Source organism: Corythoichthys intestinalis, chromosome 1 (genome assembly GCF_030265065.1).
Source record: "Corythoichthys intestinalis isolate RoL2023-P3 chromosome 1, ASM3026506v1, whole genome shotgun sequence".
NCBI lineage: Eukaryota > Metazoa > Chordata > Actinopteri > Syngnathiformes > Syngnathidae > Corythoichthys > Corythoichthys intestinalis.
In genome coordinates, this window is record NC_080395.1 from 5,906,776 (window position 1) to 5,978,864 (window position 72,089).

Consider the following 72,089-nt stretch of genomic DNA (forward strand, 5'->3'; position numbering starts at 1 on the left):
TTGCACTTTCTAGTGTAAGAAAATACCAATATTTTTAACTTTATTTATGGCACTAAATGTCCAATGAGGATTGGACGTCTAGCACCGTCAATGGCAGTCAACGAGTGATAGAATGACAGACATGACAATCTTTTATTATGATTGAAATAACTAGTCATCGGTTGACTTTCACTTGTCTTGTTTCACTTCCTTTTATTCAATGTGTTCCTGCTCTTTTTTTTTTTTTTTATTCTGGAGGGTTCACTTTTTAACCTTAATTTCAGAGCGTGTGTCGGCTGCTTTACGTCATCAATAAACGGACATGTATCATTTGAATTCTGTTGGTGGCGATTACGTACCCTAAACTCTGCCGACCGTCAAGAAACCGGCATTTATTTTGAAGCCCCGTACCGGAAGCTGCGGTTTATGACGTGATTTTGGAGAAAGGGGAAGTGCCCGCTCCGGCTCTGACGCGTTGAAGCGTGCGTGTTTACTTTTCCGGAGTGTGACAATGGCACGCGGTGAGTGATTAAGTTCATTGTGCCTTTTTTCCCTCCCTCTTCATTCGAACTCATCCAAATGTTGTCAAAGCGGAAGCTCGACATTCTTTCAAAAAAGACGCCGGAGCTGTCGAAGCGCGCTCCTGATGCTCGTATGCGCGCGCGTCAGTCGTCCGAGTCGGTCTTGTCAACGGCTCAGATTTCAATCGATCGCTTTCTTTGTACGGGAAAAAAAATCTTTTGCTCATTGCTGTGTCTTGGTGTTAAATGCGAACGTAAAGGGAATCTATCAGTAGTCAGTGGCTGCTTCATTCGCTGCCACTTTAAATGGATTGGAAAGTACTACAAAATGGCATTTTTTCTGTTTTACATTGTTAGCTTAACACTTTTATTTAGAGGGGAGCTACTTCCTGTTGATTTTGGAGCATTTTGAGGTCACTTCCCTTTGATTCGGGGGCACTGCTAGGGTTACTTCCTATTAATGAGGGACCACTTCCTCTTGATATCAAGTCACTTCCTGTCAATGTTGGGATATTTGGGGTCATTTCCTGTCATATTGGGTAACTTCCTGTTGATTTGGGTCACTTCCTCTTGGTATGTGGTCACTTCCTGTGGGTTTCGGGGCATTTGGGGTCACTTCCTGTCATATTGGCTCACTTTGTGTTGACATCGGGTCACTTCCTGTTGATTTTGCAGCATTTCTGGGTCTCTATTAATCTCGGGTCACTTCCTGTTGATGTTGGGTCACTTCCTCTCGATTTCGGGGCATTTGGGGTTACTTCCTGTTGCATTGGGTCACATTGTGTTGATATCGGGTCACCTCCTGTTGGTGTCGAGGCATTTTGGGTCACTTCTTGTTGTATTGGGTCACTCTGTGTCAAAAATTGGTCACTTCCTGTTGATTTTGGTGCATTTGGGGTCACTTATTATATTGGGTCACTTTGTGTTGCTATCGGGTCACTTCGTGTTGAGTTTGGGGCATTTCTGGGTCGGTTCCTATTGATGTCGGGTCACTTCCTGTTGATTTTGGGGCAATTTGGGGTCACTTCCTGTTATATTGTATGTGTGAATATCGGGTCACTTCCTGTTGATTATGCGACATTTCTGGGTCTGTTTCTATGGATCTCGGGTCACTTCCGGTTGATGTTGGGTCACTTCCTCTTGATTTCGGGGCATTTGGGGTCACTTCCTGTTGTATTGGGTCACATTCTGTTGATATCGGGTCACCTCCTGTTGATGTCGAGGCATTTGGGGTCACTTCCTGTTGTATTGGGTCACTTTGTGTCAAAAATGGGTCACTTCCTGTTGATTTTGGGGCAATTTGGGGTCACTTCCTGTTATATTGTGTCAGTACGTGTGAATATCGGGTCACTTCCTGTTGATTTTGGGGCATTTCTGGGTCGGTTCCTGTTGATGTTCGGTCACTTCCTCTTGGTATTTGATCACTTCCCGTTGATTTGGGGGCATTTAGGGTCACTTCCTGTTAAATTAGGTTACTTTGCGTGGATATCGGGTCACTTCATGTTGATATTGGGGCATTTCTGGGTCAGTTCCTCTTGATCTCGGGTCACTTCCTGTTGTATTGGGTCACATTGTGTTGATATCGGGTCACCTCCTATTGATGTTGAGGCATTTGGGGTCACTTCCTGTTGTATTGGGTCACTTTGTGTCAAAAATTGGTCACTTCCTGTTGATTTTGGGGTATTTGGGGTCACTTATTATATTGGGTCACTTCCTGTTGAGTTTGGGGCATTTCTTGGTCGGTTCCTATTGATCTCGGGTCACTTCCTGTTGATGTTGTGTCACTTTCTGTTGATTTTGGGACAAATTTGGGGTCACTTCCTGTTATATTGGGTCAGTATGTGTGAATATCGGGTCACTTCCTGTTGATTTTGGGGCATTTCTGGGTCGGTTCCTGTTGATGTTGGGTTACTTCCTGTTGATGTTGGGTCACTTCCTCTTGTTATTTGATCACTTCCCGTTGATTCGGGGGCATTTAGGGTCACTTCCTGTTAAATTGGGTCACTTTGTGTGGATATCGGGTCACTTCATGTTGATTTTGGGCCATTGGGGGTTACTTCCTGTTTTATTGGGTCACTTTGTGTTATCGATTTTGGGGCATTTCTGTGTCAATTCCTATTGGTCTCTGGTCACTTCCTGTTGATGTTGGGTCACTCCCTGCCGATTTTGGGGCATTTGATGTCACTTCCTGTTGTATTTGGTCACTTCCTGTTGATTTTGGGGCATTTCTGGGTCTGTTCCTTTTGATCTCGGGTCACTTCTTGTTGATGTTGGGTTACTTCTCTTGGTATCTGGTTACTTCCTGTTGATGTTGGGTCACTTCCTGTCCATTTTGAGGCATTTGATGTCACTTCCTCTTGATATCGGGTCACTTCCTGTTGATTTTGGGGCATTTATGGGTCGGTTCCTATTGATCTCGGGTCGGTTCCTGTTGACATTGGGTCACTCCGTCTTGATATCTTGTCACTTCCTGTTGATTTCGGGGCATTTCGGGTTACTTCCTGTTATATCGGGTCACTTCCTGTTGGTTTTGGGGTCTCGTCCTTTTAATATTGGGTCTCTTCCTGTTCATTTTGGGGCATTTTAAGGCAGCTTCCTGTTCATATCAAATCATTTGTAGATTGTAGGCCACTTCCTTTTGATATCAGGGCACTTCCTATCGATTTTGTGTTAACTTATTATTGATGTTGGGTCACGGCTTGCTAATTTGGGGGTATTCTGGTGTTACTTCCTGTTGATTCTGGGTAACTTCCTATTATTTTGGGGGCATTTTGGGTTGATTTGGGGGTATTTGGGGTCATTTCTGTTATGTTGGGTAACTTCCTGTTGATATCAGGTCACTTCTTGATTTTTGGGGCATTTCAGGGTCCCCTCCTGTTGATATTGGGTCACTCCGTCCTGGTATCTGGTCACTTCCTGTTGATTTTGGAGTATTTGGGGCACTTCCTGATGAATTTGATTCACTCCTTGTCGATATTGGCTCATTTCTTGATTTTTTTTTTTGGGGGGGGGGCATTTCGGGGCAACTTCCTGTTGATTTAGGGATATTTGGGGTTATTTTTTGGTATGTTGGGTAACTTCCTGTTGATATCGGGTCACTTCCTGTTGATTTTGGGACATTTCTGGGTCGGTTCGTATTGATCTCTGGTCACTTCCTGTTAATGTTGGGTCAGTTCCTCTTGGTATCTGGTCACTACCTCTTGATTTTGGGGCATTCGGAGTCACTTCCTGTTATATTGGGTCACTTTGTTGATATCGGGTCACTCTTTGTTGATTTTGGGGCATTTCTGGGTTAGTTCCGATTGATCTTGGGTCCCTTCCTATTGATGTTGGGTTACTTTCTCTTGGTATCTGGTCACGTCCTGTTGATTTCGGGGCACTTGGGGTCACTTCCTGTTATATCTGGTCACTTCCTGTTGATTTTGGGGTCTCGTCCTTTTAATATAGGGGTCACCTCCTGTTGATTTTGGGGCATTTTGGGTCACTTCAGGTTATATTGGGTCACTTTGTGTTGATATCGGGTCACTTCCTGTTAATTTTGGGGCATTTCTGGGTCGGTTCCGATTGATCTTGGATAACTTCCTATTGATTTTCGGGCATTTTTAGTCACTTCCTGGTACTTCTGGGTCACTTTGCTATATAATTTGTCGCATTTCGAGGCAGCTTCCATTTCATATTGATTCACTCGTGGATTATAGGTCATTTCTGGTTGTTTTTTGGTAACTTCCTGGTGATATTGGGTCACGCCTTGTTAATTTGGGGGTATTCTGGGGTTACTTCCTGTTGATTTCAGGTAACTTCCTATGATTTTTGGGGCATTTCAGTGTAACTGCCTGTTGATATCAGGCCACTTCCAGTCGATTTTGAGGTATTTTGGTTTTATTTCCTGTTTGGTAACTTCCTGTTGATATCGGGTCAACATCTTGATTTTATGGCATTTCAGGGTCCTTTCCTGTTGATATTGGGTCACTTCCTCGGTATCTGCTCACTTCCTGTGTATTTTGGGACATTTGGGGTCACTTCCTGTTATTTTGGGTCACTTTGTGTTGATATCGGGTCATTTCCTGTTGATTTTGGGGTTTCGCCCTATTAATATTTGGTCCCTTCCTGTTGATTTTGTGGCATTTGGAGGAAGCTACCTATTCATATCGAATGACTTCCTGTTGATTATCAGTCACATCGTGTTGATTTTGGGTAGCTTCCTATTGATATTGGCTCACTTCCTATCGATTTTGGGGGTTCTCTGGGGCACTTCCTGTAGATTTTGGGTCACTTCCGGTTGATTTTGGATACCTTCCTATTGATATCGGGTCACTTCATGTTGATGTAGGGTCACTTTTTGTCGGTTTTGGAGGTCACTTCCTGTTCATTTTGGAGGCAAGGTGTAAGAGTAGCGTTTCTTCAATAAACTACCCAGGTATGAAGTTTGGCATGGTTAAACATTTTATTTCATCAGTTAGTCGAGGTTTTCTTTTATCTCAAACAATAGTTAATGGTAGTTTAAATACCGACGTGTTTCATGTGTATTTAAAATGAACTCAACGCAACTATTTTATCCATGTAAAAGCATCTGCTATTTATGCTAGTGGCTGCCATTGACTGCGCTAGACGTCCAATCCATTTAAAGTGAGATGGCTGGCAGCGAAAAAAATCAATGTTAATTCAACAACGACAAAACGAACATAATTGGACGTTTATCAATGACTTTCGAGCTCTGTTTGATCTTACTGCTTTTAGGAGAAACAAAAGCATCCTGTCCCGATGTTTCTCCCGCCCTTGCCGACATCCAGCGAGCGTACGAGGCGGGCCGGCAGGAGACGGCCCGGGACTTGATCAGGCGGGCCGCCGCGGCACCGGACAAGAGCGACCAGGCCGTGAGTGTGGCTCTTGGATTTTCATTGTCAACGATGCTAATGCTAGCTATTGTACAGCAATAGCTAAGGTGGCCGAGAGGGATCGGGTAAAATGCAAATTCCAAACACATTGCACATAGAAACCGGATAAAAAACAATCAAATAAACTCACCCCAAGTATTCAACCACAATTGGTTTAAATTTATTTTATTTCTGTCGATGTCCCTTCAGGGGCTCCATACATTGTAGAGCAAACATTGTTTTTTCTGATAACCATCATGGGGTTTTTTAATAGGGTAAAACTATTGCATTATTTTCAATTCAATAAACACAATAACTACCGGTATGTTTATTCATTGTTAAACGTCAAAAAGCATGTTTGTATATAGGAAAACTTCAACAGTGATGACTATATCATCCATGGGATTGTGGGTAAAATATTTCTGTTCAAATTGGTGTCAAAAGCAGAAGCAAATCCACCTCGCATGAGGAATTGATTCCAAGCAAACCAGAACATGCAACATTAGAAAAGCAAAAATCGAACAAATTTGAACTCCAGCTATTCAAAATTTGACACTTTAACCCATTTTATGGCAAAGTGGCCATTTCGGGGACAATATCAGTTCACTCCATCTTGATTTGGGGACATTTGGGGGACACGTCCTGGACATATCAGGTCAATTGGGGACATTTGTGGGGCGTGGCCTGGTCATGTCAGGTCAATTGGGAACGTTTAGGGGCGTGGCCTGGGCATATCAGGTCAATTTGTAACATTTGGGGGGCGCGGCCTGGTCATATCAAGTAATTTGGGGACATTTAAGGGGGCGTGGCCTGATTTGGGGGCGTGGCCTGGTAATATCAGATCATTGGGGGACATTTAGCGGGCGTGGCCTGGTCATATTAGTTCATTTGGGAACATTTGGGGGTCGTGGCCTGGGCATTTCGGGTCATTTGGGGGCATTTGAGGGGCGTGGCCTGATCATATCAGGTCATTTGGGGCAAAGGCACTATTTTTTAGTGATAATGATTTGGGAAAAAAAAAAAAAAAAAATTTTTTTTTGTTTTCAAATTATACATGTTTGTATTTTATATATTGGTACATGAAAGGTCAATTTTTTTTTTTTTTCTAAATAATTAGTGGCTTTGTATTTCCAAATGAGAAAGGACATGCAATTCACAGCTTCAGGCGCTGTGAGGCGCTAAAATGCCAAATATAATGACAGCAATGAACTGGGGGTGTCAGAGGCCATGTCTACACCTAGCAATCTTTTTAAAACCGAGGAGCCTGCCGTCAAGGAAGCGTATTGCATTCACATATTTTTTTTTTTTTTTTTTTTTAAATGGGGCTGTTTTTTTTTAATTATTTTTTTTACTCTGTTTTTCTGAGTAATTTAATTTGGAGGTCGTTTTTTTGTTTTGTTTTTTTTCTCTCAACTTTGTTTTTTTGACAAATTTACTGTTTTTTTTTTTTTTTAATTCATTTTTTTTTCAACTCTCAGTTTTTTTGAGTAATTTATTTTGGAGGTAGTTTTTTTTTTTTTTTTAAATTCTTTTTTTCCCCAAACTCTGTTTTTCAGAGTAATTTATTTTTGGGTTTGTTTTTGGAATTAATATTTTTTCCCAAATTCGTTTTTCTGACATATTTTTTTAGAATTTGGTTTTTTGAGTTATTTTTCCCCCGTTTTTATAAATACTTATTTTTTCCTCCACGAACCCCCCTCCCCCCCCCCCCCAAAAAAAAAAAAAAAAAAAAAAAATCCTGAGCTTGGCTACCAAGGGAAAAATGTTTTCAAAATTCAAGCATTCGTGAGTTATCGATTCTTGGAAGTATAAAAAGAAAAAGTAAAAAAAATGATTAAAGAAACGACCTCCAAAATAAATGAATTCACAATTAATTAACATTAATTCTAAAACGGCCCCCGTTTTTCCTTCCGTATGCCCTAATACGTTGGGAGAAAATAATTACGTCCACACCAACAGAAAAAAAAAGGTTCCACAGCCAACCGCATTAATTCATTTCTAAGTGCATTCAAAACAATACATGAAAAATAATTGTCCATAATACCCCCGTGTGTTCTTCGATATGAATAACACATAACTTGCTTATTCCTCAATTGAAAATGATGTTGTCACTGTCAAACATTGGCTGCCATTGATGGTGCGAGGCTTCCAATTCATATGAACTGGAAGGGTTGGCAGTTGATGAACAAACATTCATTGGCTGCCACCCTCCTGCTTCAAATGGATTGGACGTCTTATCGTGATAAACTCGTTTCAATTCAGGGCAAAAGACCTTACATTGCCCCTACCAACATGGCCGTCCTGAGGTAACGCTCCCATCTAAGTCAATGCATTGACATTCAAATGAAGGCATAACTAGCTTATTCCTCAATTGTATCAATATTAACACTAGAACTACCAATGGTGGATCACTTTTGTAACCACAGAAGGGTCATCTGACCCTAATCAGCATATCTTTTGTGAACAGTGAGGTCTTCATTCGTCATTCACACTTCACAATCAAACTGCTAATTGGATTGCTCCAATTAGCATCTTGAGTGATTGCAGGGCAGGGCTTGCCTTGGCTTAATGGGACAGTGGACCGCTCAGGCAGGCAGTCGGGCGGACAACCTTTTGATTATTCCAGTTTGCCTACAGTATGCGCTGTATACTGAAGCTCATGCTCATGTTTGCTTTGACAAAACAGCTGTTTGAGCTGCTGTGGAAAGTTATTTTGTCATTGTGTACTTCAACATAAGAAACTGTGAACCTTGACAACTGAATATTGGACTTGTCAAGAAAAAGTAAAGGTGCTTGATGGGATTTGTCCCATATGTTCTAACACTCAGTTTTTTAAAGTGTAGACAGTCTGGTTTAGCTACAGTTCTGGATGCTAGTCATAGTCTCATGCCACATGGCGCTCTCATCATTTTTACAGTAACCCAGTTAACAAGTCTGGATTTGCAAATATTCAAGATGCTAATTGCAGCTATCCAGAGAAACTCCCCCTTCACACCAAGGCAGCTTGATTGCTTGTTTAAGTGGTCTATTGTTTGACAAAGCCAAGTAGTCATTTTGGTATCGGGGTCATTTGACACCTTTCTGGTATGACTTTATAGCCAAAAAATGCCTGTTATTGACGCTGCTAGATGTCCAATCTGTTTTAAGTGGGAGGGCTGGCGGCAAATGGACTAACATTCATTCGCTGCCAATATCCCGCTTCAAATGAATTGGACATCACCTAGTAATAAACTCATTTCAATTCATAGCAGAAGCTTGAGAACAGCCTTTTATGACCCCTATCAACATGCCTACTGGGCGGCCATGTTGGTAGCGGCAACATTCTCATCCAAGTCAATGCATTGACATTCAAACCAAGACCCTACTAGCTTATTTACCAATTTTAGCAACGTCAAAGCATTTATTTTCTCGATGCCTGGCATTGACGACGGTAGACGTCCAATCGGTTTCAAGTGGGAGATTTGGCGGCAAATGAACAAACATTCATTCGCTGCCAACATCCCGCTTCAAATGGATTGGACAACAACTACTGATAAACACATTGAAATTCACAATAGAAAGATTGAGCGCCATCCTGGGAAGGTCGACAAGCGCTCCTTTTTATATGGCGTTGGCCATCTTGGGAAGGGTGTCAGTCTAAATGAGTTCGATGGCGCAACACTAGTTTGAACGACTTGGAATGGAGTGCTGTGACCTAAATCCCCTGAAATAGATACTGAGCCCCTAAATTGAGTCAGCTACTGAGAACACACACACACACACTGACCGACTAAAAAGGACCTACTGTATAAGCCGATTAGCACACAGCTAATATTATCAAGGACTGAATTACCCAGGAACTGAGCAACAAGCTAGCTAGAAATCACATTTATTCAAATAATCTAGCAGCCGAAATCAACTAAGAAGCTAACAGCGACTCATTCAGAAGCTAAGTGCGACCTGAGCTAGCACCCACTTCGAGCTCGGTTAGTGTTAGTGCGAATACTCAGCACGTGTACGTTTCAGGTCGACGTTCTGCGTTTGGCGTCACAGCACGGCGACGCGCAGAGCGTAGGCTACCTCCTGCGCGAAGCCCAAATCCGGGTCCCGACGGACGTGTCGGAGCGGAACCCGGCAGCGGTGGCGGCCTACACCGGACATGGCGCCGTGCTCAGAATTCTGCTGGATTCCATTCCGGGTCAGTGGACTCACTTGGAACTCAACATTTATAAATAAAGGGTCCAAAGGTTGTGTACCTTTTTTGCCAAAAACAGCCCCAAAACTTTCCCATTCATTTCCAATGGCCCTATTTGCCATTCCATTGACAGGAGGTAACGTAATAGCATCAGGAAGGAACCATGAAATACTGCCAAAATCAACAGGAAGTGACACCGAAATGCCCCAAAATATCAACTTGAAGTGACCAGATATCAACAGGAACTGACCCCAAAATGCCTCAAAATCAACAGGAAGTGAATTGATATGAACAGGAAGTGACCCCGAAATGCCACAAAATCAATAGGAAGTGTTGGATATCAATAGTAAATTACCCAATATGAAGAGAAATTGACCCAGAAATGCCTCAAAATCAACAGGAAGTGTCGGATATCAATAGGAAGTGACCCAATATGAACAGGAAGTGACCCCAGAAGGCCTCGAATTCAACAGGAAGTGTCGGATAGAAATAGGAATTGAACCAATATGAACAGGAAGTGGCCCAATATGAACAGAAAGCGACCCCAAAATGCCTCAAAATCCACAGGAAGTGTCGGATACGAATAGGAAGTGACCCAATAAGAACAGGAAGTGACCTGGAAATGCCTCAAAATACACTGGAAGTGTCAGATATAAATAGGAAGTGACACAAAATGAATAGGAAGTGGCCCAATATGAACAGGTAGTGACCCCAAAATGCCTCAAAATCCACAGGAAGTGTGGGATATAAATAGGAAGTGACCCAATAAGAACAGGAAGCGACCTGGAAATACCTTAAAATCAACAGGAAGTGTTGGATATAAATAGGAAGTGACCCATTATGAACAGTTAGTGACCCAATATGAACAGGAAGTGACCCTGAAATGCCTCAAAATCAACAGGAAGTGTCGGATCTCAATAGGTAGTGACCCCGAAATGCCTCAAAATCAACAGAAAGTGACTCCATATCAATAGGAAGTGACCCAATATGAACAGGAAGTGAACCCAGAATGCCCCAATCAACAGGAAGTATCGGATATCAATAAGACGTTACCCAATATGAGCAGGAAGTGACCTGGAAATGCCTCAAAATACACTGGAAGTGTCAGATATCAATAGGAGGTGACCCAGTATGAACAGGAAGTGTTGCATATCAATAGGAGGTGACCCAATACGAACAGGAAGTAACCCCAGAATGCCTCAAATCAACAGAAAGTGTTGGATATAAGTAGGAAGTGACCCAATATGAACAGGAAGTGACCCCCAAAATGCCTCAATCCACAGGACGTGTCGGATATAAATAGGAAGTGGCCCAACATGAACAGGAAGTGACCCCAAACTGCCTCAAAATCCATAGCAAGTGTGGGATATAAATAGGAAGTGACCCAATAAGAACAGGAAGTGACCTGGAAATGCCTTAAAATCAACAGGAAGTGTTTGATATAAATAGGAAGTGACCCATTATGAACAGGAAGTAATCCCAAAATGCCTCAAAATCAACAGGAAGCGTCGGATATCAATAGGTAGTGACCCAACATTAACAGGAAATGACCCCGAAATGCCTCAAAATCAACAGGAAGCGACTTGATATCAACAGCAAGTGACCCAATATGAACAGGAAGTGACCCAAGAAATGCCTCAAAATCAACAGGAAGTGTTGAATATCAACAGAAAGTGACCCAATATGAAAAGGAAGTGACCCAGAAATGCCTCAAAATAGACAGGAAGTGACCCAATATGAACAGGAAGTGATCCCAAAATGCCTCAAAATCCACAGGAAGTGCCGGCTATCAAAAAGTAGTGACCCAACATTAACAGGGAATGACCCCGATATGCCTCAAAATCAACAGGAAGTGACTTGATATCAACAGGAAGTGACCAAATATGAACAGGAAGTGACCCAGAAATGCCTCAAAATAGACAGGAAGTGACCCCAGAATGCCTTAAATTCAACAGGAAGTGATCCAATATACCAACCATCACATCATGCTAACATTGCAATTTCTCCATTAATAGCGTTTTTTAAATATAAATGTATTTTTTCTCTCTATTACCTCCTTTTCTATGACTGGCCACTAGGTGGTGCAAAATTACCTTTAACATACACTACAGTATCCTATCATTCAGGATACGACCTTTACTTAATAACAAATCTTGTTTGTTTTGTTATTCAACCTTTGAAACAGGCGTACGTCAGAGAGGCGAGCTCCTGAACTTCCTGTTAGCGACTTCCTGTCAGCGCGGTCACGTGGACTCTGCGCGTCTTCTGGTCGAGGACTATGGCGCCGACGTCGAAGAACGCGATGGAGGCCAGAGCGACCGCTTCCCCGTCATCGGCGCCCTGCCGATCTACGCCGCGGCGCAAGCGGGTCGGCGCGGGCGGATGCTTCCTGAACCGCATTCCTTCCTTAACTAACGTCGGCCGGTCTTCTGCTCCTCTTAGGCAGCGAGGAAGTGGCCGACTTCCTTTTAGAGAAGGGTGCCGCTTTGTCGTCGTACGCGCTGATGGATCATCCCGACTTTAGCGCGCGACTTCTGGCGCGGAGGCTGCAACGCGACACGCGAGAAGGACAAGAGGTTTGACTTTCGGATAGACTTTTGTAACACGCTCAACCGACTGTTGTTACGACACCTATACTTTTTTAACTCCGCCCAAAACGTTCCCATTCATTTCCAATGGCCTTGTTTGCCATTCCATTTAACAGGAAGTGACCTATTACCAACCGGAAACTCCTTGAAACGCCCCCAAATCAACAGGAAGTTATTAGCTTTCAACAGGAAGTGAGCCTGAAATGCCCTCATACAACAGGAAGTGACCACGAAATGCCACCAAATCAGCAGGAAGGGTAAGGAAACATATTATACTTAAATAGGAGACTTGTTTCCTAAAAAAAGAAAACCTGTTTCCTGCTCAGTTTGTGGCCAAAGATTCAATCACAGGAATACCTCTCAAATACATGACAGAACCCACATGGGAGAAAAACCTTTTTCCTGCTCAGTTTGTGGTCCAAGATTCGGTCACAAGAGTACCTTAAAGACACACCAAAGAACCTACACCGGAGAAAAACCTTTTTCCTGCCCAGTTTGTGGTCAAAGATTCAGAATACCTTACAAATACATGAAAGAACGCACACGGGAGAAAAACTTTTTTCCTGCCCGGTTTGTGGTCAAAGATTCGCTCAAAAGCAACTTTTGAAAATACACACAAGTACCCACACGGGAGAAAAACCTTTTTCCTGCCCGGTTTGTGGTCAAAGATTCGCTCAAAAGCAACATTTGAAAATGCACTCAAGTATCCACACGGCAGAAAAACCTTTTTCCTGCTCAATTTGTGGTCAAAGATTTGGTCACAAGAGTACCTCAAAACTAGAAACTTCAATTTCTGGAGGAATTACTTTGGGTCATTGTTGTGTGGAGATACAGATCTTAGCCCCGCCCAGGTAGGTTTGGGGACATTTCGGGGACAATATCAGGTCACTCCCTTTTGATCTGGGAACATTTGGGGGCGTGGCCTGGTCATATCAGGTCATTTGGGGGCGTGGCCTGGCCATACCAGGTCATTTTGGACGTTTGGGGGGCGTGTCCGATCGATATCTGGTCATTTCCTGATGATTTGGGGGCATTGTTTTTTTGCCATTGAAAATGAATAGGAAAAAATTTGGACGTTCATGGCCGTCAATGGAATCCAAATACATTGCCATCAATAGAATGGACAAACATGCCTGTCAATGGCATGCAACAAAGTAAATGTCATTGGAAATGAATGGGAAATTTGGACGTCCATGGCCGTCAATGGAATGACCCTCCATAAGCGCCAACGGAATCGGGGACATTTGAGGGACACGTCCTATTGATATCTGGTCATTTCCTTTTGATTTGGGGACATTGGATTTTTTTCCATTGAAAATGAATGGGAAAAAATTTGGACGTCCATGGCCGTCAATGGCATTGACATCCATGAGCGTCGATGGAATCCAAGTACATTGGTATCAATAGAATTGACATTCATGGCCGTCAATAGCATCTGTCTAAATTGGCCTCAATGCAATGTCAGTGCCATTGAAAATGAATGGGAAATTTGGACGTCCATGGCCGTCAATGGCATCGACTTACATATGCCTCAATGGAACCCGAGTACATTGGCATCAATAGATCCGACATACATGGCCGTCAATGGCATCAATGCAATGGAAATTCCTTTGAAAGTGAATGGGGAAATTTCAACGTTGCATCCCATTTAAAATGAATGGGAAAGTTTTTGGCAAATTTCTGGGAAACCGTAAATTTTTTATTCCCCTCGACGTCCCGGTATTTATGATGTCCAATTTATGTGATTTGGTCAAAAATTATAGGACTAGGTACATTTTGAACATTTTTTTTTTTTCCCCGAAAAATCGGCATTTACGGGCGAACGGAAAATTTTTCAGGGTTGTTCGTAAAATTCTCTGTGTTTCGTTAAAATTCCAGTTGTTTCGATATTCGAACGGTGCCGATCGTCAAACGGTTCGGGCTGTGCGGTGCGCCAAAGAAATCCCATTCAAAAAAACACAAAAAAAAGAATAACACTATCTGATACACCAAAGAACCCACACCAGAGAAAAACCTTTTTCCTGCCCAGTTTGTGGTCAAAGATTCAGTCACAAGAATACCTTACAAATACACGAAAGAACCCACATGGGAGAAAAACCTTTTTCCTGCCCGGTTTGTGGTCAAAGATTCGCTCAAAAGCAACACTTGAAAATACACACAATAACCCACGTGAGGGAAAAAACCTTTTTCCTGCTCAGTTTGTGGTCAAAGATTCGGTCACAAGAGCACCTTAAAAATACACGAAAGAACCCACACCGGAGAAAAACCTTTTTCCTGCCCAGTTTGTGGTCAAAGATTCGGTCAAAGGCAACACTTGAAAATACACACAAGAACCCACATGGGAGAAAAACCTTTTTCCTGCTCATTTTGTGGTCAAAGATTCGGTCTTAAAAGCACCTTAAAAATACATGAAAGAACCCTCACCAGAGAAAGACCTTTTTCCTGCCCTCAAAGATTCGCTCAAATGCAACACTTGAAAATACACACAAGAACCCACATGGGAGAAAAAACCTTTTTCCTGCTCATTTTGTCGTCAAAGATTCGGTCTCAAAAGCACCTTAAAATACATGAAAGAACCCACACCAGAGAAAAACCTTTTTCCTGACCGGTTTGTGGTCAGATATTCACTCAAAAGCAACACTTGAAAATACACTCAACAACCCACACGGAAGAAAAACCTTTTCCTGCTCATTTTGTGGTCAAAGATTCGCTCAAAAGCAACACTTGAAATACACACAAGAACCTATGTGGGGGAAAAACTTTTTTCCTGCTCAGTTTGTGGTAAAAGATTTGCTCAAAAGCAATACTTGAAAATACACACTACAACCCACAAGGGAAAAAAACCTTTTTCCTGCCCGGTTTGTGGTCAAAGATTCGGCCAAAAGCAACACTTGAAAATACACACAAGAACCCACATGGGAGAAAAACCTTTTTCCTGCTCTTTTTGTGGTCAAAGATTTGGTCTCAAAAGCACCTTAAAAATACATGAAAGAACCCACACCAGAGAAAAACCTTTTTCCTGCCCGGTTTGTGGTCAAAGATTCGCTCAAAAGCAACACTTGGAAATACACACAACAACCCACCCGGAAGAAAAACCTTTTCCTGCTAATTTTGTGGTCAAAGATTCTGTCACAAGAGCACCTTAGAAATACACACAGGAACACACACCGGAGAAAATCCGGTGCCCTTGAAAAGCCCAAAAATTATCAGGAAGTGATCTGATATCAACAGGAAGTGAACCGATGTCAACAGGAAATTACCTGATATCAATAGGAAGTGAAGCTGAAATGCCTCCGAATCAACGGGAAGTGACCTGCTCTCAACAGGAAGTCAGCCCAAAATGTCCTCAAATCAATAGGAAGTAACCCTAAAATGCTCCCAAATCAACGCCACTAGACGTCCGATCCGGGTAACGTCTGTTTCGATCACGCAGGAAGTCAGTGTGCGTTGGGGCGGGCTGTCTCTCCCGTGGTTGGAGCTGTCCTGGCTGATGGGCGTGTCCGCCATCATCGCGCATTTAGATTTGTCCCGCAACAATTTGTCCTCGTTGCCGTCCGTCCTTCCGTGGGGCTTGCTGCACCTCCGCACCGTGGACCTGTCTGGCAACCGTCTGAGTCTGCTTCCGTCCCCCGCCACCTCGCGGGAGGTCATCTGCACCAGGTATGAGGGCTGCTACCACCTCACGCTCACTCATTGCTAATTAGCTTAGCTAAGTCATATTATTTGGAAGTAACATTACTCTTTACCTGAGTACAACTTTTGACGACTCCACACTAAACCTCTGCTGTCTAGCTTGCGCGAGGTGAACGTGCGCGAGAACCTCCTGACCACTTTACCGACGGGTCTGCTCCACCTGACCCAACTGGAGAAGCTTTGCGCCTCCAAAAACCGGATGACGTCCTTGTTCGACATCCCGCCGCGTAAGCCGCGACCGGTCGACCGATCCGACCGCTCGCTCGGCTCAGCTTTCGCGTCTCTGTCCCTCAGCCGCGAACTGGAGGGGCCTGCGGAAGTTGGAGGACTTGGACATCTCAGACAATCATCTGAGTCAGTTGCCCGTCGACGTGGTGCCTGCGCTACGATCCCTCCGAGTCCTGGACGTGTCTCGGAACCGATTGGACAGCTTTCCGGAGCCCTGGGCCTGCCCGCTGGTGAGACCATAGACTGCCCGTCCCTACGCATGTTGCTAGCAAAATCTATTACAATAGTGTCTATGTTAGCTCAATGGCTACTATTGACCTACCTGTTGATTTTGAGTTCATTCCTGTTGAAATGGGTCTGACATTCGACTTCCCGACGGATCAACCAGGGAGGCTGAAGGGTGTGATCCCTCTGTAAGTGGAACACACCCTCCGGTCCCCCTACCACCTACCTGGTCTGACAATCCAAAGGCACTGTCTCAGATGTCCATGCGATGCTGTAGAGGCGTGTCAGCCCCGAAAGCCCCGCAACATCCAGAGCCTTTAGGAACTCCGGGCAGATCTCATCCACCACCGAGGAGCTTTCCAACCACCACAGTGACTTCGACCCAAGAGATAGGAGAGCCCACCTCAGAGTCCACAGGCTCTGCTTTCTTAAAGGAACAGCAGGACCGAGAACCAAAGTGGTATTTGCCATGTGGCAAAGTTGATTTTGCCATGTGGCATTTTTTTTGCCATGTGCCAAAATGGATTTTGCCATATGGCATTTTTTTGCCGTGTGGCATTTTTTGCCAGATAGTAAAATTGATTTTTCCGTGTGGCATTTTTTTGCCATATCGTAAAATTGATTTTTCCATGTGGCAAAATGTATTTTGCCATGTGGCAAAATTGATTTTGCCGTGTGGCTTTTTTTTTGCCATGTGCCAAAATGGATTTTTGCCGTGTGGCATTTTTTGCCAGATAGTAAAATTGATTTTTCCATGTGGCATTTTTTTGCCATATCGTAAAATGGATTTTTCCATGTGGCATTTTTTTACCATGTGGCAAAATGTAGTTTGCCATTTGGCATTTTTTGCCAGATCGTAAAAATGATTTTTCCATGTGGCATTTTTTTATGCCATAACGTAAAATTGATTTGTCCATGTGGCATTTTTTTACCATGTGGCAAAATGGATTTTGCCATGTAGCATTTTTTTTTTCCAGGTGGCTTTTTTTGCCATTTGTCAAAATTGATTATGCCATGGGGCATTTTTTTGCCATGTGGCAAAATGGATTTTGCCATGTGGCATTTTTTTTTTGCCATTTGCCAAAATGGATTTTGCCATGTGGCATTTTTTGCCATATTGTAAAATTGATTTTTCTATGTGGCATTTTTTTTTTGCCATGTGTCAAAACTAATTTTTGCCAGGTGTCATTTTTTTGCCATGTGTCAACATTGAGTTTGCCATGCTGCATTTTTTTGCCATGTTGCAAAATGGATTTGTCCATGTGGCATTTTTTTTTCCAGGTGGGTTTTTTTTCCCATGTGTCAAAATTGATTTTGCCATGTGGCAAGATGGATTTTGCCATGTAGCATTTTTTTGCCATTTGTCAAAATTGATCAGGCCATGGGGCATTTTTTTTTGCCATGTGGCAAATTGGATTTTGCCATGGGGCATTTTTTTTTGCCATGTGGCAAATTGGATTTTGCCATGTGGCATTTTTGCCTTATTGTAAAATTGATTTTTCCATGTGGCATTTTTTTTGCCATGTGTCAAAACTAATTTTGGCCAGGTGTCATTTTTTTTTGCCATGTGTCAACATTCATTTTGCCATGCTGCATTTTCTTGCCATGTAGCAAAATGGATTTTGCCATGTGACATTTTTTTTACTTTGCCATATGGCAAAATACATGTCAAAATACATTTTGTCATGTGGCATGTTTTTTGCCACATGGTAAAAAAAATGCCACCTTCCAAATAAAATGCCACATGGCAAAATCCATTTTGCCACATGGCAAAAAAAATGCCACATGGCAAAACAAATGTTGCCACATGGCAAAAAAATGCCACCTTGCAAAAAAATGCCACATGGCAAAATCCTATTTGCCACATGGCAAATACCATGTTTGGTTTTTCGCTGCCTCTTCAACGGAAGGCGTGTCGGTTGAATCGAGGAGGTTTCAAAGTATTCTCGAGGCAGTACCCCATCTCCACCATACACAGCGTTAATGGTGCATTCCTGAGATGCCGGATGCTGAACCAGAAATTCCTCGAAGCCGTTGGAAAGTCGTTTTCCATGACCTCACCAAACTCCTCACATGTCCAACTTCCTGTTCATTTTAGGGCATTTATAGGCCACTTCCTGTTGATTTTGAGTGACTTCCTATTCATTTGGGTACTTTTTGGAGTCACTTCCTGTTTAGTAAGCCAAAATCAACATACCCGTAAATGCCCCAAAGCAACCTCCTGCCTGGCATTGGCTGCCATAGCCACTCATCCTGGTTTTGGGTCATTACTAGGTCACTTCCTGTACATTTTGGGTCATTCCGGGGTCCCTTCTTGTCCAGTTTGGATCATTTCCTGTTCATTTTGTGGGATTTCTGGGTCATTTCCTGGTCTTTTGTCACTTTCTGTTTATTTCAGGTCACTTTCAATTAGTTTTGGGTCATTCCTGGGTCACTTCCTCTTGGTTTGAGGGCATTTCTGGATGACATTATCCTGAGTTATGCTAGCTTGACTAATTTGTTATGGCTGAGCGGACATTTTAATTTGCGGAATCTGCAGAAGTGGTGCAGAGCATCGTCCAATAAATTGAGCAGCCTACCGGACAACTTCTCTACGTTCTGGAAGACTCACCTGCAGGACGCCGACTTCTCAGACAACCTCCTGGAGGGTCTGCCCGCAGATCTCTTTCGACTGGAGGTAGCGCCCGCTATGCGATCGCGGCGTACCGGACCGGAGACAGCGTACCGGACCGGAGACGGGTTTTCTTAATCTCCCGCTCTCTCTTGTAGGCTTTGCTTTGGCTGAAATTGCGCGGGAACTCGATCGGGACTCTGCCGCCTCCTTCCGAGTGGACCTGCTCCCAGCTCCGGACACTGGACCTGTCCAGCAACATGCTGGGAAAGTACGTCCTCCTGTTTGCTATTTACCACTTTCTGTTGCTCTACTGTCGACCAATTGGAATCAACGGTAAATTAGTGTTGCACCAATAGCATTTTTTGGCTCTCGATACCACTGCTGTCCAATCACATTCTATGCCAATATAGCTACAGAAGGCCACGAGGCGCTACTGGATTATGAACAGTTCAACAATTAAATATATAAACCAGCACAAATGACAACATCCTGTTCAAGATAGGATATTTCCTTTTTAATCGAAAGTGGTGTACACCTTATAGTGGAATGTTTTGCCGATTAGCATCATGGGAGATGTAGTTCTACTTAGAAAAGATGAAAACTGCTGTATTTTGGTTGTTTTTGCTATATCGGGTTCCTTCCTGTTGATTTGGAGGCATCTCGTACTTCCTGTAGGTATCGGGTCACTTCATTGAGATTTTGGGGCATTCCAGGTTCACTTCCTGTTCATATTGGGTCACTTCCTGTTGACATGTGTGGGATTTCAGGGTCACCGCCTGTTGATTTGAAGGTATTCCGGGTTTACTTCCTGTATAAATTGGGTCACTTCCTGTTGATTGTGAGGCACTCAAGGGTCACTTCCTATTTTGGGGCGTTTCTGAGTCACTTCCTGTTGATGTCAGGGCATTCCAATTCACTTCCTGTTGACTTTGAGGGATTCAAGCGTCACTTCCTGTTGATTTTGGGGCATTTCAAGGTCCCCTCCTGCTGATTTGGGGGCATTCCTAGGTCACTTCCTGTTCATTTTGAGGCATTTCAAGGGTCTCTTACTGCTGGCTTAGCTGAGTTATGGGTTCACTTCCTGTTGATTTTGAGGCATCTCGTACTTCCTGTAGATGTCGGGTCACTTCCTGTTTTTGGGGGGCAGTTCACGTTCGTTTTGGGGGGACTTTTTGTCGATTTGAGGGCACCTCAGGTTCACTTTCTGTACAAATTGGGTCACTTCCTGCTAATTGTGAGGCATTGCAAGGTCACTTCCTGTTGATTTTGAGGCATTTCAACTTCAAGGTTACTTCCTGTGCATTTTAGGGCATTCCGGGCTCACTTCCTGTCGATTTTGAGGCATTGCAAGGTCACTTCCTGTTGATTTTGGGGCATTTCACAGTCCCTTCCTGCTGATTTGAGGGCGTTTCTAGGTCACTTCCTGTAGATATTGGGTCTCTTCCTGTTGATTTTGATGCATTTCAAGGGTCTCTTACTGCTTGTTTAGCAGAATTTTGGGTTCACTTCCTGTTGATTTTGAGGCATCTCATACTTCCTGTAGATGTCGGGTCACTTCCTGTTTTTGGGGGGCAGTGCACGTTCATATTGGGGGGATTTTGGGGTGACTTCTTGTTGATTTGAGGGAACCTCAGGTTCACTTTCTGTACAAATTCTGTCACTTCCTGTTGATTGTGAGGCATTTCAGGTTCATTTCCTGTACAAATTGGGTCACTTCCTGTTGATTGTGAGGCATTCCAGGGTCACTTCCTGTTGATTTTGGGGCATTTCACGGTCCCTTCCTGCTGATTTGAGGGCATTTCTAGGGCACTTCCTGTAGATATTGGGTCACTTCCTGTTGATTTTGATGCATTTCAAGGGTGTCTTACTGCTTGTTTAGCAAAATTCTGCTAAACGTCTTGCATCTGGCAATCCTCGCGTGAACCGATCGAGCCGCTCCACAGACGCGCTGCTCGTGAAACGCGTCCAATGGAAATTGACGCCGAGCGTCGCTGGTGCGTTATCTCGGCAGGATCGTTGACGTTTCTAGTGTGTTTTAGCCTTTACTGCTGGTTTAGCAGAATATTGGGTTCACTTCCTATTGATTTTGAGGCATCTCGTACTTCCTGTAGATGTCGGGTCACTTCCTGTTTGTGGGGGGCAGTTCACGTTCAAATTGGGGGGATTGTAGGGTCACTTCTTGTCGATTCGAGGGCACCTCAGGTTCACTTTCTCTACAAATTGTGTCACTTCCTTTTGATTTTGAGGCATTTCAGGTTCATTTCCTGTAAAAATTGGGTCACTTCCTGTTGATTGTGAGGCATTTCAAGGGTCTCTTACTGATGGTTTAGCAGAATTTTGGGTTCACTTCCTGTTCATTTTGAGGCATCTCGTACTTCCTGTAGATGACGTGTCACTTCCTGTTTTGGGGGGGGCAGTCCACGTTCATATTGGGGGGATTTTGGGGTGACTTCTTGTCGATTTGAGGGCACCTCAGGTTGACTTTCTGTACAAATTGTGTCACTTCCTGTTGATTTTGAGGCATTTCAGGTTCATTTCCTGTTGATTGTGAGGCACTGCGAGGGCACTTCCTGTTGATTTTGGGGCATTCCAGGGTCACTTCCTGTTGAGTTTGAGGCATTTCAACTTCAAGGTGACTTCCTGTTGATTTTTGGGGCATTCCAGGGTCACTTCCTGTTATTTGACGCATTGGAAGGTCACTTCCTGTTGATTTTGGGGCATTCCAGGGTCACTTCCCGTTGATTTTGGGGCATTTCACGGTCCCTTCCTGCTATTTTAGGGGCATTTCTAGGTCACTGCCTGTTGATTTTGAGGCATTTCAAGGGTCTCTTACTGCTGGTTTAGCAGAATTTTGGGTTCACTTCCTGTTGATTTTGAGGCATTTCGTACTTCCTGTAGATGTCGGGTCACTTCCTGTTTTTGGGGGCAGTTCATGTTCAAATTTGGGGGATTGTGGGGTGACTTCTTGTCGATTTGAGGGCATCTCAGGTTCACTTTCTGTACAATTTGTCACTTCCTGTTGATTGTGAGGCATGCGATGTCACTTCCTGTTGATTTGGGGGGCATTCCAGGGTCACTTCCTGTTGATTTTGGGGGCATTCCAGGGTCACTTCCTGTTGATTTTGAGGCATTCCAGGGTCACATTCTGTTGATTGTGAGGCACTGCGAGGTCACTTCCTGTTGATTTTGGAGCATTAGAGGGTAACTTCCTGTTGATTTTGAGGCATTTTAACTTCCAGTTGATTTTAGGGCATATAATGATCACTTCCTGTTGAGTTCAGGGCATTCCGGGCTCACTTCCTATTGATTGTGAGGCATTCCAGGGTCACTTCCTGTTGATTTTGGGGCATTTCTAGGTACCTTCCTTTTGATATTGGGTCACTTTGTGTTGATTATAAGGCATCTTGTACTTCCTGTAGATGGTGGGTCATTCTCTGTTTATTTGGGCGCAGTTCAGATTCAGCTCCTGTTCACATTGGCTCACTTCCTGTTGACGTGTGTGGGGGATCACTTCCTGTCGATTTGAGGGCACTTCAGGTTCACTTTCTGTACATATAGACCCTACTCACCTACGTCACAAAATGGGCGTGTCGCTGTTTCCGGCCGCCATACTGTACCTCTTTTTCAGACCTATTCTCATTGTTTTCAATTAGTCGAGCAAGTTATAGAGCAATTCATGGAAGCCCCGGTGTTATCTGACGCTGTAAACTCATTGGATCCGTTGCATAAAAGGCGTTACGTGGAAAAGCTTCAGTTTATCCATTCGCCAGATCCGTATTTGATGCCTAAATCGATGTTTTTCGACCCGCTGGCTTCGCCTGACATCTGATATCCTGATATTTACAACTATCTTGTCCACACAAAATCAGCCTATTCTCACGAAAGTTTGAAAAACTTTAAGAGCTTGGAGGCTTATAGATGCTACGTTGCTGGTTGGGTGAAACACGTCCTCGTACACGAAAATTCGGCAGGAATCTTGTGCTCGGAAGGTGAGTTACGAAATTTTCAATTCAAAATCTTTTGTTCTTGCTAACATCCACTGTCAAGTCTAATGTATTTCATGTCATTTGTCAATGGAGCTAGGGCTTTTAATGTTTATATGGTTTAGCGATAGCACTCACTACATAGTACATACATACGTGTATGTTGTCGGCGATTAGCCTAGCAATGATCTTAATTGTGGTTGTCAGCCCAAAACCCTCTAAATATATATTAAATGCATCTGACCAGCTATAAAATGACTACTACATAATCTGTGGTAGTCGTTTGGAGCCCAGTTTTCTCGTCGAATTGCAGCAGTCAATCGCGGCCTCCTCTTCGGGTCTCTCGGAATACGGTAAAAATTCAAGTCTCTCCGTCTATCTTCTCCGTTTTTGCAACCGACCGCCACACACGACTTCACCATTTTGAGTATTAATGTTGACGAGCAGTAAAACGTGCAATAATAGGAGGAATTTACGAAGTGCTAATGCATTTCTATGACGAGTATCCGGACATCATGGCGCAGGGGCGTGACTGTGACGTCACGTGAGTAGGGTCTATTGGGTCACTCCCTGCTGATTTATAGGAATTCCAGGGTCGTTTCTTGTTGATTTGGGGGCATTTCAATGTCAGTTCTGTTCATATTGGTTTCGGGGCATTTCGGGTTCACTTCCTGACGACTTATGGGCAAAAAACCCCCACTATAATTGTCAATTTCCGCACAAAAAAAAACACGCTTTGGTGCCGACAAAACACATTGTGCGCATGCAATATTTTGATTTACGAAAGTGAAACTTTAGCATGAAGCTAACGCTACACGTTTGCATTTTCGGGCACTGTTTTAGGAGCCAAGAAGGCCCCAAGTCCAGCAAACTCTCCTTCCTGAGCACGTGGAGCAAGAAAGATCCCGATGCAGGTATTGTGCGCTCTTTCTTGCTTACTTCCGCCTGTCCGGTGCTGAGCCGCTTTCTTCCGGAGGAGCGACGGCGGCGGCGTGTCCCGTGGAGTTCCCGGCGTTCCTGCGGGATTCGCTGGAGGTTTTGTACCTGAACGACAACCGCCTAGAGCGCGTCCCGCCTTCCGTCTGCGCTCTAAGCGGCCTGAGTGAACTCTACCTCGCCAAGTGAGTCACGGTACGGGAGCTTGTAGATCAGGCGGACATTTTACCTGCTTGTGTGCATGCGCGATCAGTAACCCCGGCATCCGTGAGCTTCCGGTCGAACTCGGCGGGCTGAGCAACCTTTGGCAGTTGGACACGGAGAACCTCAACATCAGCAACATTCCTCAACGAGTCCAGAAAGAAGGTAGGCTTCAAACTGTGCTAAAATGACTTCCTTCCAAAGTTTCTTTATGCGCTGCCGAGCCTCCCGCTTCAAACGGCTGAGGCGTTTAGCGCCTTTAATGGCAGCCCTGAGTCGATAGCAGATGCGTTGACTTTGATCAAAAATTACGGAAGCGTATTGCTGCCACCAAGAAAAAAAAAATCCAGTATCAGCCTATTACATGATAATTATCATGTTTTCACATGATAGTTTCATGTGTTTACATATCACATGCTTGTTATGACATTTTTACATGCTTGTTATCATGTTTTGACAATACACATTTTAAAATGATAATCATAACATTTTAATTTGATAGTTATAACGTTTTTACACATTTATCACATTTTGACCTAATAGTATCACATTTTGACATGAAGATTATCATGTTTTTACCTGATCATTATCACATTTTGCTATGATTGTATCACGATTTTACATGATAGTTATCATGTTTTTACATATCACGTTTTCACATAATAGTTATCGTGTTTTTATATGATAGTTAACACGTTTTTACATTATAGTTATCATGTTTATACACGATATCACGTCTTCACAAGATATGTTTTTTATGCTAGCTTTCGCATTTTTACATGCTTGTTGGCACGTTACATAATTATCACGTTTTTACATTATAGCGTCACATTTTAAAATGGTAATTGTAATGTTTTAACATGATCATTATCATGTTTTGACCTAATATTATGACGTTTTTACATGATACTTGTCATGTTTTTACATGATATCAGGTTTTTCACATGATAGTCATGTTTTTATGATAGTTTTCACGTTTTTACATGAGTTTTCATTTTTCTACATGATATCACGTTTTCACATGATAGTTATGTTTTTATATGATTCACGTTTTTACATTATGGTTAACATGGTTTCACATTATGGTTATGTTTATACACGATATCACATATTCACATGATAGTTCATCATGTTTATATGCTAGTTTTCACATTTTTATATGGTTGCTGGCACAATTTTACATACCGTAATTTCTGGACTATCAGCCGCTACTTTTTTCGTTCATTTTGAATCCTGCAGCTTATAGTCCAGTGCGGCTTATTTGTTGATTTATTTGTGTGAATAGGCAGCCCATGCCTCCTAGCATGCACTGCAGCACAACAGATGTAAGTAACAATCAAAATTATGTTCTTTGCGAATTATTTATTCATTTACTGTTCCAGTTGTTTCATTAATTGCTTGGTATGGTATTTGCTAACACTTTATTTGACAGCGGCGTCATAAGACTGTCATAAGACCATCATAATTGTGACATGACACTATCATGGGCATTACTGAATGCTTATGACAAATGTCATTAAGTGTCATCCAGCAAATTATGTTACCAATTCCATTTATGTCCAGCTCGGATCTTTTACATCCATTCAAATGTGAGCTCATTTGCTGAATAAAACTGAATGATAACTGTTATAAGTATTCGTTAATGCTCATGACAGTGTCGTATGACACTGTCATAATTATGTCTAATTGTCTAATGACAGTGTTATGGCGCCACCTGTCAAAGAACGTGTTACCAAATACCGTAACTAGCAATTATTTAAACAAACAGGAACAGCAACTGAATAAATAATTAGCAAAGAACCTGAATTTTGATTGTTATTTACATCTGTTGCGCTACAATGCATGCTAGGAGGCATGATGGACAACAACAAAGTTGACAGCAGGTGGCATAAAAGGTTGACTGTCTTCCCCAAGTAAGCAGTGATGGCCAAATGAAGCTTCTTGAAGCAATGAAGCTTTGCAGCCAATTGATTAAAAGCTTCATGGTGGTTCATTTGGTCTTCCGACTGTAATATGTAAGGCTGTCTAATGAAGTGTTACCGGCTGATATCTTTTGGTGTAAATATCCCATAATACAGTGAGGACAGCTGCCGCTTATAGTCCAGTGTGGCTTATCTATGAACAAATGCCATTTTTGTGTCACATTTGGTGGGTGGCGGCTTATAGTCAGGTGCGCCTTATAGTGCAAAAATTACGGTAATCATCACTTTTGCACTTTATAGTATCACGTTTTTACATGATGATTATCATGTTTTTACGTGATCGTTATCACATTTTGCCATGATAGTATCACGAATTTACATGATAGTTATCATGTTTATACACGACATCATGTCTTCACAAGATAGTTATCATGTTTTTATGCTTTCGTGTATTTACATGCTTGTTGGCACGTTTTACAAACAGTAATTATCATTTTTTACATTACAGCATCACATTTTAAAATGATAATTATAACGTTTTAACATGATCGTTATCACGTTTTACCACGTTTTGACATGAGAGTGTCACAATTTGACATCATTTTCACGTGTTTACTTTATAGTATCACGTTTTTAAATTACCATGTTTTTACATAATTGTTATCACGTTTTCACATGAGGTTATCATGTTTTTACATGATAGTTAACATGTTTTTACACGATAGTTATAATGTTTTACATGATATCATGTTTTAACATAATTGTTCTCACGTTTTGACATATTTATCACATTTTGACATGATAGTTATGTTTTTTATGAGTTTTCAAGATTTCACATGATTGTTGTCACGATTATACATATCACATTTTTACATTATAGTATCACATTTTAAAATGATGATAATATTCACGTTTTGACATGATACTTATCACGTCTTTACATGATCATTATCACGTTTTTACATAATTTTCACATTTTTACATTATAGTATCACCTATTTAAATGCCAACTATCATGTTTCTACATAATCGTGATCACGTTTTTACATATTTATCATGTTTTGACATGATAGTATCACGTTTTTACATGATAGTTATCACATTTTTTCCATTTTTATCACATTTTAACATAATTATGTCTTTGCATAATTTTTACATGACAATTATCACATTTTTACATATTGACATGATAGCATGACGTTTTTACATGATCATTATCACCTTTTTTTTTTTTTAAACATAATTTTCACGTTTTTACATTTTAGTGTCCTGTTTTTAAATGTCAATTGTCATGTTTTTACATAATGGTGATCACGTTTTTACATATTGTTCACGTTTTGACATGATAGTATTGTGGTTTTACCTGATAAGCATCACGTTTTTACATGATATGACCACATTTTTGCATGATCGTTATCACTTTTTTTACATAATTTTTCACGTTTTTACCTGATAGTATCACATTTTTAAATGACAATTATCATGTTTTAACATAATTGTTATCACGTTTTTATGTATTTATCACGTTTTTTCATTTTTGTCACATTTTAACATAATTACTTTCTTTGCATAATTATCAAATTCTTGATAATTATCATGTTTTTGCATGATATGATAACATTTTTACATGATGGTTATCATGTTTTTACATGATAATCACATTTTTAATGAGTTATCACATTTTTACATGATAGTAATTTACATTTTACTATCATGTAAAAATGTGATACTGGACTTTTTTTTGTAATTTTTTTTTAAAGAAATAAGCTAGTTATGAGTTGAGTTCCCCCCCCCCCCCCCCCCCCATCAGACACAACTGTGTATAAAAAGCCAATCGTTTGTTCTATGTTTGTGCAGTTATGCGTTATCCTTTTTGAGCAAATGAACGTTCACCCCCAGCCCTCCCACTTCAAATGGATCGGACGTCTACCGCCGTCAATGGCTGAGTCAATAGCAGATGCTTTGACATTGATCAAATCATCTTTGGTTGAGAAATGAGCTAGTTATGACTTGCTAGTTAGTTATGACTTCATTTTATGGGGAATGTGGTCCCTACCAACATGGCTGCCCCAAGGCCATGTTGATGAAGGCAATGAAAGGTCTATTTGTGCTTCAACCGTGAACAGAAATGAGTTTATAACGATTTGACATCCGAACCGTTCGAAGCGGGGGGGTGGCGGACGGCGAATGAACAGTCCTTCTATAAATTCATCTTTTAAAAGCTAGTTATGACTGAACGCTTTGACTGTGACGGCTACGTGACCTCTGGGCAGCCATGTTTGTTAAACTTTCGATGACTCTTTGGCCGTCGATGGCGGCCAAAGAGTCATCGAAAGTTTAATTTTTAAATATGGTGTTTTCCAGGCGCAGCCTCTGTGCTGGGCTTCTTGCGTGCGCAGCTGCGACGGTCCGAGCCGTGGCGTCAGCTGAAGATGCTCCTGATTGGCCCGCCGCGCCAGGGCAAGACTTCCCTCCTGGGGGCGCTGCGGACGGGCAAAGCGGCCACGTCTTTCCCGGCCACCGCCTGCGGCATCTCCACGTCCACCTTGGAGACGGACGCAGGGGAAAAGGACCAAGTACGTTTCTCAACGTTTCATTTGCTGTGGAAGTAAATCAGCTATTTTGCCTTTTTGAAATTTGCAGACAGAGCCTTTTCACACACATGGAATATCATGGTTCTTTTCTTATGGAAATAAAATGATGTTTATGTTGCCTAGCCATCAAAATTTGTGTAATTTTTGTAATTCAATGACATTTTAATGCATTTCGTTTAAATATTGAAAGTGAAAATCAAAAAATGTCCCTAAGAAAAAGTGTTGAGGGACACATAAGCATTTAATAATTGAAAAATTATTCATTTTAAGTAAAATACATTGATATATATATATATATATATAAGAAATTAATTTTAAAAATGACTGAGAAATACACAAAATTTGAGGGGTTTTTTTGTTTTTGTTTTTCCCAGAAAATATGAAATGAACAGTAATGGAAGAAAATATTTCTAAAAATCTTTATAAATAAAGCTTTTAATTAATGACAAATGGGGAAAAAAATGACTTTTTTTTTTTTTTTTTAAATAAAATTTTATTGAAAGTGAATGGAAAGGAAGTCAGGACCTAATTTTTTAAAAACATTTTTATGACTTAAATAACAAAAAGACCTTACTAATTCATATTTTTAAATAATATGAGCAGTAAAAAACTCAATTCCTCTTTTTGCATCGATTGCAAATTATTTTTTCGTTATTTTAATCAAAATTAAACAATTAAGGATTTTAAAATTTCTTGAATTATTTAAAATGTTCTCTAATAAAATTCATATCAAAAAATGGGAAATAAAAATAAAAAGGAGGGATTCATGACTATGTAATGACTATAATTCCTTTTTTTTTTCGTTCATTTTTTTGGAATTGATCAAATACATTAAAAAACAAGTAATTTTAACATGACTAATTCAATTTTTCTCATTGTTAGCTGTTTTTTTTTATCACATTTTATATATTTAGTATTTCTTTTTTTATGAATACTAGTTTTCCTCTAATGCCTTATGTATATTTCTTAACTCATAATGTGTCTTTGTCAGCGCTAGACGTCCGATGCGATCTGTTGGAAGCAGGTTGGCGGTCGTTCGTTCATGTGCCGCCAACCCAACGGATTGAACGTCTCCTCCCAATAAAGTGACGGGTGTTATTGTTCTTGTTTTTAGAGCTCACTGGCGTTGGACGTGTGGGACGTTGGCGGCCCGTCCGGCGCGTCGGCCGCAGCGGCACAGTGTTTCTACACAGACGGCGCCCTCTACGTGCTAGTGTGGAACCTGACGCTGGGCGAGGAGGCGGCAGCCGGATTGCGCGCATGGCTGCTCAACATCGAGGTGCTCGCTTTTGCGTCATTCTTTTTTTTGTTTGTTTTTTTTTTGCTGAAAAAGCTTACTTTATTTTTCAATGGAGCTCCCGCCTTCGCCTCAAGTAGTGCCGCAGCTTAAAACAGAAAGAGGCATGTATTTTGGTTCTAATGTACAAATGATCTCCAGATACATACATGCATTCGCATCATGTGAATCCCATGAGGCCTGAATTTACAGGTACAACATATACTACAGTTACGTTTTCACATGATAATGATTGAGTTTTTACTAAATTATTATCACATTTTTACATAATTATCACATTTTCACATGATGACTATCCTCTTAAATATGATAATTATCATGTGAATTCCTGATAATTATGTATAAATGGAATAATTATCGAGTGAAGATGTGATAATTATGTTAAAATGTGATAATTGTCATGTTAAGACTTGATAATTATGTGAAAATGTGATTATTATATAAAAAGATAACTGCAAAACAATGGTAACGATCAGGTAAAAGTATGATAACTTATCACGTAAAAACGATATAATTCTTAAGTGAAAAAAGTGAGAATTAGGTAAAAAATATGATCAGTATCCTGTAAAAATGTGATAATTATCACGTAATGTGTGATAATGAAAATGTGATAATCATATAAAAAGATAATTATGCAAAATAATGATAACAATCAGGTAAAAGTGTGATAACTATCACGTAAAAACGATATAATTGTTATGTGAAAAAGGGATAATTAGGTAAAAAAAAAAATATGATCACTATCCTGTAAAAATGTGATAATTATCACGTAATAACTCGATAATTATCATGTGAATTCGTGGTAAATATGTATAAACGGGATAATTGATAATTATCAAGTTTTTATGTGATCATCACTTTTTTACATAATTTTCATGCTTATAACTAATTATCCTTTTTTACATAGTTATCATGTTTTCGCAGAATAATTATCATATTTTAACATAATTATCATGTTTTACTCGTTAATTATCCCGTTTATACATAATTATCAGGAATTCACATGATAATTATATCAGGTTTTTATGCGATGATTATCACATTTTTACATATTTTTCATGCTGATTGAAAAATAAGTAAATTAATTGTTGTCATTTTTTAACGTAATTATAATATTTTCACATGATAATTTTAAAGTTTATCCATAATTATCACATTTTTACATGATAATTAGCACATTTTTACAAAATTATTATCACATTTTCACATAATTATCATTTTCACATGATTCCTGTAAAATGTGATAATTATCATGTAATAACATGATAATTATCATGTGAATTCGTGGTAATTGTGTATAAACGGGATGATTATCGAGTGAAAACGTGATAATTACGTTAAAATGTGATAATTATTTTGTGAAAATGTGATTAATTATCATGTAAAAACGTGATAAATATGGAAAAACTTGATAATTATGATGTGAAAATGTGATAATTATGTAAAAAAAAATAACAATTAGAAGCATGAAAAATATGTAAAAATGTGATAATAATCGCATAAAAACTATGTAAAAACATAATTTTGTAAAAACGTGATAACTATCTGGGTAAAATGTGATAAATATGGTAAAACTTTATAATTATCATGTGAAAATTAGGGCTGTCAACATTATCGCGTTAACGGGCGTTAATTAATTTTTTAAATTAATCACGTTAAAATATTTGACGGAATTAACGCACTTGCCCAGCTCAGACAGATTTAAATGACAGTAGAGAGAAAGGCCCCCTTGTTAATTGTGTTTTGCGGAGTTTTGCTGCCCTCTGCTGGCGCTTGGGTGCGACTGATTTTATAGTGTAAGTAATTATTGTCATCAACAATGGCGGGCTACTAGTTTATTTTTTGATTGAAAATTTTACAAATTTTATTAAAACAAAAACATTAATAGGGGTTTTAATATAAAATTTCTATAACTTGTACTAACATTTCTCATAAAGAACTACAAGTCTTTCTATCCGTGGATCACTTTAACAGAATGATAATAATGTTAATGCCATCTTGTTGATTTATTGTTAATAAAAACAAATACAGTCCTTATGTACCGCATGTTGAGTATACAGTGGGGAGAACAAGCATTTGATACACTGCCAGTGGGAAAACCCATTGGCAGTGTATCAAATACTTGTTTTCCCCACTGTATATATCCATCTTGCGTCTTATCTTTCCATTCCAACAATAATTTACAGAAAAATATGGCATGTTATATAGATAGTTTGAATTGCGATTAATTACAATTAATTAATTTTTAAGCTGTAATTAACTCGATTAAAAAATGTAATCGTTTGACAGCCCTAGTGAAAATGTGATAATTGTGCAAAAAAAAAGTGATAATTATGCAAAAAAATGATAACAATTAGTTATAAGCATGAAAAATATGTAAAAATGTCATCATTTAACAACTTGATAATTCTCATTTGAAAATGTGATAATTATCAGGAAAATGTAATAATTTTATAAAACGATAACAATTATGTAATATTTTGATAACAATCAGGCAAAAGTGTGATAACTATCATGTAAAAATGTGATATCATGTAAAAACTTGCTTATTATCATGTGAAAATTATGTAAAAGCAGGGCTAGTTAAAAGCGTGAAAACAATCATGTAAAATCTTGATTACTATCATGTGAAAATATGATAACTGTTCTTTAAAAATTGGATTATTTAAAAATTTGATAATTGTAAAAACCTGACATTTCGCATGTATAAGCGTTATACTTACTGTATGTATAAACTGACACTATCACGTAAGAACGACTTACTTTAAAAAGGGTTAATATTGACTGTTGTCTGTTTTTATGGAACGACTCTCGAAGCTGGATTTTCTCTTTTCTTTGTGCTGAAGGCCCGGGCGCCAAACTCGGCGGTGTTGGTGGTGGGAACCCACTTGGACCTGCTGGACGTCAAGTTCCGCACGGAGCGGCTGGCCACGCTGCGGGCCCACGTGCTGGCGCTGTGCCGCTCCCCGTCGGGCGCCCGAGCCGGCGGATACCCCGACGTCACCTTCGCGCATCTGCGGTCAGTGCTGAAACGCGGACCGACCGATTGACCGCGTAACCTTTTAACACATCTATGTTGGTTTTGCGTGCCAGCGAGGTGTCGTGCAAGACCTCGGAGGGAGTGGACGACCTGAAAGCGCTCATCCGCCAGGCGGCGCTCTCTATCAAAGACGCTCGTTCTCCCGCCTATGGAGGCAAGCTGCTGGGCAGGCTGGTCAGTCAACCGTCAAAAGAACACCCGAAATGCCACAAAATCAACTATTCATCGGGAAACATTTTGCTCTTTAGGTCCACATAGCAGCATTTTGAGGCATATCAGGGCCACTTTCTGTTGATCTGCGGGCATTTCGGGGGACTTCCTGTTGATATTGTGTCAATTCCTGTTTATATCGGGTCACTTCCTATCGATGTGTGGTCATTTTATGGTCACTTCAGATTTAGATTCAGAGATTTATTTGTCATTTACACCAGCTTTCACATGATGACAACAGATGACAACGAAATTCCGTTCGGTGAGTGAGCATAGGGCCGCTGCAGACGTTCAGCGCCGCCAACTTCTCTGTTTTCTTCAGAAATTACAGAGCAGTAGACACACATATATAATACAACATAGCAGGGATATGACACGATGCACAGGGATCAGTGATTAAGTGTATCAGTATTTGTACGTGTCTGTAGACTAAATAAGAGTCACAGGGCCCTGCGACCGGCCTTGGGAAGAGATCAAGGGCCAGAGATAGGGCCATCTGCGCGGCTCTCCCCAGGAGAAGGGAGCGGTGGGGTAACAGTGTTCGGGAAAGGAAAATTATAATTGAATTAAGCCGAATGAGTAATTTAATATGACGATTGGTCTTCAGTCAAATTCGTGCTCCTCATGGTGTAGGCCAGACCTTAGGTCCCTTAAGTCATTGCCAATAGTCGCGGTCTGCCTTGACAGTTCCGTCACCTGATGCAAGGTAGCATCCACTTTTCTCCATCCTTCCTCGGACCGAACTGTGAGTCCACGGATCCAGTTCTCAATCCGAGCCTCAACGCGGTCTTCCAATGCCTTGAATTGGACCGTCTGAGTCGTGGTTAGTTTATTGATTTCCTTGAAAGCTGCTGTCTTGGAAACATTCCGGTAGAGCAGGGCACCTTCTAAGCCAAGCAGAAGAAACACCACAACCGTCACGCCAAGCAGCCAAAGATCCTCGATATCTTCCCATGAATCTCTCACATATCCAGTGGCGAAGGTCCCATCTAGGCAAGATGGCTCTCCTGGTGCGCCGTGTCTTGTTGAAAAAATCTTGTCAATTGCGCTGATAGACCAACTAATCAGATCCATTTTCGTATGAGAGAACAGCACGGTTGATCCACAGAGGAAATACAAAAAAAGCAGACAGACTAGACTGACGAAGATAGCAGCAAGGAAACACGTCCGCCTCCGTCTAAGGCAGGAAGAAGAAAACTTCATATTAGTGCTGCAGCGATTAATCGATTAACTCGAATAATTTGATTGATGATTAAATTTTGCTGCTTCGAGTATTTGTTTCATTAAATTGGCATTGTAATGGTTTGTTTTGAAAATACATTTACTTTGATTGATTTTGGCGGATACAATGCCCTCCGGTGGCAACAGTGAATATGACCTAGCTCATTTCACATGGCGTAATGTAGCTGCTCCCTGTTAAGACCAACATGAGTTTTCGTTGAGCTAATGCTTTTTTAGTCATTCGTAATTTAGTTTACAGGTATTTTACAGGCTGTGGGAATATGTGTTTGAACAATTTGTTAAGAGCATTGTTAAAAAAAAAAGACTTTTGCTATGTAAGCTAGCCAATTGTTGTTTTGTTGTACTTAGATGCTCCTTTATTTTTTTCAATACCGTTTGAGGCTCAACTCGGGTATTAAATTTTTATGTTCCATATCCGATACTCGATTATTCAAACTAGCTAGTTTATCGATTAATCGACTACTAAAATAATCAATAGCATTATCCCTACTTCATATTCATATAATCTTATCGGGTTCCTTACAGTTAATACTTTGGGCATTTCAGGGTCCTTCCTGATGATGTCGGGTCGCTTCTTGTTGATATCGAGTCACTTCCTGTTAACATGGGGTCATGTTACGGTCACTTCCTGTTGCTATCACACCAGTTCTTGTTTATTTTGGGGCATTTTTGGGTCACTTCCTGTTGATCTTGGGACATTTTGGGGGTATTTCCTGTTGAAATCTTTTCACTTGAGGCATTTTGAGGTCGCTTCCTGTTCATGTTGGGCCACTTCCTGTTGATTTGGAGTTTCAGGGTCACTTCCTGTTGATGTTGGGTCATTTAGTGGTCACTTCCCATTGATATCGGTTCACTTGAATCATTTTGGGGGTCACTTCCTGTTCACACTGAGCCACTTCCTGTTGAATTGGGTCCTTTCCAGTTGATATTGGGTCAATTGCTGTTGATCATGGGTCATTTGGGGGTCACCCCCTGTTGATATTGTGTCATTTTGGGGTCTCTTTCCGTTGATATCGGTTCATTTTGATGTCACTTCCTGTTCATGTTGGGTCACTTCCTGTTGATTTGGGGGCATTTCAGGGTGACTTCCTGTTGATGTTGGGTCATTTTGGCTCACTTCCCGTTGATTTTGGTTCACTTGAGGCATTTTGGGGTCACTTCCTCTTCAAATTGGGTCACTTTCTGTTCATTTAGAGGCATTTCAGGGTCACTTCTGTTGATATCGGGCCATTTCCTGTTTGTCTCGGGGCATTTCCGGTACTTCCTGTTGGTATCGGGTCCCTTTCAGTTGATATTGGGTCATTTTGGGTCACTTCCCGTTGATATTGGTTCACTTGAGGCATTTTGGGGTCACTTCTTGTTTAAATTGGGCCACTTCCTGTTCATTTAGGGGCATTTCATGGTCACTTGCTGTAGATATTGGACCACATCGTGTTGATCTGGAGGTATTTCAGAGTACGCCCTGTTGATATCTGGTCACTTTCTGTTCATCTGAGGTTATTTTGTGGTCACTTCCTGTTGATCTGGTGATTTTGGGTTCTTTTTCCGTTGATATCGTTTCACTTCAGGCAATTCAGGGTCACTTCCTGTTGATATCACGACAGTGCCTTTTAATCTTGGGGCATTTCGGGGTCACTGCATAATGATATCGGGTTAATATGGGCTATAGAAATTCACTGTTATATTTTTCGAACAAAAGTGTGCCTTGGCCCAGAATTGGTTGAAAAACACTGCCCTAGTGCGAAAGGAACTGTTCCTTTTTAACAACCTGAGTCCTACAATCACACTGGTGTGATCAATAAAGTAGCATGGTACAAATAAAAACATTGAGGAATGTACGCTAACCAAGAGTCTGGGCTCAGATCCCTCGAAGCTACGTCAGGCTGCGGGAGGCTGTGGCGGCCGAGAGGCGAAGACGTCACGCGGACGGTGAGGTTCAGTTCCTGAGCCAAGAGCAGCTCGAGCGCCTGGCCAAGCAGGACCCCGAAGGCGACATCGCCGAATACGACGACCTGCCGTCAGGTATGTAGCCAATTACATTTGTTACAATTTCTTTAGTTTTTTAACATTTATTTTTCATTTTTGACTTTTTGAATTATTTGACTTTGTTTCGAATTTTATATTTTTTATTTATTTATTCATTTATTTGCCTATACTGCAAGTCACGCTCCATAATTTTTTTTTCTTTCCCTCACTTATTTCTTATACTGTACATATAGGGTTTGGGTTAACCCTGACCAATTATACAGTGCCTTGCAAAAGTATTCGGCCCCCTTGAATCTTGCAACATTTCGCCACATTTCAGGCTTCAAACATAAAGATATGAAATTTAATTTTTTTGTCAAGAATCAACAACAAGTGGGACACAATCGTGAAGTGGAACAACATTTATTGGATCATTTAAACTTTTTTAACAAATAAAAAACTGAAAAGTGGGGCGTGCAATATTATTCAACCCCTTTACTTTCAGTGCAGCAAACTCACTCCAGAAGTTCAGTGAGGATCTCTGAATGATCCAATGTTGTCCTAAATGACCGATGATGATAAATAGAATCCACCTGTGTGTAATCAAGTCTCCGTGTAAATGCACCTGCTCTGTGATAGTCTCAGGGTTCTGTTTAAAGTGCAGAGAGCATTATGAAAACCAAGGAACACACCAGGCAGGTCCGAGATACTGTTGTGGAGAAGTTTAAAGCCGGATTTGGATACAAAAAGATTTCCCAAGCTTTAAACATCTCAAGGAGCACTGTGCAAGCCATCATATTGAAATGGAAGGAGCATCAGACCACTGCAAATCTACCAAGACCCGGCCGTCCTTCCAAACTTTCTTCTCAAACAAGGAAAAAACTGATCAGAGATGCAGCCAAGAGGCCCATGATCACTCTGGATGAACTGCAGAGATCTAGAGCTGAGGTGGGAGAGTCTGTCCATAGGACAACAATCAGTCGTACACTGCACAAATCTGGCCTTTATGGAAGAGTGGCAAGAAGAAAGCCATTCCTCAAAGATATCCATAAAAAGTCTCGTTTAAAGTTTGCCACAAGCCACCTGGGAGACACGCCAAACATGTGGAAGAAGGTGCTCTGGTCAGATGAAACCAAAATGGAACTTTCTGGCCACAATGCAAAACGATATGTTTGGCGTAAAAGCAACACAGCTCATCACCCTGATCACACCATCCCCACTGTCAAACATGGTGGTGGCAGCATCATGGTTTGGGCCTGCTTTTCTTCAGCAGGGACAGGGAAGATGGTTAAAATTGACGGGAAGATGGATGCAGCCAAATACAGGAACATTCTGGAAGAAAACCTGTTGGTATCTGCACAAGACCTGAGACTGGGACGGAGATTTATCTTCCAACAGGACAATGATCCAAAACATATAGCCAAATCTACAATGGAATGGTTCAAAAATAAACGTATCCAGGTGTTAGAATGGCAAAGTCAAAGTCCAGACCTGAATCCAATGGAGAATCTGTGGAAAGAGCTGAAGACTGCTGTTCACAAACACTCTCCATCCAACCTCACTGAGCTCGAGCTGTTTTGCAAGGAAGAATGGGCAAGAATGTCAGCCTCTCGATGTGCAAAACTGATAGAAACATACCCCAAGCGACTTGCAGCTGTAATTGGAGCAAAAGGTGGCGCTACAAAGTATTAACGCAAGGGGGACGAATAATATTGCACGCCCCACTTTTCAGTTTTTCATTTGTTAAAAAAGTTTAAATTATCCAATAAATTTTGTTCCACTTCACGATTGTGTCCCACTTGTTGTTGATTCTTGACAAAAAATTAAAATTTTATATCTTCATGTTTGAAGCCTGAAATGTGGCGAAAGGTTGCAAGGTTCAAGGGGGGCTGAATACTTTTGCATGGCACTGTATATGTTGTATAATAGATTCCATTAAAAAAAAAAAATCTATATTTTTATTATTTTCTGTTTTTGTTGTTGTTTTTTAAACTTTTGAATGATTTTTTCTTTGTTATTTTTCAGAATAATAATATAAAATATCATTTTAAAAATTAAATAAAGTAGATAAAATATATATTTTTAATTAAAATAAAAAAGGTAAATTATTGTTTATTTAAACTATGAATGAGAATAAATGGCTCCTTCGTAATGTTTCTATTATTAATTAAAAATATATAATTTTATAATATGGGAAAATCCTGAAGTAAAAGAAAAAAATAGAAAAAAAATGAGAATTATGTCGCGGAAAAAAGTTTGACAAATATTAGAAAATATTTTGGGAGTAAATATAAAAGGGAAATTATTGTTTCTACATATTATAAATATTAATAAATTCTTCTTTTCATTTTTGTATTAATTATAAAAAATCTAATTAAAAAAAATGGGAAAATCCTAAATTAACAAAAAAATTTAATCAAAAATTACTTATGAAAAAAGTTTCATGAGAAATTAAATCTTTTGGGAGAAAATATAAAATAAAAATACCTTTTTGTTAATAAATATCATAAATATTAACACAGTCCTCTTTTTTAATTGTTCTATTATTAAATATAGAAAATTCTTTTTTTTAATTAAAAAAAAGTTTTTTAAAAATTATATATAATACATATTCATAACCCCCCCCATTTTTTAATTTTTTTTTAATTATAAATTTAAAAATATATAATTCCAAAAATCGGAAAATCCGAAATTCAAAAACTTTTTTTTTTCTAAAAAGAAAATATGGAAAATAATTTATGGAAAAAACAACACCAACAATATTTTAGGAGGATATACAGAAAAATTGTTATTATATACTACAAATATGAATAAATTCTTCCTTTTTCATTTTTGTATTATCCCGTCTGTTTTCTGCCGCTTCAAACGGATCAGCCGTCTAATTGTGATCAACTCATGATTGGACGTCTAACACGGTCAATAACACCATTTCACGGTTATACGACCGTTTCCCAGCCGTCAAGTTCCTGACAGAGACGGGGACGCTGCTGCACTTCCCGGACAGCAGCCGCGGCCTGCGCACGCTCTACTTCCTGTGTCCCGTGTGGCTGGCCGACTCCCTGCGGGCCATCGTGCGGCCGGAGTCCTCGCGCTCCAACGGGATCGTCCGAGCCGGAGACCTCCGGGTGAGACGGCCGTACATAGTCGTGAGTCATGCTCACGCTTTAACCACCCGTTTTCCAGATCCTGCTGGTCGGGACCGGACTGACCCGGGACAGCGAGGAGCAGTTTTTCCAGTTCCTGGCCAAGTTCGAGATTGCGCTTCCCGTCGCCGACGACAGGTAACTTGCTTTCTGGGCTCAAGTATTGGAAAACCATTGGCAGATGCTGGTCTTTCAATAAAAAGGAGCTTACTCTGTGAGTGCTTTGCGATAGTGAAGAGGCTGCTCGGTAGGGAAAGAAACTAGAGTGCCAGAAGTCAAATCTCCAAACAGAAGCAGCTAGGATGGAAAAAAACTACTGGAAATAATATTTATTGTTTTTCGCCAGTCGTTTTTAACAAAACAAATGTCGCCTGGATTAGAATGATCCTTATCCTCACTAGAGTCACGGGGGTGCTGGAGCCAATCCCAGCTAACTATTGGCAGTGGGTGGGGTACACCCTGAATCCATTTTCACGATGAAATCACGTTTAGTTATCCCAAAGAGCCAACAGGGAGCGACCAAAGTATTACAAATCATTCCCAAGATGCAATTTGCTGGGCTTTTGCACAAATTTTTAAATTTTAACATTTTTCTTTGTGACTATTTCTTTCTGGTAACGCAATAGTTATATATCATGAGTTTATAATTCATTTTTTTTCAATCAGGTATTGTTCTTTTCATTTTTGCACCATTGTCTGCTCACTTAACAAATCGCAAGAATCTTTGTTTGGAGACATCTAATGGTCAATAAGCAGAATTGCCATGTAAAGCTGCGACCAGCCCTTGTACAAAGGCAGAGGCCTAATTCGTTCGTTCGCTGCCATCCCTCCCACGTCAAACTGATTCAGTTCAAGTTTGGGGCATTTATGGGTCACTTCGTGTTGACTTTAAGGGCATTTATAGCTTACTTCTTGTCGGTTTTTGGGTATTTTAGGGTCACTTCCTGTTAATTTTGGGTTAAATAACAGGAAATGATTCAGGAAATGAATAAGCAGTGACTTAAACTCAACAGGACGTGACCTGTGAATGCCTTAAAATGAATAGCATTTAAGCTAGCGGACCTTTGCTACGCAATTTAGCCAATTGTTGTCGACATTAGCATTATATAGCATTTAAGCAAGCGGACTTTTGCTATGCAAGTTAGCCAATTGTTGTAAACATTAGAATTATATAGCATTTAAGCTAGCGCACTTTTGCTATGCAAGTTAGTCAATCGTTGTAAAAGTTAATATTAAATAGCATTTAAGCTAGCAGACTGTTGCTATGCAAGTTAGCCAATCATTGTAAAAGTTACTATTAAATAGCATTTAAGCTAGTAGACTTATGGTATGCAAATTAGCCAATTGTTCAAAACATTAGCTATATATAGCGTTTAAGCTAGCGGACTTTTGCTACGCAAGTTAGCCAATAGTTGTAAACATGAGCATTATATAGCATTTAGGCTAGCGGGTTTTCACTGTGCAAGTTAGCCAATCGTTGTAAACATTAGCATTTTATAGCCTTTAAGCTAGTGGACGGTTGCTATGAAAGTTAGCAAATTGTTGTAAACATAAGCATTTTATAGCATTTAAGCGAGCGGACTTTTGTTATGCAAGTTAGCCAACTGTTGTAAACATTAGCATTTTATAGCATTTAAGCTAGCGCACTTTTGCTATGCAAGTTAGCAAATTGTTGTAAACATTAGCATATATTGCATTCAAGTTAGCGCACTTTTGCTATGCAAGTTAGCAAATTTGGGTAAACATAAGCATTATATAGCATTTAAGCGAGCGGACTTTTGTTATGCAAGTTAGCCAACTGTTGTAAACATTAGCATTATATAGTATTCAAGCTAGCAGACTTTTGCTATGCAAGTTAGCCAATTGTTGTAAACATTAGCATTATACAGCATTTACATTAGCATTATAAAGCATTTAAGCTAGCGGACTTTTGCTACGCAAGTTAGCCAATTGTTGCAATTGGCTAACTTGCTAGCTTAGGGTGACCTGTAAATGCCCCGCAGCGCCGTCAAAGGTGCCACCGTCATCCCCTTGGGACCTGGGGCGGTCACCTGGGCCATCCATGCCCCCATGAGAATAAGCAACCCCGCCCCCCACACCCGACCCCACCACTGCCTGCCCACCCAGATCCTCAGCCACCGCTACAACCCCCAAACCGATGCGGACCACTGCGGGACCCCCACGGCCCATGAGGCAGGGGTTTTCGCACATACTAGCATGTCATACTAGCGTGTTACGTTTTCCCCCACTCAGCTACCTGCTGCCTCACCTTCTACCCGCCAAGCCCGGCGTGGACCTGCACTGCTTGCGCCGGCCCGGCGCCGACACGCTGCGCCGTCTCTTTAAGATGAGCTTCGTGCCTGCCGGCTTTTGGGAACGATTCATCGCCAGGATGCTCATCAGCCTAAATGACATGGACCAGCTGGTACGTACCTTTTAACCACTTCTAGCTTTCACTGCGGTCCTTCCCGAGACAATGACAGGCGTCCAATCATCCTTCTAGTGTTTTTCCACTTGCAGACATCCAATCCAACAAGTGAAAAACTTATTTCATTTCACGGCAGAAGTGCAGAAAGACCTTTCATTGTCCCTACCAACATGGCTGCCTTGAGGCCACCTACGTTAAAGTCCGGGCATTAAATCAAGACAATATGAGCAATGTCAAGGCATCTGCTATTTACTCAGTGGCTGCCATCGACGGCACTGGATGTCCAATCCCTTTAAAGCGGGAGTTCGGCAGCAAATACAGATTCGCTAACAAACCTTCGGCTTGAAATGATTTGGACACCTACTAGTGACACTCATCTACGTCCACGCGTTTGGATGTCTTCCGGGCGACTGGCAGTTGGACACTCGATCTTAAAAAGAACGTATTGCGCACCCTCGGGGCATTATTTCTTTGTACACCCCGATGGCGTCATTTTCGTGCCGTATCGGTACAGATACAAGTATCGGTATCAGGGAAATATACACATATCTCACCGATTCTAGAACATTTTTTGGGGTAGCTGAACTTTAGTGCAATCGCCACTGCCGACGTATTATGATTGAGACCGTATCAGGCTTGATTTTTGTTGGCTCGTTTATTTTTTTTCAGTCGTCGGAGCTCCAGCGCAGCGCTCGTCCTCGTCAAGGCCGGATGTCGGCGATCTACAGTTTGGGAGGAAATCAACGGAGGAACCGCTGCAGTACTTTCCGGGTGCGCCGCCGTCAGACCGTCTATTGGAGGGAAGGCTTGTTGGTCACCTTTGACGGAGGTTACTTCAGGTTCGCGTCTTTGTTTTCACGCAATGCAAAACATAATATGGACTTGGAACTCCATTATCGATAGTAGCTTTGCATGAATCTAGTCCTACAATTTTTATCCACATCACATAATTCAGGCATCAGAAATTAGTTAGGGGCACAGAAGTTATGTAAAGATTTTGCCAAAAATGTACGGTTCCGCCAAATTTTTCCCAAAACTTTCCTATTTGTGTGTTATGGGCACAATTTCCCATTCATTTCAATGGGACAAAAACCTCCATTTACTCCTTCTTATTTCCAACCCAAGTGACTCAGTATAAACAGGAATTTATCCCTAAATGCCCCAATATCAACAGGAAGTGACCCAATATCAACATCAAGTCACCACAAATGACCCCAGATAAACAGGACCCAATATCAACAGAAAGCACTCCAAAATGCCCCCATATCAACAGGTATTCACCCGATATCAACAGGAAGAACAGGAAGTGACCTGATATCAACGGGAGGTGACCCTAAAATTACCCCAGATCAACAGGAAGTAACTCGATATCAACGTAAAGTGACAACGAAATTACCCCAGATAAACAAGAAGTGACCCAACATCAACAGGAAGGGACCTAACATAAACAGGAAGTACCCCAGAATGTTCCCGAATCAACAGGAAACGAATCGACAACAAGAGGAAATGACCTTAAAATGATCCAACATCAACAAGAAGTGACCCCAAGATGACCCCAGATCAACAGTAAGTAACTCGATATCAACTGGAAGTGACCCGATAGCAACATAAAGTGACCACGAAATTACCCCAGATAAACAAGAAGTGACCCAACATCAACAGGAAGTGACCTGACATCAACTGGAAGTACTTGTCAAGTTCAAATACGAATCCTTAGGTAGACATTTATAATATTACCCAAAATAAGGAGAGAAGGCACTCGATTTAGTTGAAAAGCTTGCAAGGAGAAAGAGGAGAAACTATACAGCTTCCGCAATCGTTCTAACTAGCCCCTCCTTCACCTTGCTCTTTATTTGGGATGGCCTTAGCAACAGACGGTTGTCTTGCCCTAAAAGGGGAAGCAAGCTAGCGACACCCCTTGTTTTTGTATGGCTATGTGTGTGAATGTAGGTGAAATTATATACATATGTGTCAGCACATTTCAGCAAAGCAAAGCGGCCTCTTCTGCCCTTGACGAGGCAAGAGGCTTCTTCAAGACAAAATATTCTAATAGGCAAAAGCAGTTCTTTGTTGTGGGCAACAATCAGCAAATATATACGTAACAACTTAATAATTATCTCATCAAATACATTTCATGAAGCAATAGTATTTGGCAAGTAGTAAAATGCAACAATATGATTGAAGTTGACCTGTGGAACCTAGGCTGGTTTAAACAGGTCAGAATGACAAGGCCGTTTTATCAAGAGCTAAACATGTCTATAGTTATCAATCACTAACATGTCTCAATCAATCATGGAACATACTATTTTAGCAATCAATACTTAATTGTAAGCCGTCATTGGTAAAAGCAAATATTTATTAACTATTTAATAATTATCTTATCAGTACCCCAGAATGTCCCCGAATCAACAGGAAGTGAACCGATATCAGTGGGAATTGACCCTAAAATGACCCCAGATCAACAGGAAGTAACTCGATATCAATTGGACGTGACCCGTTATCAATTTGAAGTCTTCACAAAATTACCCCAGAAGTGACCCAACATCAACATGAAGTGACCTGACATCAACAGGAAGTACCCCAGAATGTCCCCGAATCAACAGGAAGTGAACCGATATCAACGGAAAGTGACCCTAAAATGATCTGACATCAATAGGAAGTGACCCCAAAATGACCCCAGATCAACGTAAAGTAACTCGATATCAACTGAAGGTGACCCCATATCAACGTAAAGTGACCACGAAATTACCCCAGGTGAAAAACTGACCCAACACCCCAGAAGTAGAAGTACCCCAGAATCTCCCCGATTCAACAGGAAGTGAACCGATTTTTCTTTTGGCTCATGTGCAGCGTGGAGTCGGCGGAGGTCAACTGGAAGAAGAAGAGCGGCGGCATCGAGATCGTCTGCCAGTCGGAGAGCGGGGACTTCTCCGCCGTGGCCTTCGTCACCGACCACATCAACAACCTTGTGGAGCAGTGGTTTCCCGGTGGGTTTGTCGTCGCGAGCGGCGGCTATCGAGAGCCTCTCTGACCTTTTCCCGCAGCGCTGACGGCCAGCGAGAGTGACGGTACCCCACTGCTGGAGCAGTACGCGCCCTGCCAGCGCTGCGCCGCTCGGATCCCGCGGAATGGAACGTCCCGATCGGGCCGGGACAGTGAGGGCGAGGGCCTTCACCTGTTCGGGGTAGAGGACTGCGCTCTAGCTGCGCTGGCGGGAGATTTCATCGAGTGCCCCGGACCACCCGGGCACATCGTCCCCCTCCGGGAGCTGGTACCGGAACTCTTTATGACCGACTTCCCTGCACGGTAACGCTGGACGCCACAACTGACGCTTTTCTGATCACATGACCGATTGCGGGACAATAATGCTGTTTCTAGTGTAATTGAGTAGGAATGCTTTCACATCCTTTCCATCTCACTTTCTGTTGATTACTTGGGAGCTAACTGCTGCTAGCCTAGCGGCAGCAACAAATGTTATCGCGCCGCGTCACTTTTAATGCATCAATAGCACTTGGACTATGGCTCAGCTAATTTGTAACCTCAAAAATGCCCCGTCAGCGCTAGCTAGTGGAAGCTAGCGAGACGTGAAGGGTCGTCTATATCTCAGCCTATTCATAACCCTAACCTCAACCACATCCCTGTCAAACCCAGCTAGCTGCAGCGAGAAGTGTCTGTCTATAGCTCAGCCTATTCCTAACCACGACCACGCCCCCGTCAACGCTAGCCATTGGAAGCTAACGGCCACTAGCTAGTGCCAAACTAGCTGTTGTCATCTAGCGGCAGCGAGAACGGTCCGTCCATAGTTCAGCCTATTCATAACCCCTGTCAAACCTAGCTAGTGGAAGCTAGCGGCTGCTAGCTAGTGCCAACTAGCGGCAGCAAGAAGGGTCGGACTACAGCTCAGCCTATACATAAACTTAACCTCAACCATGGCCCCATTAAAGCTAGCTAGTGGAAGCTACATGCCACTAACTGGTGCCAACTAGCTAGCATAAACTTTGTGGCAACGAGAAGGGTCTGACTATAGCTCAGCCTATTCACTCTCGATAACCTCAACCACACCCTGTCAAACCTAGCTAATGGAAGCTAGCAGCCACTATCCAGTGCCAACTAGCTACTGTCAAATAGCAGCAGCAAAAAGGGTCTGTCTATAGCTCAGCCTATTCATAACTTCTACCTCAACCACTCCTACATCAGCGCTAGGTAGCAGCTAGCAGATGCTAGCGGGAAGGATCTGTCTATAGCTCAGCCTATTCATAACCCTAACCTCAACCACGCCCTCTTCAACGCTAGCTTGTGGGAGCTAACTAGTGCCAAATAGCTGGTGTCAACTAGCGGCAGCGAGGACGGTCTGCCTATATAGCTCAGCCTTTTCATAACCTTAACCTCAGCCATATCCCTGTCAAACATAGCGAATGAAAGCTAGCGGCCGCAAGTTAGTGCCAACAAACAGCAGAGATGAGGGTCGGTCTACAGCTCAGCAGCAAGCTAGTGGAAGCTGGAGGCCACTAACTAGTGCCAACTTGCGAGCATCAACTTGCGGCAACGAAAAGTGTTGGTCTATAGCTTAGCCTATTCACTGTCCTAGCCTCAACCACGCCCTGTCAAACCTAGCTAATGGAAGCCAGCGGCCACTATCTAGTGCCAACTAGCTACTGTCAACTAGCAGCAGCGAGAAGGGTCTTCCTATAGCTCAGCCTATTCATAGCCCTAACCTCAACTACACCCCTTTCAACGCTAGCCAGTGGAAGCTAGCTAGTGCCAATTTGCTGGCGTCAACTAGCAGCAGTGAGGACGATCTGTCTATTGATCAGCTTATTCAGAACCTTACCCTCAAGCATACCCTTGTCAAACCTAGCTAGTGGAAACCAGCGGCCGCTAGTTAGTGCCAACAAGCGGCAGCGATGAGGGTCAGTCTATAGCTCAGCCTGTAGATAACCCTACCCTCAACCACGCCCCCATTAAAGCTAGCTAGTGGAAGCTGGAGGCCACTAATTAGTGCTAACTAACTAGCATCAACCTGCGGAAACGAGAAGGGTTGGTCTATAGCTTAGCCTATTCACTGTCCTAACCTCAACCACGCCCTGTCAAACCTAGCTAAAGGAAGCTAGCGGCCGCTATCTTGTGCCAACTAGCTAGCGTCAACTAGCGGCAGTGAGAAAGGTCTGTCTATAGCTTGGCCTATTCATAACTTTTACCTCAACCAATCCTACATCAGCGCTAGGTAGCGGCTAGCAGATGCTAGCAGCAGCGAGAAGGGTTTGTCGTAGCAATAATGCGTCTACGTACGTGGTCTATAGTTTAGCCTGTGTTTTGTGTGTTCAGACTGTTCCTGGAGAAGGATTATCTGGAATATTCCGAGGATGAGTCCAACATCATTGGTCAGGGAGGCAGCGGCACCATTGTTTACCGCGCCCGCTACCGAGGGCAGCCCGTCGCCATCAAACGCTTTCACTCAAGAAACTTCTGGCAGAGGGCGCCATCTGAAGACGCAGGTGGACACATGCACAAGCTTCAGTTTTTTTTTCTTTGCAACAACCAGATGTCACTTACCGTCAGACACCATGATCAAACGCCTGCGGTCGGCAGAGGTGTGTCACCGCTTCGCCGAGTTCCGTCAGGAGGCGACAACCTTGCGCCGCCTACGGCACCCTTGCGTGGTGGCGCTGGAAGGCGTTTCCGTCCGCCCTCTCTGCCTGGTGCTGGAGCTGGCGCCGCTCGGAAGCCTCCGCGACGTCCTTGAGGGAAGCCTGGACGGCGGCAGAGGTGGGTGCAGCGCGCTCTCTCCCCGTGTAGAATTCCGCAAGTTCCTGATGTTATCGAAGCACTTTCTGGTCACGATTTTGAGTCCTGTTATCTTTTAATCAAGCTAGCTTTCGCTGCTCACAGGCATCAGCTACGTGCCCCTCGGTCACATGATCACCTACAAGATGGCCTATCAGGTGGCAACCGGACTCACCTACCTGCACAGGAAGAACATCATCTTCTGCGACCTTAAGTCGGACAACATCCTCGTCTGGTCCCTGCAGGTCTGCCGCCCGGCCGAACCTTAACTCGATCCCGCGTTGCGCCTTCCGAACCATTATCGCCGTCGTTCCAGGAGCGGGACGCGGTGAACGTCAAGCTGTCGGACTACGGCGTCTGCCGTCAGTCTTTCCGGGAGGGGGCCCTCGGGGTGGAAGGGACGCCGGGGTACCAGGCGCCCGAGGTCAGACCCGGCGTTGTTTACGACGAGAAGGTAACACGCACACGTAGACGCGTCCAATCATACTCTTGCTGTGAATTGAAATGTGTTTCTCACTAGTAGACTTCCAGTCCATTCAAAAATTATTTGTGGAATAAGCTAGTTATGACTGCATTTTAATGTCTATACATTGACTTTAAAGGGAGCATGGACCCTTCCAAAATGGCCTCCATGTGGACATTTTCATCAACAGGAAGTGACTCAAAATTAACAGGAATTGAGGCTAAATAAATAGGAAGTGACCCAAGGATGCTCCAAAAATCAGCAGGAAGTGACCCTAAATCAAATGGAAAATGCAAAAATATCAAGAGTGCTACAAAATATCAATTTATGTAACTTTACGCATAGAAAGTAAAACAATCATATAGACACAAACTAAACGGATTTTGCTCGCTCATATTTCTGGAGAGTTAGATTTGACACGTGCACGTGTTTTTGAAGGTGGACGTGTTCTCCTACGGGATGGTGTTATACGAGCTGCTCTCGGGCCGCCGCCCGTCCTTGGGTCGTCACCCGCTTCACGTCTCCAAGAAGCTGGCCGGTGGCGCGAGGCCGACGCTGGCCAGTCCGCAGGAAGTCAATTTCCACTTCCTGCAGCGCCTCATGACGCAGTGCTGGCACGGCAAACCCGAGCAGGTGAGCGCCAATTGAAGCGGGACGGGCCAACAACCGCGACCAGTGTCGGCCGCCGGAGTTTATAGCGAGTGGACGTCCAATCCGTTTGAAGAAATTACCTAAATATGACTTGATTTTAATGTTGCTGCATTGACTATGATGGGAAACTCGCCCTTACCAACATGGCCGCCTCGAAGCCATGTCGGTACAGGCGGCGAAGGGTATTTTCATCCTTGTGCTGTGAATGGAAATCAGTTTGTCCCTAGTAAGCGCTCAATCCATTGGAAGCGAGAGATTGTTAGCTGCCATCCCTTCCGCTTCAATCCATTTGAAGTGAGAAATTGTTAGCTGCCATCCCTCCCGTTTCAAATGGATTGGACGTCTCGCGCGGTCATTGGCAGCTACTGAGTAAAAAGCAGATGACTATACATTGATGAGTAATCTTTTAAAGAAATTCTCTAGTTATGACTTCATTTTAATGTCAATGCTGATGGAAAGATCGTCTCGTGGCGGCCATGTTGGTAGGGGCGAAGAATAGACTTTTCATTCCTTTGCTGTCAATTAAAATGAGTTTCTCACTGGTAGGTGTCTAATCCATTTGACACGGGAGGGATGGCAGCGGGCAAACAAATGTTCATACGTTGCCATCCCTCCCACTTCAAATGGATTGGACATCTGTCACTGTCATTGGAAGCCACCGAGTGATAGCAGATGATTTGATACTGATAAAATAGGATTTTAAATGCATTGACTTTGATAGAAATGTCACCTTGTGGCGGCCATGTTGGTGGGGGCGACAAATAGACATTTGACACGGGAGGGATGGCAGCGGACGAACAAATGTTCATACGTTGTCAACCCTCCCGCTTCACGTGGATTGGACATCTAGCACCCTCATGAGCAGGACAAGGACACGCCCACCAAGTGTTCTCAAATGACCTGATATGACCAGGACATGCCCCCCCCCCCCCAAATGTCCCCAAATAATCTGATATGACCAGGACAAGCACCCCAAATTACCTGATATGACCAGGACACGTCCCCCCAAATGTCCCCAAATGACCTGATATGACCAGGGCACGCCCCCCAAATGTCCCCAAATGACCTGATATGACCAGGATGTGTCCCTCAACTGTCCCTAAATCAACAGGAAGTGAACTGATATTGTCCCCGAAATGTCCCCAAACCAATCTGGGAGGGGCTAAGATCTGTATCTCTCTCATTTCTCCAGAAATTGCAGTTTCTAGTTAGATATTTATAAACTTCATATTTAAGTCAACACATTGACTTTGATCAGAAAATCATTCCCACCATTAATGGCCACTGACCGTGGCTAATGTCTGCCTTTGTGCCTGTTTGCCTGCGTTAGCGTCCGACAGCCTCCCAGTGTGCGCGACGCATGATGGACCCCGGCTTTGCCTGTCTCCGCTACGTGTTGCCGTGCGGCGCTCGCGGCCGGCTCTTCCTGCCATCGCTCGGGGGACGACGACATGTCGTCTTCTGGGACGGGGACGGCGACGACAGGTTTGCCGCTATTTTTCCGGCCGCGTGTCACTCATGTTTTGTGACCGACTTTCTCTTGTGGCGTCGCCGCAACAGGAGCTACAGTGTTGTGAACGTGCAGAAAGGTGAGCTGGAGGTCAACAGGAAGTCATGTCCCGGTGGTAGAGTCAGCTGCCTCGTCAAGATGGCCGACACGCTGTGGTTAGCCACCTACGTAAGCTCGTTCGTTCGCTCATGCCCACCCGTCACCGCGATGTTCACTATTTGTCGGTCACGTGACAGGAACAGGAAGTTCAGGTGTACCTCTTGAAGGACATGTGTCCTCTCACGCGACCTCACAAACGCTTCCCGTGTCCGGCCGTCATCACCTGCTTCCTCAAAATACCGGACGGCGGGCAACAGGTCAGTACACGCGCGGCGTCAAACTGGTGAGAGCGTCACGTGATGCTGTGGCACGCACGCAGGCAGAGGGCGTGTTCGCCGGCATGTCGGACGGCGCCCTAGTGCGGTACGGCGCCGCCGAGGATGGACTTCCCTCGGGGGACGTGGCCTACGCGTGCCCTCAATCCTCGACGATTGAGGAGCCCGGGCGAAGGCCCGCCCCCGTCACCTGTATGCTACTCATTGGCTGCGGCTCGCAGGTGGGCTCGCTCATCTCCGGGTGGAGAAGCCCTCTGCTCTGCTCAAATTTTTCATCCCCGTTTTCAACCGCGCAGCTGTGGGTGTCGGACGGTCCTGGCGTGCTGGTGCTGGAGCGCCATGGCCTTTCGCCGATGCGCCGACTGAAGCCGTACGAGTTTCCGTCCTTGCTAGTCTCCATGGCGATGGGCTTCAGTGTCTGGGGGGAGGAGTCTGTGTGGACTCTAGACGACGTCACCGATACTCTAGTCCTCTTCCATGCAGCCTCCTTCGCGCCGTGCGCCAAGTACAGGTTTGTTAACCCCAAAACAAAAAGTTCCGCAAACAGAACCTCAAGAAAGGACTGGGTTTCTTGTAGTGTTGCACCGATACCGATAATTGTATCGGTACCGATTCGGCACCTAAACGGGCATCTCCCGTATCGGAGGGTATTAAGAAACTGTATTAGTATTTTGGGACATTTCCGAGTCACCCCCTGTTGATTAGCGTCACTTCAATTTGATTTTTCAACTTCACATAGTCAACGAATTCTTCGCGCCACTATACCAACAGTTGGCGTGGTTTAGAGGGGGCGTGGTTTGTATAAGGTGGTTCGTAGCAGCTACCACTTGGCTCTGGGCTGCAGTCAGACCCTTCTCTAATTTAGTGGCATTTTAGGGCAACTTCCTGGTCTTATTGGGTCACTTCCTGTTGTTTTGGGGGCATTTCAGGGTCACTTCCTGTTGATTTGGAAATTTTCTTGGGTCACTTCTTGTTGATATCGGTTCACTTTTTATTGATTTGGTGTCATTTCGGAGTCGCCTCGTGTTGATATCGGGTCACTTTCTGTGGAAACGGCGTCCATCCATCCATTATCTTCCGCTTAGTCCGGGGTCGGGTCGCGGGGGCAGCAGCTTTAGCAGGGAAGCCCAGACTTCCCTCTCCCCAGCCACTTCAGCCAGCTCCTCTGGCGGGATTCCAAGGCGTTCCCAGGCCAGCCGAGTGACATAGTGTCTCCAGCGTGTCCTGGGTCGACCCCGGGGCCTCCTGCTGGTGGGACATGCCCGGAACACCTCTCCAGGGAGGCGTCCAGGAGGCATCCGAACCAGATGCCCGAGCCACCTCAACTGGCTCCTCTCAACGCGGAGGAGTAGCGGCTCGACACCAAGCCCCTCCCGGATGACCGGGCTTCTCACCCTATCGCTAAGGGAGAGCCCGGACACCCTGCGGAGGAAACTCATTTCGGCCGCTTGTATCCGGGATCTTGTTCTTTCGGTCACGACCCACAGCTCGTGACCATAGGTGAGGGTAGGAACGTAGATCGACTGGTAAATCGAGAGCTTCGCCTTTTGGCTCAGCTCCTTCTTCACCACAACGGACCGGTGCAGAGTCCGCATCACTGCAGACGCTGCACCGATCCGCCTGTCAATCTCCCGCTCCCTCCCACCCTCACTCGTGAACAAGACCCCAAGATACTTGAACTCCTCCACTTGGGGCAGGATCTCATCCCCGACCCGGAGAGGGCATGCCACCCTTTTCCGGCTGAGGACCATGGTCTCGGATTTGGAGGTGCTGATCTTCATCCCAACCGCTTCACACTCGGCTGCGAACCTTCCCAGTGAGAGTTGGAGGTCATGGCTTGATGAAGCCAACAGCACCACATCATCTGCAAAAAGCAGAGATGCAATGCTGAGGTCACCAAACCGGAAACCCTCAACGCTTCGGCTGCGCCTAGAAATTCTGTCCATAAAAATTATTAACAGAATCGGTGACAAAGGGCAGCCTTGGCGGAGTCCAATCCTCACTGGGAACGAATTCGACTTACTGCCGGCAATGCGGACCAGACTCTGACACCGGTCGTACAGGGACCGAACAGCCCTTACCAAGGGGCTCAGTACCCTGTACTCCCAGAGCACCCTCCACAGGATTCCCCTAGGCACACGGTCGAACGCCTTCTCCAAATCCACAAAACACATGTAGACTGGTTGGGCGAACTCCCATGCACCCTCGAGGACCCTGCTGAGGGTGTAGAGCTGGTCCACTGTTCCACGGCCGGGACGAAAACCACACTGCTCCTCCTGAATCCGAGATTCGACTTCCCGACGGACCCTCCTCTCCAGCACCCCTGAATAGACTTTACCGGGGAGGCTGAGGAGTGTGATTCCTCTATAATTGGAACACACCCTCCGGTCCCCCTTTTTATAAAAGGGGGACCACCACCCCGGAAACGGTGTCACTTCCGTTTAATTTTCTTGAACTTCCTGTTCACATTGCCATTGCTTCCTATTGATTACAGGTCACTGCCTGTAGATTTGACAGCATTCCGGGGCGACTCAAGCGGCGGACATGGCGCTGGAGTTGTGCTTTGTGTCAGTGGTTCGATTCGCGGCTACGACTGCCCACTGTCGAAGTGCCCATGGGCAAGGCACTGAACCCTGATTTGCCCCCAATGGGTTGGCAGCGCCTTGCATAGCAGAAGCACTGTTGGTTTGTGAATGAGTGTGTGAAAGGGTAAATGTTCGCTACTGTAAAGCGTTTGGGGCATGGTAACTAGGGATGTCCCGATCAAAGTTTTTGCACTTCCGATCCCATACCGATATTGTTTTGCACTTCAGATCCGATCCAGATATTGTTTTGCACTTCCGATCCGATACCGATACTGGCCGATACCGACCTATCTGAGCATGTGTTAAAGTTTAAAGTTATTTAGCCTCCTTACTTAGTTGTCAGACTCATGTTGAAAAAGGTTTTAGTACCCTTGATAACAACTAGCCAGCTGAATTAGGTGAGTTTGAATAACACACAACGGTTGGTAACAAGAAACTGACCTGTTTATTCAGTGACAAACACAAAACATTATAAATAACAAACAGAAATGGCATAGTCAGTCAGTAAAACGTGCAAATAATATTGTAAACTGTCTTAAAAAAGCAAAACACACCAACAACCTCAGTGGAAAATCCCACAAATCCCCCAAGCTATTAGATGCTTTTAATGTTTCGTGCATTAGTTACAAAAATTGTATAAAAAGCTTCTCCGGTTTAAATAAACGACTATTTCAGTATCAAGTTAACATTTTAAAACAGTTAATAAAATACTCAAGTCCCCATTCTGTATCAGCAGCTTTAAACTACATTCAATTCATTTAATTTTGCGAATCAACTGTTAAAATTGTTAAAATTACTCCCGTTATTCCATAATTTCCCTTCTGTCTACTTTCGACGTGAAATTTTTAAAACTGTTTTGAAGATAGATTCAAGTCAAGATTTTGGCCGATTTAGGAGTATTTTAGATAAAAAGTTAATTAGGTTCACTTGGAAGGTTCACAACAGCCTACGAGGGAAGTCTTCTGCTTTAAGATGGCGGCTGTTTACTAACCTATCTGGTTTTCAATACTTCAATGTTGCTAACGCAGTGAAGTCTGTCGTGTAGCATCTGGTTCTATATACATATGATATCTATTATCTCCAGTAAAACGACGTTGACGTAGTTTGTTCCGGCTGTCAGCAGCAGTCAGGTATTCTTGTGTTTTATGTTTACTTAGCGCGGTCTTCAGGACGCAATGAGAAACTGACCACATTGCGTCCTGAAGACCGCGCTGTGTATTAGTTCCGCTTTACTTGACGTATTTCAATAATCGGAATTTGGATGTTTGTGAATCGTTCTCAAATCTTCAGCGGCCGAATCGCGTGTTGGCTGGTGCGTCTCTACTCACGTGAGATAATGGCTCGTCATCCAGAATGAATTCTTCGGCAATGACTTTTGTTATTCCCTGGGCTTTGGGACTCTCGAGTGCCAGTTTGTCATGAATAGCAAAAGTTTCTGCCAGTGTTAGTTGCGTAGGACCTTTCTTTTTGTCTTCGGTTTTCTTAACATACTCCTCATATTGTTTGTGGTGGTACTTCGCTAAATGCTTGATTAGGTTGGTTGCATTAAAACTTCTTACGAAGGTGTCCCGTAAAATGCGGACCGGATTTTAGGGAAACCGAAGCAAAAACTGGAATGGATTATGTAAATCCGTGCGCTGGAAAACACGGACCGGACTTTAAAAAAAACTGGATCGGAATTTTTCCTGTGTTCCGATCCGATACAAATATCGGATCGAGACATCTCTAATGGTTACCATGTAGATAAATGCGCGATATAAGTACTGTCCATAGACTTTCTGTTGATATCGGGTCACTTCCCGTTCAGTCACTTCCTGTTGTTTTGGGGGCATGTCAGGGTCATGTCCTGTTTATATCAGGTCACATGCCATCAATGGAATGACGGATAGGGCCATTGGTAATGTATGGGAAGCACACACCAGCTTGCTGTGGAACTCCTACGATCACGCCGGCCGGTTCAATCATGTGGCGGTTTAAAGAGCAGTAATCATTTTCATGTCAATGTAGGAAATGTTTTCTCCACTAGAGGGCACTGATGCTCATTTCATTTTTCTAGTCAGAATTCTTAACACTAGTTTATGGAGGTCAGACTAACGTCCTTGCAACTTGTCCTTCAGCTGTGGCGACTGCAGTCCTTTCCGCGACGTCTTCCCGGTCAGCCGCCCTTCGACGGTGGGCATAAATGGCGAGGAGGCGGGGATTCGGACGGTCTCGCCCCGGGTTTCACCAGGAGGCGGATCCACAGACTCGGACGACGGTGAAGATCGGGACACCACAGAGTCGCCTGCGCCGCCTCTGCGAGCCTTTAAGGTTCTGATGGTGAACGACCTCCTTTGGGTCTTCAGGTGATCAACGCACTCCCGAATGATACATGCCGCCACCAGAGCGTCACTCAGATTTTCTGGACAGGCGCGGCGGAGATGTTCTGCTGATCCAAGTGGAGCCGGATGGAGATCGAATGAGAGGACGGGTTGGCGCTGTGTTGGAGCCTCCTTCGATAGAGTCCTTGGGGTAAGTTGGCCTTGGAGACTTTTTGAAAAATCCAAACTTGTCTAAAACTATCAGAACCGCGTAAAGGGTTATAGCCTTTTCCAAACATTTGCTGGAGTTTTTATTGGCCTGCAGCAAATGATGAAAATGTTCCGGAACACAACCCGGGCGTCATTGAAAGACCGGCTCACTTCATGGATGGTGTTGGAAGCCATCCAGCCGGTAACACAAGTACCTATACATGTGCCTTGATCGAGGCTCATGTACATGGCACATGACCCACAAATTATTGCAATTACAAATGTTTTAGTAGTAATATTGTCATTTACTTTGCTTGCAATGAGAAAGGACAAAAGAGAATGATTTTTTATTTTTTTAAATCACTCAATCATCATTATACACAAAACTCCAAAAATGGGCCGGACAAAAGTATTGGCACCCTCAGCCAGATACTTGGTAGCGCAACCTTTAGACAAAATAACTGCGAACAACCGCTTCCGGTATCCATCAGTGACTTTCTTAAAATGCTCTGCTGGAATTTTAGACCATTCTTCTTTGGCCAACTGCTCCAGGTCTCTGAGATTTGAACTGCCATTTTCAGATCTCTCCACAGGTATTCTATGGGATTCAGGTCTGGGCTCATTGCTGTCCACTTCAGTAGTCTCCAGTAGTTTCTCTCAAACCATTTTCTAGTGCTTTTTGAAGAGTGTTTTGGGTCTTTGTCCTGCTTGAAGACCCTTTGACCTCTGAGGGAGACCCAGCTTTCTCACACTGGGCCCTACATTATGCTGCAAAATTTGTTGGTAGTTCAGTGCCAGAGGCAGTAAAGCAACCCTAAAACATCAGGGAACCACCGCCATGTTCGACTGTGGATACAGTGTTCTTTTCTTTGAAGGCCTCATTTTTTTCCCCTGTAAACTGTTGTTTCCTTTAAAAAAAGCTCTACTTTTGTCTCATCTGACCAGAGAACATTCTTCCAAAACATTTTTGGCTTTCTCAGGTAAGTTTTGGCAAACTCCAGTCTGGCTATTTTATGTCTCTGGGTCAGAAGTGGGGTCTTCCTGGGTATCCTACCACAGAGTCCCTTTTTATTCAGACGCTGTAGTACGGCTTCGCATTGACACTGTTGTACCCTTGGACTGCAGGAGAGCTTGTTTGGATGTTAGTCGAGGTTCTTTATCCACCATCCGCACAGTCTTTCGTTGAACTCTCTCATCATGTTTTCTTTTCCATCCACATCTAAGGAGGTTAGCCGTAGTGCCATGGGCTTTACACTTGTTGATTACACTGCGCATAGACTTAAGAGATGGACTTGTAGACTTGAGATTGCCCATGCTTCCTCACAATTTTGCTTATCAAGTCCTGAGGCAGTTCATTGGTCTTCTTTTCTCCATGCTCAATGTGGTACACACAAGGACACAGGACAGAGGTTGAGTCAACTTTAATCCATTTTAACTGGCTGCAAGTGTGATTGTTATTGCCACCACCTGTTATGTACCACAGGTAAGTAACAGGTGCTGTTAATTACACAAATTGGAGAAGCATCACATGATTTTTCAAAGGGTGCCAATATTTTTGTTGTGCCCATTTTTTTAGTTTTCTGTAAAATAATAATGATTTTTTTTTTTTTTTTTAATTCCATCGTCTTTTGGGGTTGTTTTTTTTTTTGTATTGCAGGCAAAATAAATGAAGATATTACTACCAAAGCATTTGAAATTGCAATCATTTTCTAGGAGAAATTAAGCATTATCTGACAGAATTGCAGGGGTGACAATACTTGTGGCCAGCAGTGTAATTAAAACGATGTAGTCATTTTAAAGCATAAATCACCTTAAGTTATCTATATGGTCTCTCCAAGAATATTGTTTTAAAGAGGCGTCACTGTGAAGTTTCCCATGCTGAGTCAAATTAGGCCGGAGGCACCACTCCTGGTGGCGCCTTCCGTCAATTTAAGTTTCAGCTTTGCAACCAACTAAGAACAGCCATGCAGTTTTGATTTGAGGAGGAAAGACATTTGAGGGAGCGCTGCCCCCTATTCCCCCTGCGTAGAGCCAGTGTCGGATGGCACCTTAGTTAGCATAGGCGTGTAAAAATGTATTTCTTGTTGTTGGTTCTTCTCTTCTGTCTGTCTGTCCCCCCATAAACCCTTCCTTTTGAATAGATGTCCACTGTCCCTAAAGGGGGTTCAACTTTCCGTTTCCTCTCCATCCTGTCAGGACGCTCGAGGAGGTGGGGCTCGCGGGGGACGACGCGGTGGTGTGTGGCTTTGGCGGGGCTTCTTCCATCAGCTTGTGCGTCTGGCGCGCCTGGGACTCACCTCGTCTGGAAGTCTTCTATCGTAGCGCCGAGGACCCGGCCCGTCTGGAAATGGGCTTGAGGCGTTGCAGGTAGAAGAGGCGGGGCCATAATTCGCACAGGCGTCCCTTCCCTTCGAACTGGAAGTGCTCTTCCGGCGCTGTCAATGAGTTCTTTCTCTCTGAGCCAGTGGTGGCTAGTGATGCGTTATAGGATCTCTGGGACACCACTTTTGGAGAAAAATGTAACTCTAATATTTCAATGTAGTCGTGTTCAGGTTCAAATACCTCACACGCATGCCAGATATGAGTAAGATTGCACCTTGTATTAGGAAGTTATTGGCCATTTTGAGACATGTCGAGGGTCTTTTTCCTGTTTGGACCCCGCCGCTTCAACGAAAACTTTTCTATTTTTCTTCAGATACCTGAACACATGTCTAAAGGCTCCCCTGATGCATGTTTGAGGTCAATTGTTTTTTATCCCCGAGGAGAAGCCTCTCTCGTAAAAAAGGGCATTTCCTGTTTCCACTAGGGGGCGCCAGGCCTAATGGGTAATATTTCAAAACACTGGTGTTCAGGCTTGCATACCTTACATGCATGCCAGGTATGAAAAAGATTGCACCTTGTATCAGGAAGTTATTAGTAGAGATGTCCCGATCGATCGGCATAACGTCATTTTCAAAGTATCTGAATCGGCAAAAAAATATCGGCCATGCCTTATATTAATGTATATATATTTTAATCAAATCGTTTTCTATTTGTATTTAACGTTACAGATATAATGTGTTACACTCATCCAGAGTCTTTAGTTTAGGCTCAATGTAGGATTATCAAAAAAAAATACAATATCGGCGGCAATAAATTTATTAAAAAACGTGTCACGCCAAAATAGTTATCATTATTAATGTATTCGTAATATGACCCTTTCATTCATTATCGTGCTCAATCTGTTCCAACGCCATTTAACCTATATAGAGAGATAAAAGGCAGCGCCAAAAGAGTAGAGTGAATTTTGGCAGCCTTTGAAACAGAACTTCAATTTATTTAAACCTTGCAATCCCTCGCCCTATTATTAGAAATATCATGGGAAGCAATGTGGGGAAGCAAGGTGGCAATAGAGCTTTGTCTTAACACCTTAACTTATTCCCTAAAGCAGAGAAGATATATCCATTTGTAGCACGACCCACAGTCATGGTTTTACTTCCCAGTTCCCATCATGGTTTCACTTCCCATCAAGCATTGGAGCATGCTGCATCAGGGGTCGCGTTAACCGAATATTTTCCGTCGTTGACCGTTTTTTTAAAACGGTGACGGAAAAAACTGAAATCTATCCGTCATTTTGACTGGTTGCAATTCACACCCCAGACCACAGGGTGACGAGTGAGCATATTAATTAGCTATTGTCACTCTTGATGCATGACGTCGTTGGCCTTACTCGGAAAAATGTCAAGGCAACTGAGCGTCCGGACTAAGGCTACGTACATACTACAGGTCTTAATGCACGAATCCCATTTTTCCGTGTTTTTCCGACTCGAGTGAGGCATTAACTTGACGGTCTGAACGTGACAAGTCGCATAGAACGGGACCATTTCAAATCCGATCTGGGTCACTTTCGTACGTGGTCTAAATCCGATCTGGGCCACATTTTTCCAGACTCTCGCGGCGGTCTGTACTGTCCAGTCCCGCAGATCGGATTTAATGCAGCAATTACGTCATCAAAAAGCGAGAGACGGTACGGTAGCTACGGTAGCGATGCAGCAGTGCGTTATTAGCGCCTATTAGCGACAACAGTCATAAAAAAATAAAAACTGGTTTGAGGATAAGCCTGAGAATGATCGGTTTTCTCTCTGCTCCATATAAGCAGTATTTCAACATTGCTTACACGGCCGAGAGTCGGGGCAAACTGCCCGTATGTTTGTGTGACATGCACGAACAGTGCGTGCATGCTATCGATCAATATACTTTGAATATAAGCCTAAACGGGGATTATATATGCCCTTTTATTTGTGACCTCTTTTTAACAGCAACAAGCCTATGGCTACGTTCATACTACAGGTCTTAATGCACGAATCCGATTTTTTGTCATATATGCGCACTAATTCGCAGTCCGACATGCGCTGAGCATCAAAACAAATGACCATACAATCACACATGCTGGCTGTGATCCGTCATTCCAGGGATATGATATTTTGCCTATTAAAAAGAGGACACAAATAACAGGCATAAATAATCCCTGTACAGGTTTATGTTCAAAGTATATAGATCGATAGCATGCACGCACTGTTCGTGCATGTCACACACACATACGAGCAGTTTGCCCCGACTCTCGGCCGTGTAAGCAATGGTGAAATATTGCTTATATGGAGCAGAGAGAAAACCGATCATTCTCAGGCTTATCCTCAAACCCTTTTTTTTTTTAAAGCTAGGCGCTAATAACGCACAGTTGCTTGATGTGTGATGGCGCGGTGTGGATTTTCTGTTAAGCTTGCTCGGACAGAATATTAATTAAAGATGAATGAAAACTAAATACTATTGAATATGTCATTATTAACATTTTAAAAATTTAAGTGACGGGTAAAAATATATTATGACCGGATTTTTATGACCCTGTCAGTCAAAATGACAGACAACGAAAAAGTCTAGCGTAACCTCTGTGCTGCAGTATCATTTACTGAAAGCTCAACAAACACACTAGATGGCAGTATTTAGTCATAATACACAAAGTCACAAGTCTTTCTATTCGTGGATCCCTCTCACAGAAAGAATGTTAATAATGTAAATGCCATCTTGAGGATTTATTGTCATAATAAACAAATACAGAACTTATGTACTGTATGTTGAATGTCAATATTCGTCCGAGTTTTATTCATTTTTTTCTTAATGCATTGCCAAAATGTATATGATCGGGAAAAATTATCGGGAATGATTGGAATTGAATCGGGAGCAAAAAAAAGCAATCGGATCGGGAAATATCGGGATCGGCAGATACTCAAACTAAAACGATTGGGATCGGATCGGGAGCAAAAAAACATGATTGGAACAACCCTAGTTATTAGTAATTTACTGAATTTGGCGCTAGCCAAAAAAAACGCCCGACTTTGGTACCCTGCCCAGGTTAGGCCCGTGAATGAAAACTCACCATTTTGATAACTTAACATCTCATATGTCTCATGAAGAGTCTCACCAATTTTGAGGAGGATCCAACTTACTGGCTCGGCGCAATGGTCTGCAACGTGCACGGTGGTTTTCGACTAAAATGGCATGTTTTTCAACATTCAATCCAAAATACCCGATTTCCTGTTGGGTTTAGAATATGGGTGCAAGAAAACTTTTTGAAGCAGTTTTGGACAACGTATCAACTCCCTAAATTTCATTGCGATTAGTGCCTATTTTTCTTTACTATTTGGAATGATTGTGTGTGTTGAATGAAGTGTTTTTAAAAAAAAAAAAGAAATCCAGTATATTTATTTAGGTTTTTGTGGATTGTTTGGTGATTTCTGAACTTTTATTTCAGGTTAGGGTTTTATCGTTCTCATACAAAACAACATTAGATCCTCTTTTTTTGACATGAAGAAGTGTAAATGATCATGTTTAAAACCTTGATGTCAAAATGAGCAAAACAATTTCAAGTGTACGTATGACTTTTTTAAAATTTGTGAATAACATTACTTAACCCTTTATACGGTACTTATTTAATTCATTGGCTGCCGTTCACGGTGCTTAAAATCCAATCCTTTTGGTCAGTCCCTCACAGTCCAAAGGGATTGGACGTCTACTCGTGACAAGATCTTGACGCCGGCGGCCGAAGCTCGAGTCTCTCAACTGTAAAGTCCTATTACTCGTCTACCAAACACTTAATGGCCTTGGACCAAAATTACATGTTTGCTTTGTTGGATTCCTATGAAACATCTAGACCTCCAAGGTCACCTGGAACCGGTCTCCTGTCTGTTCCAAGAACAAGAACCAAGCAGGGTGAGGCAGCATTTAGTGATTATGCTCTGGAACAAATTACCTGAAGGTCTGAAGTGTGCTAAAACTGTTATAAATCGGGGCTAAAACACTTTTGTCTATCACAGCATATCCGTAACTCTACATATTTCAAAACTTTCCTTTGTATTCCTTTTCTGCTTTATTTCCATTTCTGATTTCAACTTTACGTGATTTTCATGTATAATTTTATTTCCTGTTCCAACTGGCTTTGTTTCAACGTTCTTTTGGTTTAATGTAATTTTTTATGACCTTCAAGCACTTTGAATTTCCTTGTGTTGAATTGTGCTATACAAATAAATTTGCCTTGCACGTGTTATATTTTTAATTTGTGAAAAACAAAAGGTAACCCTTTATTGGATAAATATTGAACTCATTGGCTGCTGTTGACGGTTCTTGAAGTCCAATCCTTTTGTTCACCCCCTCCCAGTCCAAATGGACTGGACGTCTACTCGTTACAAATTTGGTCAGAGAGGTCACTTTTGCCTATAGCGCTGACACCCGATGCTCTTGAGGTCGTCTGACAGTACGTAGGATCCAACTAAATCGGAAGGAGACCAAATTAGCTCAATGTCTTCTAAAAGAACATTCAGAATAATTCGCCCTTCTTGACGCCAGGGATCAAATGTTGTTCTGAGCTTGAAAATGTAAGGCTGAAGAAAGACACAAAGAATCAAAATTGAACGTGAATAAACACTCGGACAAGCAACATTGTTTGGATCTTAGTTGACGACCAGGCGAAAGCTGGGACCCTTGATGTCATCGAAGGCCTGCATTCCTCTTGGTCCCACTTCTATACATTTCACGTATACCACTTGAGGATGGGAGGGGTTTGACTTGAGAGCCTCAGCCAAAAAAACGCATCCTCGCTTCGTGATTCCACAGGATTGTACCCTGCAACAAATGAAATGACTGCCTGGTTAATGTTATGAAGGTCATACTGAAAGTAACGTATTGTCTGCCTTTTCCTAGGCTAATAAAAGCAGCGATTCTATTGATTGGTCAACCGGAAACAGAAGATTTCTAACTGGAAGGAGCTCCTTACCTTAGTATTTCTAAGTTGCAGTTTGGACTGGCCAGTCCTTTCGAGAGGATCTCCACCCTCTCGTCCAACAGATTATTTTTACTCAGATTCAGTTCTTCAAGATAGAAGGTGTTTAACTTGAGAGCCTCGGCTAAAAAAACGCATCCTAGCTTCGTGATTCCGAACTGTTGTAGCCTGCAACAAATGAGTTAATTACCCTCAAGTCAAGAAGGGAACCTGGTTAATGTTATGAAGCTTCTACTGAAAGTAACATTTGTCTGACTTTTCCTAGGCTAGGAACAGCAGAGATTTTTTTGATTGGTCAACCGGAAACACAGAAGATTTATAACTGCAAGAGCTCTTTACCTGAGCATTTTTAAGTTGCAGTTTGGACTGGCCAGTCCTTTCGAGAGGATCTCGACCCACTCGTCCAACAGATTATTTTTACTCAGATCCAGTGCTTCAAGACTAGAGGGGTATAACTTGAACGCCTCGGCCAATGAAAAGCATCCTTTATCTGTGATCCCGCATTCGACCATCCTGCAACAAATGAAATAATTGCCTGAAGTCAGGAAGGGATTCAACTGAAAGTAAAATTTTGTCTTCCCTTTCCTTGGCTATTAATGGCAGCAATTCTATTGACTCGTTGACCACTATTCTGCCAGACCACCATGCTTTATCAGAACAGCATACCCGTATGCCAGTCTGACCACTACATTCATCGTGCGAGCATATTAGATCGCAACTGCACTTCGTTTTCCGTACTAAAATGCAGATACATTCCTACATCATGTTACATCTGACATATACCTACTACAATGAAGATCACCCAATGGTTGAAACTAACGATGCGGTGAATAATACTGGAAATGTGAATCCGCAGAACGCGACACACGGCAAAAGCTGATGGCAGAATTTACAACCTGAAATCGGTTCAATAGCGAAGAAAACACATACAGTACCTCCTTTTGGGTATTACTCAAACTAAATCCAAAAACATGCATCCAACAAAATGGAGCATGAAACCATCAGTAAAATCATCATTTCCCTAAGTTCATGTACAATTTTCAAATGCGCATGCGCAGACACGTGATGTATGCCCATCCGATGCATATGTTAGGCCACCGGAACCACAGAAGATTAGGAGCTCCTTACTCGAGGGATTCTAAGATGCAGTGAGGACTGGCCAGTCCTTTCGAGAGGATCTCCACCGCTTCATCCGACAGCTCGTTCTCAGCTTCCTCAGGTTGGATGGAAAGCTGAGAACTGAAGCCAGCAGTTGACAGCTGCCCCTGTCCAGGCGACAATAGCTTAGACCAGACATGTCCAAAGTCCGGCGCGGGGGCCAAATGTGGCCCGTGGACAAATTTCATCCGGCCCCCAGCCTCATTCATAAAATCAATAACGTCTGGCCCACACACAGACTTAATAAATTGGTCAGCAGTACTGCTAACAGCATATGAAGTACCTTACACACTAAATGCTGCTCCTCATTTACCCACTAAAAGGCAGCAGCACTCTAAGCAACATTACCCCATGTGACCCTTTACTCCCAATTTTCTAAAATGGCGACAATCAACAACAACAAAAGAAAGTTGACTGCGACGGCCGACGCTTCAAGGATAGGTGGAAATTGGACTATTTCTTCTCTAAAATACGCAACAACTGTGTCTGCCTCATTTGCAAAGGGACAGTCGCTGTTTTTAATAGTTCAATAAGAGGCGATATTGCCAAACAAGACACGCTGACATGTATGACAAGATTACAGGGAAGATACGCAGAGAGAAATTGAAGCAACTTGAAGCTAGTTTAATTTCACAGCAGCAGTATTTCGCAAGAGCCCGAGATTCGAAAGAGTACGCCACAAAGGCTAGTTGCGAGATTGTTGAAATTATTCATTTAAAAAACTAATAAAGCAAATGTGACACACAGAATGGCTTGCTAAAATGTGCTTAAAGGGCATACGACACGAGGAAAAAAAGTCTTGTATGGCATTATTATGTGAATTTGAATCATATTTTGAGACGATTCGACTATATACAACAATTTAGCAAAGCACAGATGACGAGAAATTAGCCTTTTAATCTGCCAGTTAGCCACGCCTACCATTATAGGGCTTTAGCGTCCCCAACAGGTGGATGACGTCAGCGGTAGACTGGGCTCATCGATTTTACTATTCAGCCCATTGAGGGGGAATTATTCAGAACGAGGAAAACGCGACGAAGAAAGCCGCCAAATGTCATTGTTTCAGTCTCTCTACTCCAATATTTTTACAGGATATTCTTTTTATCCAAGTATTTTTCCCCAATAGCAATATAAATGGCTTGAGAAGGACCAGTCAGCCCGTCGAGGGAGAACTATTCACAACGAGGAAAACGCGACGAAGAGAGCAGAAAAATGTAATTGTTTCTGTCTCTTTACTTCAGTATTTTTACAGGATATTCTTTTTATCCAAGTATTTTTCCCCAATAGCTATATAAATGGCTTGAGAAGGACCAGTCAGCCCGTCGAGGGGGAACTATTCACAATGAGGAAAACGCGACGAAGAGAGCGGCAAAATGTCATTGTTTCTGTCTCTTTACTTCAATATTTTTACAGGATATTTTTTTTTATCCAAGTATTTCCCCCAATTGCTAAATAAATGGCATGGTCATGACAAATAACAGTCTTGTGCTGAATGGAATATGAAATAATAAAAATGCATTTATTCAGGACGACATGGCAAAATTACTCCACAATGGTCAAAAATGTCGACTTCACCTTTACTGTCGCACCTCCCGAACGATATTTTATGACACCTAAATCGGACATATGTCATTTCCCTTCCCCGGCTTCGGAGAATGTAAACAAACTATCCTGGATTATTTGACTTGACGACCCGGTTGTCTATTGTCGTTGCGGATCGGCAAACCGCCCGGCGGAGAGCAATTTACAGTTTGTTCCCCGGAGGAGGGTGGCTGGAGTTGTTGTGCAGCTAACGGGCTGCTGCTAATGACCATTAGGACAGCTTTTTACATGCCTATCAATGATCAAATGTAAGTAGTCCTTCATTCAAAGGAAGTTTGTAGTGTTTACTTTGTAATCGCTGTATTCGTATTGGACATAATACAAAACAAGATGTTTACTCACTTCCTCGTAAGTCCAATGGTCCCACAGTAAATATCCACGGTGAATGGGAACCTTTTGAAACTCCAAAAAGGCGCATACGCCTCTCCCTCATACAGAATGATTTTTCTGCAGCCGTTTGGCTGGCGTGATGCGAAAAATAAACATATTAATCCGCAAAATCAGCTGAATCATTCGTCCCCATACACAACAGTACGTTGTATAGTGAAGAGGACGTCTTCTACCGTACACGTCACAGCGCCCTCCTCCTCAATGCAAGACCGAAGCCGGAAGTCACTCATTTTCCTGGCGCGGGATTCAAAAAACTAAATAAATATAGCGATCGCTTCCACACACATCCAAGCGGTCCATATCATTCAGGCGCATAAAATACCGCGTGTATTATGAAATAAACATGCTTTTTCGTGTCACAGGCACTTTAAATATATTGTTCTACGTAAAGGGCGTCAGCCAAGGTCGCCCCCCCCCCCCCCACATTTTTACCAAACCAAATCTGGCCCCCTTTGCAAAAAGTTTGGACACCCCTGGCTTAGACTGTAGGACACAAAGGAGGTCGTTAAAGCAAGCCAAACATTACGCCTGCTGACTTTCGTACGGTGCTTTAAAAAACAAAACCAAAAAAAGCCTATATTTGAAGATGCAAAACATGATGACAAATAAAACAGGAAAAAATCACAAAACCCAATGACAAATCTGCAAACCAATGGTTTTAAAGACACAGCCTTGAGTCCAATATCTCTGTGCACACATCAAGTATACGTAACACTATGGCCAAAATGCTGTTCATGGGAGGACTCCACGGACGAAGCCACTGCTGTCTTAAGAAAAACATTGTTGCTTGTTTAATATTTGCAAAAAGGCATTTGGACGAAGTTTTGGCAAAAAATTTTGTGGACTGATAAAACCAAAGTTGAATTGTTTGGGAGTAACAACGTCATATGTGGAGGAAAAATGGAACAGCTCACCAACATTAACACCTCATTCCCACCGAGAAGCATGATGGAGGAAGCATCATGATTTGGCGCTGTTTTCCGCCTCGGGGCCTGGACAATTTGCAATCATTAATGAAAAAGAATTCAAACGTTTATCAGAACGTTTTGCAGGAAAACAGACCGTCTGTCAGACAGATGAAGCCAAAAAGAGGATGGATGCTGCAACGAGACAATGATCCACCCACAAGTAAATCAAATTCAGATTGGTTCCAGAAGAACAAAGTGCACGTTCTGGAGTGGCCAAATCAAAGTCCAGACTTGAACCCCATTGAGATGCTGTGGCATGACCTTAAGACCGCGATTCATGCCAGACATCCCAGGAATCTGAATCAACTACAGCAGTTTTGTCGAGAAGAATGGGGCAAGATTAGTCCTGATCGATATGCCAGACTGATCTGCAGCTACAGTCTGGTTGAAGTTATTGCTGCTAGAGGGGGGGCACAAAATATTAAATGTGATGGTTTACTGACTTATTTCCCCCCCTTCTGTCATTCTTTGCATACTATCAAAAAATGTGAGAACTTCCAAAAGGTTCAGATACATTTTCATGCCACTGTATTTGTTGCTGTTGTTGATATTATTAACATGACTTGTTCTCGCTTGACAGACAGCACATAACGATTGGTGTTCAAACCTCCATCTCGTCTGATCAATATGGAAATTTAGTAGATTTAATTGGCCTAATTTGCTTTGTAAAAGTCCGCTAGCTTAAATGCTACCAATGCTGTGATGCTTCTGCGCATGCGTGTCAGACTGTGAATTAGTGCACATGCGTAATACTTGAATGGTCTCAATGGACAAAGGCAGTCTGAACGGGCACGCCAAAAAAACATGACAAAAAATTCGGATTTGTGCATTAAGACCTGTAGTATGAACTTATCCTTAGTCATTTTATGAATTTGGTGTTTTGCCAAATAATGGCAGACTTTGGCACCCCGCCCAGGTAAGGCCCGTGATTGAAACCTCACCATTTTAAACTTAAGATCTTATATGTCTCATGAACAGTGTCACCAATTTTAAGGGGGATCCAACTAACTCCCGAGGCGCCAAGGTCTCAAACGAGCACCCTGTAAATTGATACCTGATTTTGTCTTGGGTTTGGAATATGAGTACAGGAAACTTTTTGGAGCAGTTTTGGACAAGGTATCGACTACCCAAATTTCATCACTCTGTTGTAACAACCTAATTGGAAAGGGCTTTTTGAAAAATCCTTTCTTTTGCCACTAGTTAGCACTGTAGAGTTGATGCAAATGACCCCTTCAGGGTATGACTCTCAACAAGCACGCCAAGTTATGACTGTTCAAAATTTGTGGTGAAAAAAAATGGCAACAGTCTTTTCACTTTCCTGTTTGGACCCTTCCGCTTCAACGAAACCTCAATATTTTTTCCATCAGGCACCTAAACACATGTCTTAAGGCTCCCATGATGCAGGTTTGCTTTCAATTGATATGTCCTTTGGAGGAGGAGCTTGTTTTGGCGTTTCTTGTTTCCACTAGGGGGCGCCAAGCCTAACGGGTAATATGTCAATATAGTGTTCAGGCTGCGATACCTAACATACATGACATATAAAAAAGATTGAACAATTGATTGAAAAATACAATCAAGCGATAATTCAATGGGGACTGTGTAAAGAGAGTCGGTACTTTCAAACTCCTGGGGGTACACATTTCTAAAGACCTCTCCTGGTCTGCCAACACCAGAGCCGTGGTAGGAAAGGCCCAGCAGCGACTCCTTGAGAGTGCTCAAGAGAAACCACATGGAACACAAGCTGCTGGTGTCCTTCTATAGAGCCACTGTGGAAAGAATACTAACTTACTGCATCACGGTGTGGTATGCTGGGTGCACAGCAGCAAACCGGAGAGCCCTACAGAGAGTCACCAACACAGCCCAGAGGATCATCGGCTGCCCTCTCCCCAGTCTTGAGGACATAGCCTGCACCTGCTACTCCGGCAGACGCTACAGGTCTCACAAAACAAGGACTAATAAGCTGAGAGACAGCTTCTTTCCCTGGGCCATTACTACCACAAAAAAAACTATGAACTCCTAAGAAACACTTTTTAACTTTCTAGTGTAAAATTGGAGAATTTTATTGCCATATTGTTTTGTTATACTTGCATGAAAAAATAATTAGGTTTTTATTTGGGACCGACTTTGAATTTTTTGATCTAGCTAATCATGGAAAACCATACAGTGGGGCAAATAAGTATTTAGTCAACCTACCAATTGTGCAAGTTCTCCCACTTGAAAAGATTAGAGAGGCCTGTAATTGTCAACACGGGTAAACCTCAACCATGAGAAACAAAAAGAAAATCACATTGTTTGATTTTTAAAGAATTTATTTCCAAATTAAATTGGAAAATAAGTATTTCGTCACCTATAAACAAGCAAAATGTCTGGCCGTCAAAGAGGTCAAACTTCTAACGAGGTCTAATGAGGCTCTACTCGTTACCTGTATTAATGGCACCTGTTTTAACTCCTTATCGGTATAAAAGACACCTGTCCACAACCTCAGTCAGTCACACTCCAAACTCCACTATGGCCAAGACCAAAGAGCTGTCGAAGGACACCAGAGACAAAATTGTAGACCTGCACCAGGCTGGGAAGACTGAATCTGCAATAGGTAAAACGCTTGGTGTAAAGAAATCAACTTTGGGAGAAATTATTAGAAAATGGACGACTACTGATAATCTCCCTCCATCTGGGGCTCCATGCAAGATCTCACCCCGTGGCGTCAAAATGATGAGTGAGCAAAAATCCCAGAACCACACGGGGGCACCTAGTGAATGACCTACAGAAAGCTGGGACCACAGTAACAAAGGCTACTATCAGTGACACAATGTGCCGCCAGGGACTCAAATCCTGCACTGCCAGACATATCCCCCTGCTGAAGAAAGTACACGTCCAGGCCTGTCAGCGGTTTGCTAGAGAGCATTTGGATGATCCAGAAGAGGACTGGGAGAATGTGTTATGGTCAGATAAAACTAAAATAGAACTTTTTGGTAGACACAGGTTCTCGTGTTTGGAGGAGAAAAAATACTGAATTGCATCCGAAGAACATGAAGAAGCATGTTCAGAAGCATGGGGGTGGAAACATCATGCTTTGGGGCTGTTTTTTCTGCAAAGGGACCAGGACGACTGATGTGTGTAAAGGAAATAATGAATGGGGCCATGTATCGAGAGATTTTGAGTGGAAATCTCCTTCCGTCTGCAAGGGCATTGAAGATGAGACGTGGCTGGGTTTTTCAGCATGACAATGATCCCATCACACAGCCAGGGCAACAAAGGAGTGGCTTCATAAGAAGCGTTTCAAGGTCCTGGAGTGGCCTAGCCCGTCTCCAGATCTCAACCCCATAGAAAATCTGTGGAGGGAGTTGAAAAGTCCGTGTTGCCCAACGACAGCCCCAAAACATCACTGCTCTAGAGGAGATCTGCATGGAGGAATGGGCCAAAATACCAGCAACAGTGTTTGAAAAGCTTGTGAAGAGTTACAGAAAACATTTGGCGTCCGTTATTGCCAACAAAGGGTACATAACAAAGTATTGAGATGAACTTTTGGTATTGACCAAATACTTATTTTCCACCATGATTTGCAAATAAATTCTTTAATTTAATTCTTTCTAACTTAGTCATTTTGATAGTAGGCTATCATGTAGATACATACATGTACATACATATATATAAGCCTTCATTATAAGGCTTATATATATATAGCCTTCATTATAAGGCTTATATAAGGCTTTCACTTTTTTGCAGCTTCAGACATCTTTGTTTTTTGTTGTTTTGCTCCAATGTGGCATTTGCAACATTTTGGGTAGCCGACCCCTGTTTTAGCTTCATTTATTCAGCTAGCTATAACAGCAAATAAAGAAGAGTATCAATATTAACTCATTTGTTCCCAGAAATGTATAAATACGTTCCATTTTTAATTGTTTCAGGGTCCCAAAGACGTATTTGTACGTATTTTACGTTTTGTTTTGTTTTTCACAAGAGACATCTCTAGGTTCTGATGCAACTTAGCTCCAAAGCACAATGCTGAAAATCCATTTTAAAGGAATAAAACTGGCCACTGGAGGGCAGTAGAGCATTTGGTAAGACCCGCAACCCGATTCAACGGAATGAACGGCCGGGCCGCACAGCCGGGGCGACGGTGGAAGACGACCGAATGGACGACTAGGACACCAGGCGATGAATGACCAAGTGCAACGACCAGGAGGACGTCCAGGATGCCAGGTGGCTTACGACCGAGCAGAACAACCGGGAGGCCCGCCCGGGATGCCAGGCGACGATTTCCATTCTTTAGAAATCAGCATTAGAAAATAGTTTGAGCAATTTTCCAATGTCTGATGAAAAAACAGAGAAATCGAGCTTTTTGTAAAAGCATACATTTCAAACATAACTTTGACTTTAACACAGCTATTTTTTGCTTTGTGACAACCCAAACATCTGAATAATGCTTTCCTTCTACAAAATAACATAACAAAATAAATAGCAAAGTAACTATTTACACATAACTAAACTATTGAACTGAGAGATGACGCTGTTGTGGCTGCGACAGCCGGGGTAAACTTTTACCTCATCGCCGCCTGTCTCATCAAGATGGAATTTTTTTAGTCTTTCTTTTGTGGTAATTTTTTGCTGTATTTCATGTGTTTGTGAGCAGTGCCCCTGACAATGTTGCTGAGTGTTGGGAATGTTTTGTTTATGTAGTGGGTTTTATTAATTTATTTTTAAAAATAATGTTATCTCCTGGATAACACATTGGGCAACATTCAGTGGCGCCACCAGGCCACGGCCACCCCTAAAAATTTGTTGGCCACCCCGCTTGCCAGTATATCGTTAGATTGTTGTAGCATCAGTTATGCATTTAATCCCAAATGCACAGCCAGGACTATTGTTGGATTTAACTCGGGTGTCAGAAGGGGGGCGGGGTCGCAACTGACAGGTAACGCTAC

The 72,089-nt window shown here is 42.7% G+C and overlaps 1 protein-coding gene across 5 annotated transcripts; it reads left to right on the forward strand.

The window, feature by feature from the left end:
* Nucleotides 1–415: 415 nt before the first annotated feature.
* lrrk1 (leucine-rich repeat kinase 1) lies at nucleotides 416–59,853 on the forward strand. Of its 5 annotated transcripts, XM_057849320.1 has the most exons (37): nucleotides 416–500; nucleotides 5,238–5,374; nucleotides 9,380–9,551; nucleotides 11,734–11,916; nucleotides 11,991–12,124; nucleotides 15,570–15,796; nucleotides 15,929–16,056; nucleotides 16,124–16,287; nucleotides 18,822–18,959; nucleotides 19,052–19,164; nucleotides 23,723–23,793; nucleotides 23,856–24,000; nucleotides 24,069–24,181; nucleotides 28,303–28,514; nucleotides 29,647–29,811; nucleotides 32,676–32,848; nucleotides 32,923–33,043; nucleotides 36,184–36,343; nucleotides 39,242–39,411; nucleotides 39,470–39,567; nucleotides 41,683–41,854; nucleotides 42,527–42,696; nucleotides 44,708–44,844; nucleotides 44,902–45,163; nucleotides 47,183–47,352; nucleotides 47,417–47,623; nucleotides 47,747–47,886; nucleotides 47,958–48,095; nucleotides 48,543–48,737; nucleotides 50,086–50,240; nucleotides 50,316–50,433; nucleotides 50,502–50,621; nucleotides 50,684–50,860; nucleotides 50,936–51,150; nucleotides 55,342–55,569; nucleotides 55,634–55,735; nucleotides 57,931–59,853. In XM_057849320.1, the coding sequence occupies exons 1-37, from the start codon at nucleotides 491–493 to the stop codon at nucleotides 58,103–58,105; spliced, it is 5,715 nt and encodes a 1,904-aa protein (XP_057705303.1). In that variant the 5' UTR covers nucleotides 416–490; the 3' UTR covers nucleotides 58,106–59,853. The 5 variants fall into 5 exon arrangements, with proteins under 5 accessions (XP_057705303.1, XP_057705290.1, XP_057705297.1 ...); XM_057849307.1 differs by lacking the exon at nucleotides 416–500 and having other exon boundaries at nucleotides 3,587–5,374; XM_057849314.1 differs by lacking the exon at nucleotides 416–500 and having other exon boundaries at nucleotides 3,587–5,374; nucleotides 23,859–24,000.
* The last annotated feature ends 12,236 nt before the right edge of the window (nucleotides 59,854–72,089 follow it).

Bases quoted from the DNA above. Each gene is read 5' to 3' on its own strand.
- lrrk1 (XM_057849297.1), top strand. From the start codon at position 5,155: ATGTTAATTCAACAACGACAAAACGAACATAATTGGACGTTTATCAAT. The intron at 24,182-28,302 runs GTAGGCTTCAAA...GGTGTTTTCCAG, and splicing joins TCAACGAGTCCAGAAAGAAG to GCGCAGCCTCTGTGCTGGGC. The intron at 32,849-32,922 runs GTCAGTGCTGAA...TTTGCGTGCCAG, and splicing joins GTCACCTTCGCGCATCTGCG to CGAGGTGTCGTGCAAGACCT.